The sequence below is a fragment of the Humulus lupulus genome, chromosome 1 (genome assembly GCF_963169125.1).
Source record: "Humulus lupulus chromosome 1, drHumLupu1.1, whole genome shotgun sequence".
In the NCBI taxonomy this organism is placed as follows: Eukaryota; Viridiplantae; Streptophyta; class Magnoliopsida; order Rosales; family Cannabaceae; genus Humulus; species Humulus lupulus.
Genome location: NC_084793.1, coordinates 131,927,236 through 131,999,324, shown reverse-complemented (window position 1 = coordinate 131,999,324; position 72,089 = coordinate 131,927,236). Strand labels below are relative to the sequence as shown.

At 36.3% G+C, this 72,089-nt stretch overlaps 2 protein-coding genes across 2 annotated transcripts; both read left to right on the top strand.

Annotated features, from left to right (window-relative positions):
* Nucleotides 1-30,605: 30,605 nt before the first annotated feature.
* On the top strand, nucleotides 30,606-31,841 carry LOC133822027 (uncharacterized). The gene is made up of 5 exons (XM_062254227.1): nucleotides 30,606-30,692; nucleotides 30,773-30,883; nucleotides 30,963-31,075; nucleotides 31,158-31,378; nucleotides 31,825-31,841. The coding sequence occupies exons 1-5, from the start codon at nucleotides 30,636-30,638 to the stop codon at nucleotides 31,839-31,841; spliced, it is 519 nt and encodes a 172-aa protein (XP_062110211.1). The 5' UTR covers nucleotides 30,606-30,635.
* Nucleotides 31,842-32,048: 207 nt separating this feature from the next.
* On the top strand, nucleotides 32,049-33,281 carry LOC133818357 (uncharacterized). The gene is made up of 4 exons (XM_062251187.1): nucleotides 32,049-32,147; nucleotides 32,494-32,667; nucleotides 32,749-32,853; nucleotides 32,940-33,281. Exons 1-4 carry the CDS (start codon nucleotides 32,107-32,109, stop codon nucleotides 33,145-33,147), a joined length of 528 nt encoding a protein of 175 aa, XP_062107171.1. The 5' UTR covers nucleotides 32,049-32,106; the 3' UTR covers nucleotides 33,148-33,281.
* The last annotated feature ends 38,808 nt before the right edge of the window (nucleotides 33,282-72,089 follow it).

Genomic DNA, 72,089 nt, shown 5'->3' with positions numbered 1-72,089 from the left:
TTGTCCATATAGCATCTCATAAGGTGCCATGCCTATCGTTGCCTGATAACTGTTGTTGTTAGAGAATTATATCAATGGAAGATACTAGCTCCATGATCCTGAGAAGTCTAAAGCACATGCCCTCAGCATATCTTCTAATATTTGTATGGTACGTTCTGACTAACCATCAGTTTGAGGGTACAATGCCGTACTTAGTTTTAACTTAGTGCCTGTTGCACGTTGTAGACCTTCTCAGAACATTGATGTGAAAACCGATCCTCTATCAGAAACTATTTTCTTTGGAACAACATGTAATCTTACTATCTCCGTAACATAAAGCTCTGCGTACTACTCAGCGTTATAAATTGTTCTTACCAGCAAGAAGTTAGCAGATTTAGTGAGTCTATCTACTATCACCCAAACAGAGTCATGTTGCTTGGTGGTCCTTGGTAATCCCATCATGAAGTCCATTGCTATATCTTCCTGTTTCCATTCGGGAATCTCTAATGGTTGCAAAGTTCCAGCGGGTCTTTGATGTTCAGCCTTAACTTGTTGACATGTAAGGCATTTTGCTACAAATTCTACTATGTCTTTCTTCATCCCCGGCCACCAGTACATTGTCTTGACATCGTTGTACATCTTGATCGATCCTGGGTGAAGTGAATACGGAGTAGTGTTCGCTTCTTTCATAATATTTTCTCTTAATTCACCAATTTCAGGCACACATACTCGGTTTCTATATCGTACCATGCCTTCCTTTGTCAAGGAGAAATCATCATTCTCTGAGCTTTGCAGTGCTGATTTCATCTTAAGAAGAAACTCGTCCTCTTGTTGTTTTTCCTTTATTTCCTCCATTAATGTTGACTTGATTGTGAGGTCAGCTAGTTGTCTAGTTATTAGCTCAATTCCGGACCTATTAATATCATCTTGTAAGTGTTGAGCTATCCCCTTAAGTATTGATAAGCTTTTGTAACTCCGATTTCTAAGTACGTCTCCCACGACATTAGCCTTTCCCGGATGATACAAGATCTCGCAATCATAGTCCTTTACTACCTCCAGCCACCTCCGTTGCCTCATATTGAGCTTCTTCTGTGTAAAGAAGTACTTTAGATATTTATGGTTCGTATAGATTTCACACTTTTCTCTGTACAGATAGTGCCTCCAAATCTTTAGAGCGAAAACCACCGCTACTAATTGTAAGTCATGGGTCGGGTACCACTGCTCGTACTCCTTTAGCTATCTCGAGGCATAGGCGACCACTCTTTCGTCTTGCATCAAAACACATCCAAGTCCCTGCTTCAATGTGTTGCAATAGACTACAAACTTGCCCTTATCATTGGGGACGCATAGAACTGGGGCTGATATAAGCTTCTCCTCTAACGTTTGGAAACTTTCTTCACACTTCTCCGTCCATACAAATTTCTGTTGCTTCCGCGTCAAATTTGTTAAGGGTGTAGCTATATTGGAAAACTCTTCAACAAATCGTCTATAGTATCCTGCCTATCCCAGAAAACTTCTCACCTCTGTGGCACTCTTGAGTTTGGGCCAGTCCTTCACTACTTCGATCTTGGCTGGATCTACTTCTACGCCATTTTTAGACACAATGTGTCCTAGAAATGCCACCTTCTCTAACCAGAATTTGCATTTCTTAAACTTAGCGTATAATTGATGAATTTTGAGTCATCCTAGCATCAGTTGCACGTGCTCTTCATGCTCGGCTTTCATCCTTGAGTAGATAATTATGTCATCTATAAACACCACAACGAACTTATCCAGGTAGTCTTTAAATACCCTGTTCATAAGATCCATGAACGCTGCTGGTGCATTTGTTAATCCAAAAGACATTACTAGAAACTCGTAGTGTCCATATCTAGTCTGAAAAGTCATCTTTGGAATATCTTCTTCTCGTAATCTTAGCTGATGATACCCCGACCGCAAATCTGTCTTCGAGAATACCGTAGATTCTAGTAGTTGATCAAAGAGATCATCTATTCGAGGTAAAGGGTATTTGTTCTTGATCCTCACTTTGTTTAGTCCTTGATAGTCGATGCACATCCTCATACTCCCATCCTTCATTTTGACAAACAACACTGGTGCTCCCCAAGCCGAATAGCTCGGTCGGATCCCTTGTCTAAAAGCTCCTATAGTTGTATCTTTAATTCCTTTAACTGAGTCGGCGCCACTCTATAGGGAGCTTTTGAGATTGTTGCCGTCTCTGGTGCCAATTCTATTTCAAACTAAATTTCCCTAATCGGAGGTAATCTTGTAGATCTTCTGGAAACACCTCAGGAAATTTGCATACAATATGTACATCCTTTGGTTCGAGCTGCGTCTCTCGCGACTTGTCCACCACACTAGCTAGAAACACTTAGCAACCACTATTGATTAATCGCTGAGCTTTGAGAGCTGAGACTATCGGTATGCGAGTTTGGGAAACTTCTCGTTTGAAGGTGAGCTGCTCTCCGCCTTCTGTTTTAAAGTTGACTGCCTTACCCTTACATTCTATCGTTGCCCCATATTTTGCTAACTAGTCCATGCCTAAAATTACATCATAATCCTTCAGTTCTAACTCGATCAAATCTACTCGTAATTCTTTTCCTTCGATTCTACCTAGAATGCTACGCACCCCTCTACTAGATAGCATTCTTTCCCCGAGGGTAACTCCATGACAAACTTATCTCTAAAAAGTTCGCATGCTCTATTTAAGCTATCAATCATATTCATAGAGACAAAAGAATGCATAGCTCTTGAATCGAATAAAACATTTCATAGTTTACCAGAGATAGTGACATGACCTGTTACCATTGTATTACTAGTTTCTGCTTCACCTCTAGTAAGAGCAAAAACTCTGGCAGGAACAAGTTTGTCATCTTTCTTTTGGTCTTTCATCTTAGGCCAACCTTTTTTATTGTGTCCTTCTTATCCACAATTGAAACAGCCTTTCGTCTTATATCAGCATTCTCCTGAATGCTTCCTCTTGCAGATAGGGCACTGGGGATATTCTACATAGGGCTTCTTATTCCCGCTACTTTCTGATGCAGTCTTATTCTTCTAGTCGGCCTTTTGATTTTGACCACCGTCATGTTTTTGTTTATGGTCGTTCTGGTCATTGTTATTCTTTTTGGCGTCCCTTCTAGCCGCGCCTTCCTTCCAAATCCTTTCTTCTGCCTGCTCAACTTCCAAGGCTACCTCTAATGTTTTTTCATAAGTGGTTATCCCCCAGATCAACTTCACATCACGGGCTATCATAGGTTTCAGTCCCTTCACAAATGTTTGAATTCTTAACGTCTCAGTGGGTACCATGTTCACCGCAAACTTAGCAAACCTATCAAACTTCCTGACATACTCTGTCACAGTCGAATTCCCTTGAGTAAGCACAATGAATTCATCCACCCTTGTGGCTAGAATCGCAGGACTGTGGTACTTCTTGTTTAACACTTGGATAAACTCATCCCATGTCATAACATTCACATCTCTAGTCTGCTTCACTATATCCCACCAGATGCGGGCGTCTTTCTTTAATAAGCTTGAAGCGCATGAGACTCAATCTTCGTTTCCCAGCCGCATGTGTTCTAATATGGACTCCACCGATCGAAACCATTCTTCGGCTTCTATTGGGTCAGATCCACCGTAAAAGTTTTGTGGTTCCTCCTTTCTAAAGCATTCATACACTACCTCATAGTGAGGTTCTGCCAATTGTAGTAATTGTGCTAGAGGAATGACTTTCTGTGCCACTTGTTGTTGTTGCCCCTGAATTTAGTTGGAACTCTTCTTCCCTTCTCCTTAGATCTGCCCTAAGACGGTCATTTTCTCTTTCCAAATTTTCTCAAGTAGCAGCAGCTGCCGGTTCTTCCACTACATTGGGTGCCTCAGGCACTCCTAAGGCTGCTGGAATTTCTTCATATCTGGGGGTTGTAACGACCCGGATTTTCAAGACTCGATAATGCGGAAATATAAATGTTATCATTTAACAAAATGTCTCAAAAACCCGTATAAAAAAAAACTTTTTAAAAGTCGTATGGCCATACTTAACATTTAGTTACAACATATTTTATAAAGAGTAGAGTGAGCCTTGTTTAGGAAAATTACACAACATTTCCAAAAATAAAACGGCTTCCCAAAAGGTCGGTCCACATGTACATTTTCAAGGAAGACTCCAGCGCTCAATGCTCTGCCTTGCCCTTGCCCTTACCTACAACATGAAACAACTAGGTAAGTGAAAACGCTTAGTAAGATCAACTTTCAAACAAAGCATGTAGAGAATTAGGGTTCCGGACCCATCCGGACCCTACACAATCAATTTCAAGAACGCTAAAGCATCCTGGCAAACTTATGGTCATGCCTGATAACCAAGGATAAATTAATTCATAACTAGATAAAAATCCTGCACTCAGAAAAATCTCAGAACAAGCAGATATATTATATCACAACTATATCTTATCAACAAATATATCCCTGCACTCAGAAAATCCCAGAGCAAGCAGTTATATTATATCACAACTATATCTCATCAACAAATATATCCCTGCACTCAGAAAATCCCAGAGCACGCAGATATATTATATCACAACTATATCTCATCAACAAATATATCCCTGCACTCAGAAAATCCCAGAGCAAGCAGATATATTATATCACAACTATATCTTATCAACAAATATATCCCTGCACTCAAAAAATCCCAGAGTAAGCAGATATATTATATCACAACATAATTCGAGACCAACACTCGACAATTTCCAACAATTCATGCGTAACGCACCCTCCAACATAATTGCTAATCTGTAAAAGAGAACCGAGTCCCCACACTAAGATCTAGCCAATAAATATTCTCATCAAGGGTAACTATCGTGTTACCTAGGGCATCGCTACTTATTCAAGAGTGCAATCCAATTTACACGGTTTTACGGAGACTTCTATGTTAATCAGTGGTGCTGGTGAGCAGTTGCCCCTAGGGTGTTCAGCCTCACTCAATCTTGGCAACCCCTAGTATCTCTAGGCACTCTTACTGAATGGCCAATATTCACGGCGGCTATCCGGGAATAACTTATCAGAGCACTTGCTCGGATTCTAACTGTCCAATGATTAAGTAAGCATGAGGGCCCCTAGGTCCCATTTATCTTGGCGCCCCTAGGTTTAACCATCTTATCCTCATCTCATGGCCACTCGTCGCGGTAATGAGCCGGACATAAATAAAATCAAGCAGTGTGACGGGGATCAACCGTCTAGGATATGACGGATATCTGCCGTTCATATTTTCTAAATCAGCACTCACTAGACTAACGTCTCTAAGCAACTTTCTATGACAGTCTATATATGTTCATGTATCCCTATACTAACATACAAGACAATAATCATTTCATGTTGCAGCCATACAATATAAGTTGACTTACTTGGAGTCCTTAGCGCTCAGCAGGTTTTCACCCTCCAACGTTTAGTCCAGTTACGCTTAGCCAATACTGTAGTTATCCATACAGTATACTCGGATTAATTATGGCACTCATAATTCATTATTATTATTTTGGGCAGTTTGGTCATTTTAATAAAAGTCATTTGTAAGGATTTAAAATCCTTATTTGGTTTTAAACCTATTAAGGAAAGTCATACAAATTATTCGAGACTAAACCCTAAGTCTTGAGGAGACCTATCCTAAGGTCTCGATACCTAGGCTCGGGTATCACAATGGTATTTCCCCACAACCCGCTAAAAATCTTATTCTTTCAAGGTATCGCTATTAACCCGCACTTTCGACTAGTCGGTTAAAATTTGTAAGATTTTAGCCGGTATTATATCCAGAAAATACAAATAAATTCCTTAATTATTTTTAAAGAAAATAAACTCTTTAAATTTTCCTTTTAGTTTTCTTAAGGTTTTAATATCTAAAACCCGATTTAAGAAAATTGCCTAATTTGTCTTAATTAGGAAAACCGTTATAAATTTCTCATCTTGACTAATTAATTTTCCAAAAGCAATTAATCAATTTTTACTTACTAGAAAAATAATTCATTTAATTATTTTCTCAAAATATAGGGTTTTAAACCCTCTTTTAATTTATTAACTATTAATAAATTAAATTTCTTATTTTTAGAAAGAATAAAATCTCTTTAATAAAAATAATTCATTTAAACTCAAAGAGGTAATTTTAGTGAAAATATGATTTCAAGACTTACCAATTTATATCTTGAAATAAGCAAAATTTTACTTTTTACCTTATGTTCCAAAATCTCATTTTTACACTGTGTGAAAAACCTATTTTTCACATTTTTAACTACATACTTCGTTAGTTCATAACTTGAAATTTACTTACCCAATTGTTACCAAAATTTCCCAATTCCATTTTTGTTATGCCATTTAGGTCTTTGTAAAATCTTAGGTCAAAATGAGCATTTTTGATTGGTGAAATCATTTTCCAACAATGAGGTAAAAATGACATTTTTTCCAAACTTTGACAGTTAATAACTTTCAAACCGTTCAATATTTTCTTAGAAAATTTTACAGTGGACTAATAGGTTATGCCAACAATATGTCCACAAAAGTTTAGAAAAAACTGGGTTCAATTGCCCCATACAGTGGCTGTCCAAACTTGGTTCCGAAAATAAGAATACAAAAAAACTGTTTTTTTACCTAAACTTTGAAATAGCATAACTTACTCATTTCTAAACATTTTTTAGTGTTTCAAAAGCTCCATTTTATGTACTCAATCTCAAAAACATCAGAGTATAATTTAATTTCACAAAACCAATATACAGTGGCTGCTTGACCCCTTGGAAGTCACAGCTCAAAACATGTTTTGTTTTAGGGTATCCTACAAAACCCTTGGGGGTTTTGGTTCCCATTTTCAAACATCAATACACATGCATCATAAAAATTATTAAAAAACTACCATAACCTTATTACATCACCAACAAGAAACTTTAAGCATTAAATATGCAAAATAATGCTTAAAACTAAAAACCCTAGAACAAAATCATCAAAAGTAAACTTTTTACCTCTTTGGTGTTCTTGCTTAAGGTTTTGACCTTCCTATTAGCTTTGGCTCCTCCAAAACCTTTCAAAAACCCTAAACAACTTCCCCCAACAACATAGGTAATTAGCTATTTGAAACTCTAAGATTAAAACTTGACAAAATTCTAGATTAATGAAACTTTACCTTAGGGAAAACCCTTCCTAGACCAAGACTTAGCTTCCAAGTTTCTTTGGTGTTCTTGGGGTTGAAAATGGAGAGAACACTTGAGAGAGTATTCAAAAATTAGATGAGAGTGAATGAGGGAGGGAGAGTGGTCAGATTTGGGGGTTAGAATGGCTCACACAACTCTTCAAAATATCACAAAACACTTGAGTGCTTTTCTACTCACTTGCCCACTTGACTTCTTAATTAAATGGGAGTTAAACTTTATAAAATTGGGTTCACACCACTCTAAAATAGCACATGGCCGGCCACCCTTTGCCATATATGTGATCATTAATTTTTTTTTTATTTTTTTATAAAGGTTAATAAAGGTTTTATAAGAAGAAAAGTCCAAATTGGGTTTTGACACCTTTTTTCACTTTTATTAAGTTTTAATCACCAAACTTAACATTAATTAATTAAATTTAATGTCTCTCACATTTAAATTTAATTAATCACATAATAAAATTTAACCTAAGGTCCATTCATGGAATAAAATTCCCCATTTCGGCAAAATTAGGCATTTACCACAAAATGCCTTAAAATTTCCATTTTCTTTTAGGTTTATTATTTTTGACCAAACTTTAACTTTTATGAATGTATTTTATGCCCAAAATATAATTGCCATGATTTTTCGTTTTATTTTCCAAAATTTTTACCCGATCAGGGTTTTTGTGTCGGTCCAGGACCGAAAGTCTTATCTTGACTTTTAAAATCACAAAATTCATATTTTGGCTAGCAATAACTCATGGAATACTTACAAACAAAATATAATATTATTTAAAATAATATTCTTAACCCGGGGGAAAAATCCCGACCCGAGTCGTTTAAAGGTACCCAAAAACGTAGGACGTTACAGGGGTGGCGACTACTCCTCTTCCTCGCCCTCTTCCCCTTCCTCGGGCTCTGCCTTGGCCTCTACCTTGGCCATTTATTCTTTCAGATCTTCTTGTTTCCTGTTCCATGTGTCTATTATGTTTCCCCAAAAGGGAAAAGTTGAGAAAACTAAGACAAACAAAACAAGTAGAGGTTACAACTTAGCCTATTGTACTACTGTCTATTAGGTCCATCTATCTATAAAAACTATTCGATTACAATTAAGTCCAACTCGAGTAAATGGGCCTTAACAATTGAATCTATCATGAAAGAGGGCTGGGTTCAGTATATCGTACCCACTACTAAGGCCCCCTAACTTCCACTTGGACCAAAAAGACAGGAATTTAAATCCTTGTTTTATTAATTGTTATTCATTTTTATTAGATCCAATCTAATAATGCAAAGAAAATGGGCCTGCACAAATGGGCTAACCCATAAGAGAGGAATTTAAACTTTACACTTTCAATTGAATCCAAAACTCTTAACACTTACTAAACAATGAAACAATAACAAAAGCAATCAACATGTTTTTTTTAAAAATTTACAATGAGAAAAAAAATCTAAAACATCATAATATAAATTTAACTATGTGTTCTTATGTACATCTAATCCTCCACATCGGATCCATTGTCCTACACAGGGTCTGGTATTCTTCTTATAACTTTAACCTTTTTAACCACACTTGAGTCCACTGGGCTAATTTATGAAAATAACACAAGAAAAACATTACAAAGATATTCCAAAAACAATGTGTACACTTACTTGGTAACGAGTAGGTCCTTTGCAGCTATCGTGTGTATTTTCGGGGAATGTTCAGGAACAATATAGCCGTGGGCTTTGATACCACTTCTAACGCCCTAATTTCTCATAGATTACTGAGAACACAACGTTGGATCATAATTCATAAATATTGCTCTTTTATTGGCTAAAAATTTGAAAATAATTACAAGGATACATGGTTTTACAAAAATAAAATAATTTTCTTTAAAATAAAAATGAGCAACATTTAAATAAAACTTTTGAAAATAAACTTACTTTAATAAAAACAGGCCCATTTGATCTTCCTCAACTATATGGTCCCCACGAGTACATCACGAAGCTCTTAGGTCCCCACTCACCACCGACCTTTCTATCCTTAATTTCCTAAAATAAAAACATCATAAGGAGTGAGCTTCTAAGCCCAGCAACGAAAATACAAACAAAAGTTTGTCATATAATCAAACATATCCTAAATTTCACAAGCGTCATAACAAAACTTATTTATATTAATCATATCACAAAAACATAAGTCATATAATAACCTGCAATCATAAATCATAATCTAAGTCATAATCATAGTCAGAAGTCATAAATCATAAATCATAGGTCATAACTCATACTCAAAATCATAACTATGGGTCATAAGTCATAATCATAATCGTAACTATGGGTCATAATAACAAGTCAGATATAATAAAAAGATAAGTGTTTATACAGGGGTGGCAATTAAGCCCCGGACATAAGTCTGTCATACACCGAAAATCACTTAGGTGTGTCATAAAGTTTTGGCAACCGAGCCTACCGGACATAGTCCGTCATACATCATTGGACACCTTAGGTCCAGACACACTTACCCCTTTATTGTACCTGAAATGCTAGGTCATACAAACATAAACTATATCATAAACTAAGTAATAATACTAAACTATCTAATTTTCCTTACCAAAAATCAGAATATTGGAGACAAGAGCGAGATTGAAACTGCTAAAACCAAACATAAAGAAACCATAAGTTTCCTAAAGAAAAATAAGATGAAGAGAATATCTAAACCATCGGGATAAGAACTTACTGAAAACTTTATGTTACAAAGAAATTGAACACCTAACCAAAAGTCACTATCACATGTTAGGATTTGAGGAAAAATGAAAGAATAATAGAATTATAGTGAACTAAACGTGAAGATAATGAATAACTTGGATAGCTTAGAACCTCGATCTATACCTCGAACACCGGAAATCACACAAAAAATTACTTCCCAGGTGTTTATAAAATCTTTTTATTTAAAAGCTTTAACCCCAAAACCCTAGTGTTTCTCTCTAGAACGAACTTAGCAGCTTGGAGGCTCTGAACTGTGCTTGAATGATGAATAGAATGGCTGAGTGAAGGGTCCTATTTATAGAGTTCGAGGAGTGAAACTAACTCCTTTAAAATGAATAAATAAATGATTAAAAATGAATAAATTAGAATTATCTGTTCAACAGATGCCAAAAAGTTGGTAAAAAAACGTTCACGAACGAGTCAAGGTTGTTGAGGGTTATTTCTAGTTCAGAATTTTATGAACAACTCAAATATGCCCACTGGAGCCGATATATTTCCTAGGGCAGGTGATATATCTCCCCTACCATGATCCCGAGGGTCCATGGTTTTGTTCGTGGGAAGTCGACGTGTTTTCTGTATCAATTTATAGGTGATATATCTGACCTTATAGCTACAATATATCTGCATATGCTGATATTTCAAATACATTTTTGCACATTTCAGGATAATTTGAAATTGATTGAAGCTACTTTGATTAAGTAAAATGTGACCTAACAGATAATGGAAGGTTCTAGAGCTTCTAGATCTTTCTTTTAATTAAACTATTCATCAAAAATACTTAAATTCTTAATAAACATGCTTGTGACAAGTGTCACGCTCTTATTTAATATATCTAAACCTTAGGTTATAATAAAAAATATTCTTAGGACTATATTCATTAATCAAATGGTATGATAAAATTAATATTTTTAAACCATAGGTTAAACTTATAAAATCTATAACTATTTCTACGAGTTTCTAACTAAATCCCGACTTTGACCAATATCCACGAAAACTAAAATTATATAGCTACTACTACTACTACTGCTACTATCTAGCTATGAAAAATTCTGGGATGCTACAGGAACATAAAGTAGCTGATGTAGCCCTGTTGGCCTTTTGTGCTCTACTTTGACTTGCTGACATGTCAAACACCTAGCAACAAACTCAACAACATCCTTCTTCATTCCAGGCTACCAATACAATGCTTTAATGTATTGGTACATCTTTGTCGACCCTGGATGTATGGAATAGGGTGTTTTATGCGCCATTTTCATAATACTTGCCTTAATATCATCATTGTTAGTCACAAAGATCCTATCCTTATATCGCAGCAATCCGCCGTTTAACATTGTGAAGTCCCCGCTACCACTTTTCTGTACCAAAGCCACTTTCTTCATTAGGGATTCATCCATCTTTTACCCTATTCTAATATGTTTCAATAGGGATGACTGTAGAGTGAGTTTTGCTAGGCCTCCTGTTACTAACTGAATATTGGCGTTAATAATCTCTTTCTGCAGAGGTATCTCTATTGTGCTCAGAGTTGAGACACATCCATTTCCTTGCCTACTCAATGCATCAGCCACCACTTTGGCCTTGCCTGGGTGGTATAGAATCTCGCAATCATAGTCCTTCACTAACTCTAACCACCACCGATGTCTCATATTCAACTCTTTCTGAGTGAAGAAATACTTTAGACTTTTGTGATCGGTGTAAATTTCAGACTTATCCCCATAAAGGTGTTGTCTCCATATTTTTAGTGCGAACACCACTACAACTAACTCAAGATCATGGTTGGGATATATCTGCTCATAGTCCTTCAACTGCCTTGAGGCATAAGCTACCACTTTCCCATTCTGCATCAACACGCAACCTAAATTGTTCTTAGATGCATCCGCACACATAAAAAAGTCTAGCATGTTGCTATGAACTTGAAAAAAAATATAAAGACATGGAAAACAACCATCAACACACTTATAGATTCGGAAATCAAAACAACAATCAACAACAAATAATGAACAAGACAAGAGCAAGGCTAGAGATTTACTACATCCTTGATGATTTACTAAATATTATTTTTTTGCACCTGGGAATTTATTGTTGAGCCAATAAATTTTAAGAGAATTGATTAAGGTTTGAATTCCAATCAACTGGGCTTAAAAATGAAAATTTCTTACTCGGGCATTTTGGTAATTATGTGATAAATTGACAAAATTATTGGATATTATGACAAATTTTAATTTTGGTCACAAATTATTTTATTTAATTATTCTTGGAGATTTAAAAACTATAGGTTAAAGATTAAGGGAAAATTATGTAACGTCCTACATTTCGGGTACCTTGAAATGACTCGGGTCAGGATTTTTTTCCCCGAGTTAAGAATATTGTTTTAAATAATATTATATTTTGTTTGAAATTTATTTCCATGAGTTATTGCTAGCCAAATTATGAATTTTGTGTTTAAAAGTTAAGATAAGATTTTCGGTCTTAGACCGACACGAAAACCCTGATCAGGTAAAAATCTCAAAAAAATAAAATGAAAAACTATGGAAAATACATTTTGGGCATAAAATACATTTATAAAAATTATAGTTTGGTCAAAAAAATAATAAACCTAAGGGAAAATGGAAATTTTAGGGCATTTTGTGTTAAATGCTTAATTTTACCGAATTGGGGAATTTTATTTCATGAATGGAACTTCGGTTAAAATTTATTGTGTGATTAATTAAATTAAATATGAGAGAAATTTAATTTAATTATTATGTGTTAAGTTTTGTTTTTAAAACTTAATAAGAGGGAAAGGGTTATAGGAAGTCAAATTTGATTTTTCTTCTTAGGAAATATTTATTAACCTTTATATAATATATATACATATATGTAAACACATATATAAACTAAATGGTGGCCAGCCATGTGAAGGAATTAATTGGGATGACAAAATTTTAATTAAGTTTAATTCCATTTATTTAAGTATTAGGGTAAATAGGCAAGCTGGTAGTAAAACACTCAAGTGGTTATAGGATATTATTAGAGTTGTATAAGCTCTACCAACTCCCCAACCGACCCCACTCTCTCTCACTTTCACTCTCATCTTTTTGAAAACTCTCTCTCAAATTTTCTCTCCATCTTCAATCTCAAGAACACTAAGAAGGCTTGGAAGCTAAGCTTTGGTCTAGAAAGGGTTTCCCTAAGGTAAAGTTTCAAAAAACTTGACTTTGTAAAGTTTTTAACCATAGGTTTTTAAATAGCTAACTATCTATGTTGTTGAGGGGAGTTTGTTAAGGTATTGAAAGAGTTTTGAAGGACTCAAATCTAGTAGGAACATCAAAACCTTAAGCAAGAACAACAAGAGGTAAAAAATTTACTTTTTATGGTTGTTATTTTATGGTTTTTATTTTTAAGCATTATTTTGTATATTTAATGCTTAAAGTTTCTTATTGGTGATGTAATAAGGCTATGGAAGTTGCTCAATAATTTTTATGATGCTTGTGTGTTGATTTTTGAAAATAGGGACCAAAATCCCTAAGGGTTTTGGTGAGAACCCTAAAACAAAATACAAGTTTTGAGCTGTGACTTCCAAGGGGTCAAGCATCCACTGTATATTGATTTTGTAAAATTAAATTGTACTTTGATCTTTTTGAGATTGATTACATAAAATTGAGCTATTGAAACACTCAAAAATGTTTAAAAATGAGTGAGTTATGCTATTTCAAAGTTTAGGTAAAAAATTGTTTTTTTCGTATTCTTAATTTTGAGACCAAGTTTGGACAGCCACTGTATAGGGAAAATGAACCCTGTTTTTCTAAAATTTGGTGGACATATTCTTGGCATAGCCTAGTATTCCACTGTAAAATTTGGTAACAAAATACTGAGTGGTTTGAAAGTTATTAAGTGCCAAAGTTTGGAAAAATTAAGGACTTGAAAATAAGGTCATTTTTACCTCACTATTGGAAAATAGTTTCAGCAATAAAAAATGCTCATTTTGACCTAATATTTTACAAAGACCTAAATGGCATACCAACAATGGAATTGGGAAATTTTCGTAACAATTGGGTAAGTAAATTTCAAGTTATGACCTAAAAAAGTATGTAGTTAAAAATGTGAAAAATAAGATTTTGGAACTCAAGCTAACAAGTAAAATTTTGCTTATTGCAAGAGAAAAACTTGGTGAGTCTTGAAAACATATTTTGACCTAAAATACCACTTTGATTTTAGTAAGAATTATTTTTATTAAATAATTTTTATTCTTTCTAAAAATAAAAGAATTAATTTATTAATAAGTTAATAAATTAAAAAAGGGTTTAAAACCCTATATTTTGAGAAAATAATTAAGTGAATTATTTTTCTAGTAAGTAAACTTGATTAATTAACTTTGGAAAAATTAACTAGTCAAGATGAGAAATTTTTAACGGTTTTCCTAATTAAGATAAATTAGGCAATTTTCTTAAAACCATTTTTAGAGATTAAAACCTTGAGAAAAATAAAAGGAAAATCAAGAGTTTATTTTCTTGAAAAATAATTAAGGAATTTAATTAGTATTTTTAGGATATAATATCGGCTAAAGTCTTTTATATATTTTACCGACTGTTATAAGTACAGGTTAATAGTGGAACTTTTTAAAAAAAAAGAATTTTAGTGGATTGTGGGAAAATACTATTGTGATACCCGAACCTAGGTATCGAGACCATAGGGTAGGTCTCCCTGAGACTTATGGTTTAGTCTCAAATAATTTTGTATGAATTTCCTTAATGGGTTTACAACCAAATAAGGATCTTTAATCCTTACTAATGATTTTGAAAATGACCAAACTGCCCAAAATATTAATAATCAATTATGAAGTGCCATAATTAATCCGAGTATAATGTATGGATAATTACAGTATTGGCTAAGCATAACTGAATTACACATTGGCGGGTGAAATCTTGCTGAGGGCAAAGGACTCAAAGTAAATCAACTTATATTGTGTGGCTGCAACATGAAACGACTATTTTATTGTATGTTAGTATAGGAACACACGCACATATATACATTGTCGTAGAAAGTTGCTTAGAGACGTTAGTCTAGTGAGTGCTGATTTAGAAAATATGAATGGTAGATATCCGTCATATCCTAGACGGCTAATCCCAGTCACACTGCTTGATTTTATTTATGTTCGATTCATTACCGCGGCGAGTGGCCAAGAGGTGAGGATTGCTGGTTTAAACCTAGGGCTGCCAAAATGAATGGGACCTAGGGGCCCTCATGCTTACTTAATCATTGGACGGTTAGAATCCGAGCAAGTGCTCTGATAAGTTATTCCCGGATAGCAGCCGTGAATATTGGCCATTCAGTGAGAGTGCCTAGAGATACTAGGGGTTGCCAAATTTGAGTGAGGTTGAACACCCTAGGGGCAATTGCTCACCAGCACCACTGATTAACATAGAAGTCTCTGTAAAATCGTGTAACTTCGATTACACTCTTGGATAAGTAGTGATGCCCTAGGTAACTTGATGGTTACCCTGTTGAGGGATTTACTCTTGGATAGGTAGTGATGCCCTAGGTAACACGATAGTTACCCTTGATGGGGATATTTATTGGCTAGATGCTAGCGTTTAGACTCGATTCTCTCTTACAAATTTACAATTATGCTGGAGGGCGTGTTATGACCGAATTGTTGGAAGTTGTTGAGCGTTGGTCTCGAATTATATTATGATATATTATATATGCTTGCTCTGGGATTTTCTGAGTGCAGGGATTTATTAGTTGATAAGAAATAGTTGTGATATAATATATCTGCTTGTTCTGGGATTTTCTGAGTGCAGGAATTTATCTATTTATATGAAATAATTTGTCATTGGTTATCAGGCATGAACATATGATTGCCAGGACGCTTTTGCGTTCTTCAATTTGATTGTGTAGGGTTCGGATGGATCCGGAACCCGAATTCTCTGCATGCTTTTGTTTTAAAATTGAACTTACTAAGTGTTTTCACTTACCTAGTTGTTTCTTGTTGTAAGTAAGAACAAGGGCAAGGCAGAGCAGTGAGCGTTGGAGTCTACCTTGCGAATGTACATGTTCACTGACCTTTTGGGAAGCCGTTTTATTTTTGGAAATGTTGTGTTATTTTCCTAAACTAGGCTCACTCTACTCTTTATAAAATATGTTTGTTTTAAATGTTAAGTATGGCCATACGACTTTTAATTTTTTTTTATACGGGTGTTTGAGACATTTGGTTAAATGAAAACATTTATATTTCCGCATTATCGAGTCTTAAAAATCTGGGTCGTTACAATTTAGAGCACAAAATTTCCAAAGGGCCCTTGGGTTTCTTATATGTGAGGTAAATTAAGTAAGGGTATAAGAGTAATTTCCAATGGAAGAGAGAGTGAGAGATGGGTGGCAAGGCTAGGGGTAGACCCTAGGGCTCTCATGAGCTAGGACACATACCCCAAAGAGCCAAGAATAGGATGAGTTTTACCCTATTCACTTGATGAGTGTTTAATCATTTTTTTTCTCTCAAAAATATTTTCTCTCTACCATTTCCTCTCCCAAACCCAAGACCCTCTTTCTCCCTAACCTCCATTGTTGAAACTAGCTCCCTTCTTTGCAAGCTACACTCATCTTCTTCATTGGAGAAGGAAGAAGTTCAAGAAGAAACCCTAGTCTAGTGTAAGTATCAAATCTTTTGTGCATTTTCCTTCTCTTTCTATTCAAACCCGAAACCCTAGGGATTTCCTTGTGCATGCATGTAATCTAATAGCCATGCATGACATTGATCTTGTGTTCTAGGGTTCAAGAGAAGCTTTTACTAGTTGGATCTCAAAGCTTGAGCACCTTTGTGATCAAACAAAGTAAGGTAAGAGGTTTTTGCAAGTTTGCGTGTTCTTGTCCCTCATCTAGTTTCTTCCTACCCTACTCTTTTCTTAAAAATATGCATGTGGGACTTGGGGCTCGCTTTTGAAAGTGTAGAGCACAAAGGGAAGTATTTAAAAAGCTAAGGAATACATCTCCAAGCTAGGGCTTCAAAAGGTAGAAATCTATGGTTGTTTCTTTGAGTTTTGTGATGATTTTTTTAAATCTGGTTGTATAGGGTATTTCAATAGTTTTTGGAGCATATTTTATGCTCAAGGTTTAGATTGTGTGATATGATGAATTACATGCATGTATGTGGCTAGGGTTTATGCTAGAAACGCTTGTTGTGGTTAAGTGTGAGTAAAAATGTATGCTGCCAAAATTCGTGGTTTGGCTTCCAATAGGTCAAATGGCACCTTATTGCCTCTGTTTGTGGAAATAATTTGTTTAGTTTTGTAGTTCTTTGAGATTAATTCATGTTAGGCTTTGAAAAATGACAAAAAGGTATTTTTTTTAAGCCCAAGTTATGCACTTTTTTGCATTGTGATGCAAATCTGGAAAATTTATTGGCAGCATGCACTGCCCAGATTTCATTATCTTTTGAATGAGTTTTACTAATATAAAATCTATGAAATTTGGTATGATGTTAGTTAATATAGGTATAAACGTTCCTGTAAAATTGTAGAGGAAAATATGTTATGGTTTAAAAGAAACAAATTTTCAAAGTTTTCCCTACAATTGGTTTTCCTATCCCAAAAATTATGAAATTTTGAAGGAAGTTACATCAGATATTTATAAGGACCCCTGTAAAATTTAAAAGAAAAATGTGTCACATTTTAAGATAAACAAATTTTCAAATGTTGCCCTAAAATCTGAAAAGTAGTAATTTCGGACCATAACGAAAATTGATATTTGGGAGGTTAGTTCTCTTAACCTAAAATGATTTTTAACGCGTGATTTTCTCCTAGTTCCTGTCCATATGACACAAAATTAGTGGACGAAAGTTTAAGGGCTTTGGCCAAAAATTCAACATGTGGCAAAGGTTTAAAAATGGACTTTTATCACTTTAAATAAAGAAGTAAAAGTAAAATTGTAGAGATTGGAAAATGGTTCTTTTATAAAAGTAACTAAGGATTTGGATGTTAAACCAATCTAAAATCAGTTTGAGATAAATAAAATATGATTTTTACCATTTTGATAAATTAAGGTTCCAATTTCCATTCTTTTCAAATATACCAAAAAAAATAGGCTTTAGATTATCATTAAACTTGGCAAAATGGAAGTTTAGGTTAAAAAGGATCTTTATAAACAAATGTGACTTTTCAAAAATAATAATAATTAAAGAGTCTAAAATGAGTATTTCGGGTATTATGAAAGGAAATTCTGAATTTCATAAAAAGGATGAAAATTATGGTATTTTTCTAAAGATGTGATTTCGTTAACTCCTTTTTCTAAAACCAGAGTACCAAATGATCAAATAAGACAATTTCGTCTTGAAGAAACATTAAAATGCACGGTAATGAGAGCATGATACTGTGAGACTGAATTTCCTTCGATAACTTAAAGACTGAAAAGAAAACTCAGCCTTATACATTATGAAGTGTATAAGAGGCTATAGTACTGAGTCTCTGACAGTTTATTTCATCAACTATTATAAAATATTAGCTATAAATATATGTCATAGTTTAATTCGAGTACACTGTACTAATTACAGTAACCGCCAAAGGGAAAAACGAATAGCGGTATTAAGGATCTAGCTGGGAACTAAGGACTCCAAGTAAGTTATCCTTTCCCTTTCTTGGATATAACATGAATATACTAGTGCGTGCTTGTAATAGTAGATTACACTAGTTTGTTTGGGTCATTAAGACCAGGGTATGCTTAATCTTACTGTTGCAATGCTTTTGCGTTCTGCGACTAAATGCTAAGCAGGTTTGGGTTGGTGCCAGAACCTTAGCGTACTATATTCCAGGTTGGAGCCAGGACATAGTAAGCTAAAGTCCGGGTTGGAGCCAGGACATGGTAAAATTATAGTCCGAGTTGGAGCCAGGACATGGTAAAATATAGTTTGGGTTGGAGCCAAGACATGGTAAGATAAAGTCTAGGTTGGAGCCAGGACATGGTAAGATAGTCCGGGTTGGAGTTAGGACGTTAAGAGTGATTCTGGGTTAGAGCCAGGATCCTTTGTGTTTGTTTGGATTGATAAAATAGGGTAATTATATATATCTCGAATGTTCTGTGATTTTCTGAGTGCAGGTTATTATGATATGCGTGACATTCATTGTTAGGTACAATGAATGTATTTGATTCTGATATGGCTATTATTTGAGAATTGTATGATAGGGTTGGAACTTAGCCAATAACCTAATAACTGGTAGCGATAACTACCTTAGGTAAACTAGTTACAGGGTTTAGTATACTTGTGTTGTAAGGCTATTCTTACTAAGCGTTTTCGCTTACCCAGTTGTTTCATGTTGTAGGTAAGCACAAAAGAAAAGTTGATCAGTGAGCACCAAAGTTTGCTTGTGGATATGTACATGTGGCCTAACCTGGGGAGGTTTTTAATGGATCACAATTTTGAAAAGAAAAAGTCGAAAGCTCGTTATTACTTTTGGGATAATTACTGTATTATATATATGTGGAGGAGCATTTGTATTTTCATTTGCTAAACTAAAAGTGTGTGCACACGACCTTTTTTTTGTATAGATTTTCGGTATGATGAATTAAAGTGAAAGTTTTAAATTTCTGCTTGATTTTTCGTCTTGTATGTTTTTGGTCGTTACACTATGTGTCTCGGCCACCAAGAGCTAACTCACACACTCTCATTTTAATCCTTCATTTCATTATTTAGTTCAATCACCAAGTGTTACCTCACTCAATTTGTCTCCCTATTTGCTTACCTCTAGTTACCAGCAAGGAAAATAATAATAAAATAAATTGTTAACTAGAAGAGGTTTCCCACTTCTAATGCTCATGCCCACTCTCTCCATTTTTTTCCTTTTTTCTTTTTCTTTTTAATTAATTAAATAAAATAAAAGAAGGACTAAAATAATAAAAAAAAATAATGAATGGGAAAATATATTGCATGCTCACCATGCACATGCACACACACAAATACTCAAGTGCATCTCTACTAACCATGCACCTTAGTGCACCCAACCAAAACTCAAGAAAGCTCTTAAAAATAAAATAATTAAATAACACAATTAACAAAATTAAAGTCACATAATTCCTACCAAATGATTCTAACAATTAAAAATAATTTCGTAACATCTAATAATTAATAATAAAATAAAGCGCACAAATTCATAAAATAAAAAAATGGTGTGCTACACTTCAATTTCCTTTTAATTGTGCACAAATCCTTAAGAAACTTAGCATATTGTTGTACTTGCTTAATGTCCTTAAGGAGTGGAATATTGATTTTAAGTATCTCATTATTTTCCTGCTCAATCTTAGAAGATGGTTATAAGTTGTGACAGATGGTTTTTGTGGCCTTTTCTTCGATGATGGACCAATTGAAGTAGAAGTTTCAACGTCCTCTGGAGAGGATCCTTCTAGGTTTGAATTGTTGTCTCCTTGAGTTGGAATTGGATCTAGTGTTGTTTCTAGGTGAGGTGGTGAGTCAATTTATGTACCACTTTGGAAAGTTATGCCACTAAAAATCTTTATTGGGTTCTTATCAAGTCGTGAAGGAAATTTTCCATAATTATGAACTGCAAAATAGCTCAAAGACGTAACAATTTGTCCCATTGTATTCTCCAAGTTCTGGAAAATTTCTGAGTCTTAAAACTACAGGCAACCAAAATGTTAAGCATGTCCGAAAGAGATGGCTCTTGATCATGTGGAGCTGGATGAGGAGACTGTTGAGGGCGAGGCACAACCAAATGAGATAGTACATCACCATGTCTTCAAAAAAGGTCTATAAATCCCTGAAAAACAAAATCCACAAATAATAGACCAAATTAGTATAAAAAGAGAAAAAAAATATGAATAAAAAATTAAAGTAGAACTTGATGTGTGTCGTTAGCCATACCTAATTCAATTATTAATTTACTTATTACTCATTAAATTATTAGTAAATTGGTAGTATGGGTCGATCCCACAAGGACTATTAATTCCATTTATTATTCGAAAACAAAAGTTAATAAAAATGAGATTTTAAGAATATAGGAATTAAAGAAGAAATAGTAAATAAAATAAATGACGATGAATTCAAGGATTAAAGATATTCAAGAGTTCATTCTCCACAACTAAAAACTTTTTTTTTAATTATTTGTAAATGAAATTATTCCTTATTTACAAATCAAATTATTAACCTTGCAGATAACACAAAAGTAGTCATTATCCCAAATCTCCCTAATATATTTCATTAAAGCGAAGTGCTTTTCATAAATTCTTTTTACTAAACAACCTAATGGAAAAGAACCTTAGATTTAAGGGTATTTACTCATTTGGTACCATGTGTTTTTGCAAAGTATCATTTTGGTATCTTCTATTTTCAATAATTTTCATATAGTACCCTATATTTTAAAATCATACATATTTGGTACCCCGGACTCAGATTTTATAGATAAAATTTAGTCAATATAGCCAACCTGTCATCGGTTATATGTCTATAATTAATAAAATTTAAATTTGAAACTCATATAATTGAAAGCAGTTTGATTAAATTGGTAAAATTTTATAAATTAAATTTGAGTTTAGGGTACTAAATATGTACTATTTTATAATACATAGTACTAAATATGTACAATTTCAAAATACAGGGTACTAAATGAAAATTATTGTAAACACAAGGTACCAAAATGATACTTTGTAAAAATATAGGGTACCAAATGGTTACCTACCCTAGATTAATTCTAGCAAAAATAATTAATTTGAATGGAGATGAGTTAAACGTAACAACAAACCCAATAAGCGTTCGATTAATTTAACCTAGGTTATATTCTTCATCACAATTAAAGATACCTTTGACATTATCCTTAATTTAAAATTATCACAAAAAGTTAGAATTAAAAACAATTAGGGTAATAGAAACACTAAGATGATAGTAGACTATTGAACAACTGCAGCATACCAATTTTTTTTTTATGATTTATTAATTTTGTGCTTTGTTTTATTTTTTATTGTTAAGTGTTAGAAATTATTATTTTTTAATTGTTTGAATTTACTGGTAGGAATTGTATAAATTTAATTGTTAGTTGTTTTATTTATTAATTAATTTAATTAAGTAAGAAAATGAGTTTTGATTGAATGCACCACAGTGCATGGTAGGCAGTGATGCACCTTAGCAATTGGGTGTGTGCATGTGCATGGTTGCATAATGAGCATGCAATGGAATTTCTTGCAATTTATTTCCTTTTATTTGACTTATTTTATTTCTTTAAAAGAATTAAAAAATAAAATAAAAGAAGATGAATGAGGAATGAGTGTGTAAGGCTATAGTGGGAATAAAAGATTTCTTTTCCTTTTTGGTTTTGAAATTGAGTGAGTTGATTGGATGACTATTAACTAAAATAGGAAAAGAGTTGTCATCTTTTATGCACTCTTTATTTTCCTCTAATTAAGAAAAATCAAATAAAAATAAATGAGTGAATATATGAAAAATAGGAAACTTAACCTTTTTTTTATTTGGAATAGTTATTGTCTTAGGTTAGATAAAAGGGAACGAAAGAAAAGAAGAGGCCATTCAAGCTTGGGAGCCGTCGGCCATAGATAGAGGAAGAGAGAGATTGAGCGTGAGATAGAGAGAGAAAGAAAGAAGAGAAAGAAGGAGAAGAGAAGAGGAGGATTTCGAAAAATCCTTAGGTATGTATTCTTGGATTGTTGTTTGAATCCTCTAAGTTATCTTTTTATCTTCTTGATACTAAGAACTTTCTTCTTCTCCTTGTTATGATTTTTGAAATCCCTAGGGGGGTTTGATCAAAGGTAGTGGCCATTGATTTGGGTCCTTGAGTTCTAGCAAGAGAGGTAATGGAAACCTTTTGTCTTACGGTTGTTGTTCTTGTCATTGGATTCTTGTTATTTTGAGAATATTGCTTATGAAAGTTGGTTAATTGTTTTATTATGTAGTTTTGGTTTATGGCATCATTTTATTAATGATCATGGGAGAATCATAATATTTATAAGGCATGACCTCCATAGTACGAGCTCGATGGTATATCCAGCTCATGGTAATTTGGAGATATGGCGTGTCCGCAGATCCCCGAAGACCTGGATACTTTATACAATCGTTCATGGTTAGCCTGTGATATTTAATGTCCCAGATATTAGGAGACTATTTATTTCATGATCAGATCATATCCTAATATAAAAGGGAATATTTCATATTAAGTGTAATAAATATGAAAATCTGTGATTGACTCCCGCGGTTACCCAAACCTGTCCAAGGAATTTATCTATAAATACTGAGAATATTGGACAAGAAAAGGGAGGATAAGCCTGTAATACCGAAACTCTGTCAAAATAGAGAGAAAAGCAGTAATAATATAGACTCGTGGACTAGGTTGATTTTAACCACTAAACCACGTAAAAAGATCAGTGTTCTTGAAAGTTATTTTCTTACTTCGGTTTATAGAGTTTAGGAATGAAGAGAACTTCATTTAACTTGAATAAAAATAATGGCTTTTTAAGTGAAAAACATTTGAATTATCGTTCAGCAGAGGCTGAAGACTCGTTCAAAAAGATGTTGGACTTATCAAGAGGTTGAAGGTTTGAATGGAGAACGTTTTTGAAAACTTTCAAAATATGCTGAGAGAGGCGATATATCGCCCCCTGTAGGCGATATATCGCCTGGGCCAGTATGCCCGAGGCAATCGTGCAACGTTTCGTATTTTTCGTATCTTCGTGCTGCGATATATCGCCCCCTATAGCTGTGATATATCGGCATACGCTGAATATTTAAACACGAAATTACACATTTTTAGCTTAATTTAAATTGAGTAAGCAGCCTTGACTAAGCCTTCTAATGTTTTCAAAGCTGCTGACTGACCCTAGGGTATTCAAATTTTAACCTTAATAGATTTATTCCCCAAAAATACTTAATCATTATTAAATATACACATGAAATGTGCTATTATCTTATTGGGTCTTATCTAAACCTTATAATATAATAAATATTACCCTCAATATCAGTCATATTAATCAAACCTTAGGTTAAAATTAATATTCTTAAACTATAGGTTAAACTTAGAAAATCTACAAGTGTTACTATGAGTGTCCAAATAAATCCCGGTCTGAACCAAAAATCCACAGTCATAAAGATAATACTATTATTACTATAATACTAATATCTAACTAGCTAAGTAAAGTTCTTGGACTCTACAGAAAGGTCAATTCTTACAGACATAAAACCTATGCACTATGGATCTGTTACTTTTGGGAATGGAATTGAAGGTACTGTTCTTGGAATGGGTACTCTTAACTTTGAAGGGTTACCTAAAATTAAAAGAGTGTTACTTGTTGAAGGACTTAAAGCTAACTTTCTTTGCATAAGTAAAATTTGTGATCAAGGTTATACTGTTAACTTTGATAAAGAGAATTGTTTTGTTTTAAACAAGAATGGTGAGAATGTTCTTGAAGGTTTTAGATCTAATGACAATTGCTATACTCTTTTGCCTTCTATTATGTGTCAATCTGTTGTGGGTAATAACACTGATGTGTGGCATGCTAAACTTGGTCACATAAATTTCAAAGCCTTGAAAAAATTGTCACATGAAGGGATTGTTCGTGGTTTACCTAAGCTAGGTAAAGAATCTGATGGTAAGTGCAAGAGTTGTCAACTTGGCAAGCAATTAAAAATTACACATAAAAGTGTTTCTGACATAAACACTTTGAAAGTTTTAGAATTGCTTCACATGGATCTTATGGGTCTAATTCAAATTGAGAGTTTAAATGGGAAAATGTATATTTTTGTTTGTGTGGGTGATTTTTCTAGATATACTTGGGTGGATTTCTTGAAAGAAAAATCTGATACTTTTGATGCATTTAAAACTCTTTGCTTGAAATTAAAAGTTGAAAAAGATTGCAACATTGGAAAAATTGTTCGTATAAGAAGTGATCATGGTAAAGAGTTTGAGAATTCTGTCTATGATGATTTTTTTAAGTCTGTAGGTATTTCTCATGAGTTTTCAGCTCCCAAAACTCCTCAACAGAATGGAGTTGTAGAAAGGAAAAACCGCACTCTTTAAGAAATGGCTAGGGTGATGGTAAATAGCAAAAAATTGACCAAACGGCTATGGGCAGAAGTAATTAACACTGCTTGCTATATCATAAACCGTGTTTTTCTCCGTCCTGGTACATCTAAAACATCTTATAAAATTTGGAAAGGTAAGAAACCAAGTGTGGCTTACTTTCATGTTTTTGGATATGTTTGTTACATTTTGAGAGACAGAGAAAATCTTGGTAAGTTTGATGCTAAAAGTGATGAAGGTGTTTTTATTGGATACTCCACTAACAGTAGAGCTTATCGCGTGTATACACTACTACAAATATAGGCTTTCTCTGCGGTTTTTTTTAAACAATAAATAAAAAGCGCAGTGAAAAGGTTTGAAAGAGTCAAAAAAAGTATATTTAATGTCCGCGCCCTATTTTATTGCGGTTTTAAAACAAAATGCAGTGAAAGGTTTGAATGGGACACTTTTCTCCGCGGTTTTGGGTATAAAACCGCGGAGAAAGGTGGTCTCCACCCACTAAAGCCCAAAAACCTATTTTTCCCACTCATTTCTCATCTTCTTCTTTGTTGAAGTCACGACCAAAGCTCTCTCCCACCACGCCGTCCCTACCCACGGTATGCCCCACATTGTCTATTTCTTTTTTTTTTTTTTTCCATTTCCTTGCATATTAAAGCTTGAAATCATGTATATATACTTAATCTTGAGTTATTTTGAAGTTTTAGGGTAAAAATGAAGAAATATTGTGTGGGTTTAATGGTGGTTTCTATGTATGTTCATATGGTTATTTTTTGTAATATTTTTTAAATTTTATATAGGATTGGAGGACATTTTCATTGTTTAAAACGTGTATTGATCACTAAAACTTGATTTCTTTAATGTATATTTCGGTTTAGGGTATTTTTGTATTATTTTATTTAGAATAATGTTGTTTACATAATTTTTTATATTAAAAATTAGTGCTTGCATAATTTTGTATATTATTTAGGTAATGATTTTTTTAAAGTATATTTTTGTTAATTATATTATTTTAGGATAAATTCAATTACCATATATTTACTAATGTTTAACTTTTTATTGTAGGAAATATTTGTTTGAGTGTGAGCTCCCACTCAAGGTTGAAATATTTGTTCGAAGTTGAAATTGGTGAATATTAATTTTTAAGGTAAGTAGTAATTACTACTTAATTTTTTATTTTTATTTTTATATTTACAAACTATTGTTAGAGGAGTTTGAATATATTAGATATTCATCCATAGTGAAGTAGGTTCTGAGATAAAATTGTTTGCTGCGGAGATAACAGAAGGTTGAGAACATGTGTGCCTTAGTGAAGTAGGATCTGCGAATTTTCTGTGTGCTGCGGTGACTTATGGTTGAGAACATGCATGTTGTTTGTTATATGTTTTGTTTGATGTGAATTTATAGGTAGATAACTTGGGATATGCTATAAATACAGAGGAAACTCTGCCCAATTTTTTTTTTGATGATATTAGTTGAACATGTTTTATAAGTTACTATATATAATAATAATGCTTTTGTTTTTGTTGAAATTTTAAATACATATGAATTTTGGATATGTTATTGAAATAAATGAAACTCTGTCCATTTCATTTTATAATTTAATAATTGAACATAATTTTAGAGTATTACTATACTAATTTTCTTTTCATTATCAACTTAGGAATTAGGTAGATATTATCATTATGGATAAGTCATGGATTCTTGAGAATAGAGAAACACAACAATTTCAAGATGGATTCAACCAATTTTTAGAATTTTACCAAACAAATTGTAGTGATCCGGAAAGAATTCATTGTCCATGTATAGATTGTGGTAATGGAACAAAAGGAAATATTACCATGATAAAAAATCATGTATTTTGTCAGGGATTTGATACAAGTTATCGTACATGGTATTGGCATGGGGAATCATTGAAAAATAATAATCCATATCCATTCGGGAGGCGAGGGGTTGATGATTTGTGTTATAGTGATTTTGACGATCATCCTATGGAATTGCTCGATGAAGCACAAGAAGAGTTTGTTGATGATCCTTCAAAATTTGATAAATTGGTTAGAGATGTAGATAAACCATTATTCAATAGTTGTCTGAAACAAAGATTACCAACGATGGTAAAATTTTACAACATAAAAGCAGAAAATGGAGTTAGTGATAAATGTTTTAGTCAATTTTTAGCTGCTTTTAAAGAGATTTTGCCGTCAGATAATTGCTTCCCTAAGTCTACGTATGAAGTGAAGAAAACTTTAAATTGCATAGGCTTGAAGTATGAGAAGATCCATGCATGTCCGAATGATTGTGTGTTATATCGTAAAGAGTATGCAGACATGGACACTTGCCCAGAATGTGATTCACCCCGCTACAAACCTAACAAGAGTAAGGAGATCAAGAAACTTATTCCTCAAAAAGTGATGTGGTACTTGCCTTTGATTCCGCGGCTGAAGCAATTATATCGAAGTGCAGAACACTCTGAAAACTTAATATGGCATGAGACTAGGCGAGTGAAAGATGGTAAACTTCGACATCCTGCAGATTCGCAGGCTTGGAAAAAAGTTAATAACTTAAATCCAGAATTTAAAACTGAAGCAAGACATCTTCATCTAGGTCTAGCTGCTGATGGTGTAAATCCACATAAATCTCTAAGTAGTAGGCATAGTTCGTGGCCTGTCTTCCTTGTTATGTACAATCTTCCTCCGTGGTTAGTGATGAGAAGAAAGTTTTTGATGCTCACGTTAATGATTTCAGGCCCAAAACAACCGGGACACGATATAGATGTTTATTTGGCACCATTAATTGATGATTTGAAAGATTTGTATGAAAATGGTGTTGAGGCATATGACGGTTTTAAGAAAGAAGTCTTTAACTTAAAAGCTGTTTTGTTGTGGACTGTTAATGATTTCCCAACTTATGGTAATCTATCAGGGTTAAGCACAAAAGGTTACCAGGGATGTCCAATATGTTGCACTAACACAAAGGCTATTCATCTGTCTAATGGGCACAAAATTTGTTATATGGGTCATAGACGATATTTGCCCCTAAATCATCATTATAGGGACAAAATAAAAGCATTTGATGGTGATAAAGAATAAGGTGTTGCTCCTTTGCCACTTTCGGGGCAACAAATTCTTAAAGAAGTAGAGAAAATTGATTTCAAGTATGGAAAAATGCAGAAAAATAAGAAAGTAAGTGGATGTTTCCAAAGGAAATGAATTTTTTTTCGTCTCCCTTACTGGAAAGATTTACTTGTTCGACATTGTTTGGATGTCATGCATATAGAAAAAAATGTGTGCGAAAGTATTATAGGTACATTACTTGATATTCCCGGTAAAACTAAGGATGGTTTAACTAGTCATTTAGATCTTGTTGAAATGGGTATACGAACTGATTTAGCACCTGAACAGAAAGGTAAATGCACATATTTACCTCCTGCTTGTTTCACGTTGTCCAGAGAAGAGAAAAAAGTTGTATGTAAATCATTTGCAGAGATGAAAGTGCCTGATGGCTATTCATCCAACATTCGAAACTTGGTATCCATGGGAGATTTGAGGCTGATGGGTATGAAATCACATGACTGTCATATGTTGATGCAACAATTACTTCCGATTGCTATTCGGTCAGTATTACCGAAAAAAGTTCGAGATTGTTTAACGAATGTTTGCATATTCTTCAATCATTTATGCGGAAAAGAATTAGAAATGAAAAAATTGGATGCATTGCATTATAAGATAGTGGAAACTCTATGCAACCTTGAAATGTTTTTTCCGCCATCCTTCTTTGACATTATGATTCATTTAATGGTTCATCTAGTAAGGGAAGCCAAGTTGTGTGGACCAGTTTGGGCGAGATGGATGTATCCATTTGAAAGAAGTATGAAGGTGTTGAAAAGTTATGTGCGTAATCATTATCGTCCTGAAGCTAGTATGGTTGAATGTTATATATCGGAAGAGGCAGTAGAATTTTGCTCAGAATACATGAGTGGGGTTGAAGCAATCGGAATCAGCATACCACGAAATAACTGAGATGGAGTTGATAAAGGACTACGAGGGAATGGAACAGTGACCACCGTGTCTAGGGCAGAATTAGATCAAGCTCAATTAGTTGTGTTGCAAAATAATCCTGAGATTCAATCATATATAATGTAAGTAGAAAATATATTTCAATCATATATATTAGAGTAGTGATTTTCTTTTTTTTGTTTAAAATTTTTGTTATTTCTTTTATGTTTCAGTGATCACATAGAGTTATTACGGTCGACGATTCCAAACAAGATTAAAAATAAACAAAAATGGGTTATAGATGAGCATAATAAAACGTTTTGCCAGTGGCTGAAGAATACAATTTTGATGAAGTTGGGAGAAAAAAATCATGGACTGTCGACTGAGTTGAAGCGCATATCTCTTGGAGCAAGCATTGATGTAATAAAGCATCAAGCTTACATTGTTGAAGGGAAACGATTTCATACTAAGTCAAGAGATGATGCTCGGCTGGTTCAAAATAGTGGAGTAAGTGTAGTCGCAGAAGCTATGCATTTTGCCAGTGCAAAAGATAATAACCCAATTTCAGGCACAATGACATACTACGGGGTTGTTGAAGAAATATGGGAGCTAGATTATTCATTATTTCGTATTCCTCTTCTTAAATGTTCTTGGGTAGACAACAATACTGGAATTAAAACTGACGAACTTGGATTCACTCTGGTTGATTTAAGCAAGAAGGGAAGCAAGAACGATCCTTTTATCATGGCTTCCTAAGCGAAACAAGTGTTTTACATTCTTGATCCAGTTAATGATAAATGGTCCATTGTTTTATCAGTTCCCGAGCGGAAGTTCTCAGAAAAAGAAGAGTACGATGAAAATTATGATTTATATCATGACTGTTTCATTGTTGGACAACCGATACATTAACAAGTTGAGAATATTCAGGAACATGATAATGAAAGCGATAGCGATGATCATGATAATCTTAGAACAGACATCGAAGAAGGAATATGGGTCGATTGTGAATCGACCAGAAATAAAATAAGAAAAAGAAGAAAACATGTTTAGTAAGTTATATAATTCATTAATACTTGTGATTATTTATTTGTATAATGCATTAACACTTGTGATTATTTATTTGTATAATGCATTAACACTTGTAATTTGTGTGATGCAGATGGTGGATAAAAGAGATGACAAAGAGAAACAACAAGGTCGTGGTAAAACAAGAATGAGTTACATGACCCAACAAAAAGCCAAAGGAATCAAGAAAAATCTTCAATGGAACAATTTGGGACAACCAATAGGTGATGTGTATACAAACATGATATCATATCTTGGATCTAGAGTACGAGCCACGATTTCTATCAACTCAGGTTATTGGAGGAAGGTCCCACAAGATTTGAAAGATGGTCTATGGGAGGATATCATTGTAAGAAATTATCATTATGATATTTATTTATTTATTTATGTGTGATATCTAAATTTAATAATTACTTTTCTTAATTATATTCTCAGGGTGGTCACAACATTCCTCAAACCTTCAAATGTGAGATTTTGAAAAAAGCTGGTCAAATAATGAGAGATTTTAAAAGTGAACTCACTACCGAGTACATCAAACCTTTGGCTGAAATGGGTATGATGGAAGAACTCAAATTTCCCCCAAAGAGGTATAGCGATATAATTGACGAGAGAGAATGGTTACAATTTGTAACTAGTCGTCTAAGTCCAGACTTTCAAATAGTGCATCAAGAACAAAAAAAACGTGCATTACTAATGAAGTCAAGGCATCGAACCTCTCGTAGAGGAATGGCTAATATAAGAGAAGATTTGGTAAGTATATTTGATATTATAGTTTAAATAATGGTTGATATTATCGCAACATATAACTATAATTATCTTGTACAATGCAGAAAAAAGAACGAAATATTCAAAATCCAGAGAGGTATCAAGTTTGGCTTAGATCGCGTGAAAAAAATAAAGTTCTTGTGACAGAGCTAGACCGACAAATTGCCAAAAAGATAGTAAGTTTTCTAAGGTTTAAGAATCAATATATTGTTTTTATTTATATAAACTAATTTAACCAAATAATATCTTGAGTAGGAGGACGTCAAAGAAAAATTGATTCGTGGCGAAATTACAGCTCAGGGTCGAGATGACATCTTGACTCAAGCATTAGGGACACCAGAACACCCAGGTCGTGTTCGAGCTGGCGGGTATAATAATTTATAATAGTTGTTTTCTTTTAAGAATTATTTAGATTGGTTTATTGATGGACTTTATTGATTTTTTTTGTAGGTTCACTGCGACCGTTTCCAAAATGTTTGGAAAAAAACATAAAACAATGACTGCAAGAGAGGAGATTGCTCGACTAAAAGCTGAGATTGAAGAGCTAAAAAGACATAAATTTAGCACAGAAGAGGAATTAGCTCAAAATGAAGAATATAATGAGGAAAACGATGAGTTTGGATACTACGATGAAGGGCAATTTGATGAGGGGCAATATTATGAGAATACAAGTAATGAAGTCTATCGACCTGCCCCCAACGCAGATGATCATTTTCATCAAACCGAAGACTATCCTTTTGATGAAGATGATGGATCATCAATTTATGAGTCTCCGCCACCACCAAGCTATGAAGTTTATTTGTGTTCTGATAATATTGACAATGTGGTGGCTAAGGGTGTACTCATTGTACCAAACATGGGTAGCCAAATTACCGTCCATGGAAATGTACTTGATGATTCAGTTCCGAGGGTTTGGCTTATAGATGTCTTACAAGAAGAAGCTGAGATCCCTATTCCCTTTGGTAACGTACGATATGTTGGGGACGCACGAGACACATTCCTGCCTTGGCCTAAAAATTTAATTGTCGCTTGTCAGGTATAAAATTATTTGCTTAGATATTTAAATTTTATTTTTAAATGGGTACACTATACTGATATGTTTAATGCTATTATGTAGGGTCCATCTTCATCTAATCACAAATCCCTATCACGAAGCCCACATTTATCATCAGTTGGAACTCACGTAGTCATCCCCGCTGAAATAACCTAACCAGAACCTTCAAATTGGTTAATAGATAACCAATGGGACAAAATTGATCTGAGTCTAAAATTTATAGTGAAGGAGTATTATTCCAATGAAGGAATAGATGGGGTTGTACAAGTTCCCATTGACCTGGAGTTTATAGGAGAACGCGAGGCTATCTTCATCACTTCGGAAGACGTTTATCAAGCAGCCTCCATGGATAATATTGGATCCTCAGCTATGCTGTTTGGTATGAGGTATGTATCAATCCGTTATGTCATTACAAACTATTAGAGGAGTTTGAATATATTAGATATTCATCCGTAGTGAAGTAAGTTCTGAGATGAAATTGTGTGCTGCGGAGATAACAGAAGGTTGAGAACATGTGTGTCTTAGTGAAGTAGGTTCTGCGAATTTTGTGTGTTGCGGTGGCTTATGGTTGAGAACATGCATGTTGTTTGTTGTATGCTTTGTCTGAATTTAATTTATAGGTTCTAATAATTTTGGATATGCTATAGAAACAGAGGAAACTCTGCCCAATTTTTTTTTTACGATATTAATTTATTAATTGAAAATGTAATATGAATGATTGATTCTCTACAGATGCATTTGGGAAAGCATGCACCCAAATTCACGACAATTATATAAATTTTTTGACACCGAACATCTTTCTATTGGCAATGATGAAAGTAAAAACTATACGGTGGATCTTATAGCCAAATGGATGATGACTATGGATAGACGAGGCCAAATATATTTCATTCCTTGGATTGTTGAGTAAGAACGAACTACTTAAACATTATCACTACTATGGTTAAATTTTAATTTTATAATAATTATATTTTATTATTATTTTAGTCGACATTGGATGTTGGTGCTCGTGATGATGCGGGGGATGACCATAATTTTGGACCCTTTAAAAAATCATAAATCTCCACCAATAATTACGGAGGTTATGGAAAAGTAAGTTCTTCAATTGTAATGTATGCATTATTAATTTTTAAAAGTTGAGAGCATAATATGTATTTAATTAATTTTAATTTTTGTAGAGCATACGCACAATGTTTGGAAAATGAATACATCGGTACATTTACAAAATTGGTGAGAGGTTCTTGTCCAAAACAACCTGAAAGTCATGAATGTGGTTATTATGTACTAAGATACATTTATGATCTTGTAAATGCACCGAATCCAGCAGAAGTTATCAAGAAGAAAGTATGTTATATTTTAAACTCTTTTTTGCTTAAGAAAAACTAGATATAGTATTTAATTATCTAATCTATATTAACTTTTCAATTTTGCAGTGGTTTGACAAAAAGCAATTCAATGTCAAAGAGGATCTACTACCACTACAAAGTGATTGGTTAGCTAGATTAATGCCATTTGTTTATGAAATCTAAATTTTTGTATGTATGTAAGATTAAAGTGCTAACTTATATTGGTTAGAATGATTAAAGTCTTTGATTCATTACTAGCCAATTATTTTGTATTAGATATGAAATGTATATATAACAATTTAACAAATTAGTTATACTATTGAAAATAATTATTTATAATTAAAATTGAAAATTAATTCTTTTTAGAAATAAAAATGCTGGGTTATCAACCGAAATTGAAATTTATTTTTTTTATTAAGCTCTTTTCTCCGCGGTTTGCTTATTACAACCGCAGAGAAAGCTTTCTTTTCTCCGCGGTTGGCTTACTACAACTGCAGAGAAAAGTGTAGCTTTTCTCCGCGGTTTGCGTAACACTTTTCTCTGCGGTCGAATACACTGCACTTTTCAATACTCTCGAAAACCGCAGTGTATTGAGTAAAAAAACCGCAGAGAAAGGCCTTTTTTGTAGTAGTGATAACATGAGAACCCAAACTGTAATGGAGTCAGCTAACGTTGTTATTGATGATGTCATGGATCTTTCTGAGTTTCCTACTGAAGAAGAAATTGATAGGTTTATTGATGAACCTACTGAAAAACATGAAGAAGCTTTTGTCAGTGATACTACTGTTGCAACATCTGGTCTGTCTGTTCCAACAGATCACGAATTCGATGAAACAGATTCTAGATAGACAGAAAAGGAATTTCCAGAAATTATTTCGGATGAAGTCCAAAAGGAGCCATCAACCAGAGTTAAATTAAATCATCCAGCAGATTTAATACTTGGAAATCCAAAAGACAGTATAGTCACAAGAAGAAGGTTTAGTAATGTTGTTCAATTTGTTTGTTTCCTATCTTTACTTGAGCCTAAAAATGTGAAAGAAGCTTTAACTGATGAAAACTGGATTAAAGCTATGCAGGAGGAATTGGAACAATTTTTTAGAAACAAAGTGTGGATTCTTGTGCCAAGACCATTGCATACCAATATTATTGGTACAAAATGGATTTTCAAGAATAAATCTGATGAATTTGGTACAGTTGTGCGAAATAAAGCAAGATTAGTGGCACAAGGGTACACACAAGTGGAAGGAATAGACTTTGACGAAACATTTGCACCTGTTGCAAGACTTGAATCAATTATATTATTATTGTCTATTGCTTGTTTGATTGGTTTCAGGTTGTTCCAAATGGATGTTAAATCTGCATTTCTTAATGGGATCTTGAATGAAGAGGTATATGTTGAACAACCCAAAGGGTTTGAAGATCCCCATGCACCTGATCATGTTTACAAATTGGAGAAAGCTCTTTATGGTTTGAAGCAAGCCCCTTGGGCTTGGTATGAGAGACTCACTCAATTTCTTGTTTCTCATGGATACAAAAGGGGTGGAGCAGATAAAACTTTATTTATCAAAAATATTAAATCTAACATAATTATTGCTCAGATTTATGTTGATGATATTGTGTTTGGTTCTACTTCTCACAATGAGGTGCAGGTATTTGTGAAACAAATGAAAGAGGATTTTGAAATGAGCATGGTGGGAGAATTGACCTATTTCTTAGGTTTGCAAGTCAAGCAGTTAGATGAAGGCACATTTGTTTCTCAAAGCAAATATGCTAAGAACTTGGTAAAAAAAATTGGACTTGAAAGTTCAAAGATTGCCAAAACACCAATGGGAACAAATGTGAAGCTATCCAAAGATGAAAATGTTGTTAAAGTTGATCCTACACTGTATTGGAGCATGATTGGTAGTCTTCTTGATCTCACTGCTAGTAGACCTGATTTGAGTTATAGTGTTGGTGTGTGTGCCAGATACCAAGGAAATCCTATGGAGTCTCATGTTGCAGCTATCAAAAGAATCATTCGATATGTTCATGGGACTGTTGATTATGGTATTTGGTATTCAAAAGAAACTAACTCAAATCTAGTATGTTTTAGTGTTGCTGATTGGGCCAGTAACACTGATGACAGAAAAAACACTAGTGGAGGATGTTTCTACTTGGGAAATAATCTAGTTTCTTGGCACAGCAAGAAACAAATTCTATTTCTCTCTCAACAGCTAAGGCTGAATACATTGCAGCAGGAAGTTGTTGTGCACAATTTTTGTGGATGAAACAAATGATGATGGATAATGGATTTGATCTTGACATTTTAACTATTTTTTGTGATAATACAAGTGCAATTAATATTTCAAAAAACCCTATGCAACATTCACGTACTAAACATATTGATATTCGTCATCATTTCATAAGAGAATTAGTTGAAAATAAAGTTCTTATCTTGGAATATATTGAAATACATAAACAGATTGTTGATCTTTTCACTAAAGCTCTTGATTTGGTTTGCTTTGATTTCCTCCAAAAATCTTTGGGGGTTTGTTCTCTTTAAATTTACTTGTTATTGTGTTGTTCTCTTGATCAAATGTGTGTTGTTTAAGTTTAAGAAAATTGTCAATTAATTTGAAAATTTTGTTGTGTGTCAAGCTAGATAATCTGACTTGTGTTTATGAGATTTTAGATGTATATTCTTGAGAAAAAAAATAAAATAAATTCCTCCTAGGCATATTCTAGTCAATCAATCAATGTTTAATGTTTGAGCTTCCTTTTGTGTAGCATTGTTTCAAGCTCCTGTGCAAGAATAGAGCTACCTACATCAGTGTGTGAAAGCCATCTTTTGAGTAAGTTGGAACTTTGTAATTTGGAGTTATGAAGAGGATACTCTACCATAGAAAAGGGCTACCACTAGTGTAGTGTGACAACATCTTCATGGGTTACAATTATTTAAAATTTCAAAAAAGATTTATTTGTCATTGGGCAATGTTCCCTTGCATACACTGTCACACACTTATGCTTGAAACTATGCAAGAAAAATTGTACACAATTTATAAAAAAAAAATGATGTGTAAGACTCGTACATGTTGATTGATTAACTTATGAATATGTGTCTGTGACTGAATTGTGCATTATTTCTCTCGAATATTCTTTCTAATTTTTTCATTTTCACAAGTGTTCTTATCCATGGTATACACTAACACTTATTTTTAGTTGCTTGATTCTATTCTTTTCAAGATGCCTCTCATTGATCAAAGCAGATATTTTCGATTGGGTTTTATTTTTGTGCATTTTTATATAGATATATATATTTGATTAACAAGGAAATTCATGGTGGATCGAATCTTTGTGGTAATTTGTGAAATTGTGCATTATTTTGTGTGATTTAATATAGTCTTTGTCTCCAAGGAATTTATTTTGTCCACTTACTCTATTTGGAATACCATGATTTGTCTCTTTATTGTTTTGTACTTTGTTTAGCATTTTTTTTAAAAAACAAATAAATGGGAGAGATCACATCTGATCGTGTAGGAGTATAGTTTGTATTCTTGTCCTTTTTTTTGTTTTCCTCAATTATCTCTTTTCATTTAATAAAGAAAAAATATATAAAAAGGGAAAAGTTCAATAGGAAGATCGTGTGGGGTTTTGGTTACCTTTTTAGTGTTGATATTCTCTATTTATTTTATTTCCTTTTATAAAATAAAATCAACAAAAAGGTGTAAGTTTGTTATCTTGATCATTGTAATAAGGTTTGTTTCCTTTTATTTTTTAAATAAACAAAAAAAAAAAAGGGAAACCTCTTTTTATCGTGGGTGTCTTAAATGGGAAAGTTCTGTCCTTAAAAAGCTTGTCACTTACCCACTTTCTCCTCATCCACATTCCCTCTAAGCCTCTTCTTCTTCTTCTTATTTTTTTCTCATTTTTTTTGTAAGTGTTTGCTGCTTTTCAAAGAAGGAACAATGGTGAAAACTCATGGAGCTTCCTCTAAGAAGACCCCTGTGACTCAATCCAGGAAGTTGCCCTCTCCGTCGCCTCCATCTGCTCTAGCACCAACGGCATCTGTTGGGAAAACTCCCAAATCCAAGGCATACAAGAAGGTGTTCTCTCTCTTTATTGAATACCCCATGGTGTGTCCAGATATCACGGCTGATATTGTCAACAATGCACCACCATCTGAAGTGGTGGTGCCCTTTCGAGCAAAGAACCAAGAACCAATCTCCTTTTCTGATTGAATTGTCTCTGGCGGCTAGGGAAAAATCCAAATCTGTTTCATCCTCTTCCAAAGATGCTGCTGCTGGGTTACTCAAGCTGCCCATGAAGCCGAGCCAGTCCAAGAAAAACTCTGTGGCTCCAAAAAGAAAATTGGGGTTGGACTCGTCTTCTTTCCCCTTGACTGCTGCCAAGAAAAGATTGAAGGCTTATCCCCCTTCTCCGTCTTCCTCTGAATCTGAACCCAAGGAAGCAAAATCCGAGTCTGAAGACACCCATGATACCACCTTATCTGATGAATCTGTTCTTGACAATGTTGAATCAGAGGCAGAGTCTAATGAGCCAGAACAAGAAGACGTTGTCCCTACTGAACAAGAAGCCAAATCTGACACAGAGCCAGTTGCAACTCCATTGTCATCCAAGGCTAAAGGCAAGAGACCTATCTCTGATTCTACACCATCTCCAAGACTCTCAGGTGTTAATTTCAAACCTCATTCTTCTATTTTTTGTTATAATGACAATGCTCGTGATATGGTGCTCTATGCTCAACGGAAATTTCTCATTGAGAGAAATTATGTCTTGAGTGATCATCGTCCTTATGGTGTGCTAACAATGCTTCAAGATCGAAAATGGACAGGTTCTTTGGTTAAATTTATTGGTTTTGTGGATAGAATAGTCAAGGAATTCTATGCCAATCTTACTAATGAAATTATTGACCCTAAATCTCCTCTGTATTATAAAGTGTATGTTAGGGGCCATTGGTTCTCTTTTTCTCCACAAGATATTGCACATGCTTTGCATCTTCCTCTTGATGTTGAGGATGATGATGATCTTGCCTCTCTTAACAAGGATGAGGTTATCACTGAATTAGTAGGGAAAAAATGGTATGGCCACCTAATACAGTCATCTAGGCACCAATCTCACCTACACTTATGCTGTTCTCCATAAGTTTTCCACAACGAATTGGAAACCAACTTCTCACACCGCAACTATCTCATTTGACATGGCTTCCTTTTTGTACAAAGTGGGGACCGAAATTGGTATAGACTTGGCTATGTTTATCTATGATCAAATCATTGGATTTCGAAAAGGTAATAGGAGAAACTTGAATATTCCTTTTCCTCAAGTTATTTATAAAGTGTTGAGTATGCAGAAAAAAGATCTCAAGCGTGATCAAGAAGACTTGGTGGCTCTAACTACTGTTGCTTCCTACAAAGCCTCTGCTCCAACTACTGAAGCCGCTGATGCTCCATCAACCAAGAAAGCCAAGCCTCAATCTCTAAAGTTTTCCTCGGATGACATTCCTCTTGAATCCTCCTCTATTCCCACAGATTCAGGACCTGTTGCTATAGAACTAGCTGCTGTTCGAGCCTTTGTTGATTCTTTGGCTGCTCGAGTGATGACAATTGAAGGAATGTAACATTCTATTTTGGGATGCTGTCCAAACTCTGTCCAAGGATCCAGCTATTTATTTTTCCTTTTTTTATGTCTTTTGTCCTAAGAACATTGATTCTTTCTTTGTCATAGGATTATTGTCTTTATTTTTGCATTATGTTTCTTTGGCTTCTTTTAAAGACACAAAGGGGGAGAGTAGATACCTCCAAAAACTGCTTTGTTTGTTGTTTTCTTTAACTCTGGACCTTCTTATTTTGAGAGGGAGTTAAGTCTTAGTTTCTTTATATGTTTCTTACAAGTTAATGCATGTTTGCAGGGGGAGTTTTTTCTCTTTACTGTCACTAACATTTGTGTTACAGGTTTTTTTTTTAATTAATTTTGTCTATCAAATTGCCAAAGGGGGAGATTGTAAAATCTTTTTAATGGCATATTTGATAAAATTGACAAAATTAATTAAAGATGTATTTACGAAATATATTGTGTGGTATTTTCGAAATGGATTGGTGTGAAATGTTTTCTAAATCAGATTATTCTATATATGTTAATAAAATAAATATATAATTTCCTATAAAAGATTATCTTGTCTTAACTTTTGTATATATGGAAATTATTGGTATTTATTTTTTGATCTGATTTGTTTGGCTAGAAACCGTTTACAGATTGCAGAGATAATATATTGTTTCCTTATTTATTTAAGGAAATTGGGTTTAAAAACTGTCCAAGTTCAATGAATTTGTTTGAACGGATTACCAGTCTGTTTGAACAGATTCTAATTTATTGGCTGATTGGTTTCTGATTTGTTTTCCACGACCTAAAGGGATTCTAAAGGGTATATAGTCATCCTTAGGTCATTGGTTTTTATCATCTCTCTTGGTGTATTATTTTCCAAATATTTTTCAAGTTTTAGAGAGAGTTTTTTATTGTGTGAAGAACTTGAGTCCAACAAGTTCTTAGTGGTTTATTACAGTGTACTTCTGTATTATTTTTCTTTGTGCTAATTGTGCAGGTTGAACAAACTCGGACATTGTTCATCAAGCTTCGGGAGAAGTCTTGCTTGTGAGTCACTCTTCGGGAGGAAAAGTACAAGTGTTATGATTTGAAGCGAGTTCAAGATCTTAGCACTTCAGATATTTGATTAGGAGTTTAGATTACAACAGTTGCGACAAATTCAAGAGGGAGTCTTTATTTGTATAAGTCAATTTGGTTTTTTAATCATTTAGATATTCTTCTAATATATATCATTCTCTGGGCGTGGCCCCGTGGACTAGTAGCAATCTGCAAAGATTGATGAACTCACGTATAATTTCGTGTGTTCTTTACTTTTTGTTCGCTTTTATCTTTCTGGTGATAAACTGCTTAAACATATCTGGTTTCTGTTCAAACAGTTTTTGTGTCCATTTAAATATTTCTATAACAGTACATCAATTAATTATTTAATTTGAATAATTAAGTTGGTAATCATAAAGAGTGAAATTTCAGAATTAATTTTTGAGGGCAATGAAATAATTATGTGATAGTTATGGGCAATTGATTAATTATTTAACTATATCGTTTGTTATTTTGAAAAACTATAGTTTAAAATAAATATTATTCTTTTTGGGATTAATATATAAAGAGAGATTAACAATTGTATTATTTAGAATAAGATATTTATTTATTTATTTAAAACAGATATTTTACGATAAAGTTAATTTTAAATTAATTGATATTTATTTTAGGATAAATATATTGTTTTATATATTAATAAAATAAACAAGTGACAAAATTATGAATAACCCTAATGGTGTGGTCAACACACTCACTGTACAGTGAGTGTGGCGCCACACACAGGGAATTCCTATCCCTCAGATTTAAATTTTTAATTTCAAATAATTTGTTTTAATTTATTATTCTTTATTATATATGATTTAAATTAAATAATTACATAATGTCATAACTGATTAGTTTTATTTTAATAAAATAAAGATTAATTAAATTAATTAATTATCTTTATAAACCTGAAAAGAAGCGATACCTTTAAAAGGTCATTGCTTTTCCTAGACTGTCAGACTATCTCTCTCAAATAGATGCCATAGTTTTCTTAAACCTGAAAACTATTCAATTCCTCTTCTCTCTATAAAACCTCTCTAGATCTCATCTGTTGAGTACATCTAGAGAGTCATAAATCAACCTTTTGAATCCTACATGCCCATACATGTCCTTGTGTGTTTGAGGATTGGTCTCGAAGATCAAGGTGTGAGATTTCAGAATTTGGATCAAAAGATCGTTGATTTTATACAAAAAGATTCGAGGACATTTGATAGACTACAAGGGGTAATTTCTAATCTGATTGTATTTGACTTAATATAGATATATGTGTGTGTGTATGATTTTGGATGGAACTAATAATTATTAAAAAGGGTCCATTCTGGCTTTGTATCTTTGATTTTCTCTTTTAATGCAAACAATATATATATATTAAATTCTGTGTGGGTTTCTTGCATTTGTTATATGTATGTTGATATGTATATTGAATGGAAGGATATGTTTTTTCAATGTATGGTTGACTGATGGATCGTTAATTATATGGTTCTATGTGGTTAGGAATTTGAATTTCTAGATCTTGTGTAAGCCATAAAGGGCATAGGATTTTTTGTAAATTTTGTTTTTGAAATATGTATTTAAAAAAAAATATGCACACAAAGAACAGGAGGGTCCAAGCCACCATCCAAGCCAGTGGCTCGAGCCCTCCCTAGCCAGTTGCACGCATCGCCCAGGTGAGCCCCTGCTCCCTTGTGCATCGCCCAGGCGAGCCCCAGGCTCCTCCACACATCGCCCAACCCGGGCCTGCCTTCTGTGTCGCAGATGCCGCGCCCCTGCGCCGCTAGTGCTTTGCACCCCTGTGCCCTTTATAAACCCTGTGTTTAATGGACCCGGTAAACCCTAGTTTGGATATTTCAATCCCCTGTATTATGTATTATGTCATGGGAACATTTTATGTTACAAGAAGTTGTTATGTTTGAATGCTAGCCATGCTGTGGTAAGTGCGGTTTTTTTAGAAACGAATACTTTTGGTCGTGGACCGGGTCAAAAACCCTAATCAGGTAAAAATCTCAAATGAATTAAATAGGAAATACTATGGCATAGAAATATTAATTTTGTCTGGCACTAAGACTTTATAGTCGAGTCAATAAGTTTAAGAAAAAATGATTGAGGTTTGAATCTCAATCAAATGGGCTTAAGAATAAGAAATTCTTGCCTGATCCTCTAAGGGAATTTTAATCAATTTGAGTAAAAGTACAAAAATTATGTGCTTTGTGAAAAATGTATTTTGGGTCACATTAATTTAATTAATTAGGGTTGGTGATATTTAAAAGCAATAGGGTAAAATTTTAGGGAATTTTTTTTTAGATAAGTAAAATTATCAAAAGGCCATTGAGTGTCTAAGGGGAGGGGTAAAAGGAGCAAGGGCATTAAGGTCTTTTCCAAGGGAGGAGAGAGAGCACGGGGGACGGTCAAGGCTGTGACTAGGGTTCTCAAGAGCCTAGGACACCTACCCTAGGAAGTGTAAGAGCCTCACCCACTCATTGGCTTAACTCCAATCATTCCTCTTACACACCAATCATTTTTTTTATTTCCTTCTTTTTCTCAAGAAAACAAAAAGAGAAACTCTCTTCATTTCCCTCCCCAAAACTGAGAGGTCTCTCTTCCCTCTCCATTTTCTGCCATTTTTCTCTCCAAGGAGCAAGAGCTCTCACTCTCCATTGAAAGAACAAAGAAAACTCAAGAGCACACTAGGCAAGTGTAAGTTTCGAACCTAGTACATTCTTTCCATCTCTTTTTCTTTCAAACCCGAAATCCTAAGGGGTTTCACTATACATGAATGTGATTCTAATGTCCATGCATGGCATGGATCTTGTATTCTAGGGTTCAAGAGTGGTGGTTATAGGAGGATCTCAAAGATTTGAAGCTTGTTAATGTTGTAGTGAGAACAAAGGTAAAGATTTTAAAGTTTTTGCAATTTTCCACACATCTCCACTTCTACCCTAACATTTCCTTTTTAAAAATCTGCATGTGGAACCTTGGGGCTCAGTTTTAGTGTATAGAACATAAGGAGGAAGTTTGAAAGGCTAAGGGAAACTTAGCTAGAAAAATCAAAGGTAGATTCTTGGTTGGTTTTGAGTTGTTTTTGGTTATTGATGATAGATCTGGTTGTATATGTTCTTTTGTTGGATTTTGAAGTTTATTTTATGCTTGAGGGTTAGATTGGTTGATTTGCATGCATGCATGTGGCTAGAGTTTTGCTAGTTGTGTTTATTTTTGCTAGAATGTGTAGAACGTTTTCATGGTCTGACTTCCAATGGTTGCATATGTCTAGATAAGCACTTGAGTTTAGGCTTTGGAAAATTGAAAAAAGGTCTTTCAAACCTAAGTTATGAACTTTTTGGCATTTTGATGCAATCTGGAAAATTTCTGGGCAGCATGCACTGCCCAGATTGTTTTGACTTTTGAACAAGTTTAACTAATAAAAAAGATTTGAAATTTTGTAAGGTGTTTAAATAAACTTGTATACGGATCACCGTAAAAATTTGGCGAAAAATATGTTACCGTACAAGAGATATGAATTTTCAAAGTTTTCCCTAGAATCTAGAAACAAAACTTCTGGGCAGCAAGCACTGCCCAGATGACTTTAAACAATTGGTAAGTTTTATAATTCCAAAAATTATGAAATTTGGAGGAAGATAATTTAGAAATGTATACAAATTCTTGTAAAATTTCAGAAAGAACTAGGCTACAGTGTAAGAAAAATAAATTTTCAAAGTTACCATAAAAACTGGGAAAAACTTCTGGGCAGCAGGCACTGCCCAGATTGCATTAAAAATAAGAATGCTTTTTGCCATCCCAAAAATTATAAAATTTTTAAGGGAATTAGTTAAGATGTGTACAAGAACTCCTGTAAAATTTGAGAGAAAAATGTGTTACGGTTTACGAGAAATAAATTTTCTAAGTTTGCCCTAAAAATTGAAAGGTAGCAATTTTGAACCATAATGAAAAGTTGATTTTTACCATTCTATAAGTTAAGGGTCCAATTGCCCTTCTTTTCCAAAATAACATAAATAGAGATCTTAGGTTATGGGTAAGAATGAGAGTTTGGGTTTTAGAAACTTTAAGCGAACGATATAACATTGTTAGATATTATTTGAAACATATCAATAAGTGGTATTTTGGTAAATGATAGAAGACGATAAATTTTCGTAAGAGGACGTCTAAGCGTGAAGGCTTGCTTCTTGATAGAATATTTCCACAAGAAAGCGCTAAGGAATCTGGGTAAGACAACTTATGATATGTTTGGTTAAAATACATTACTGACTCGTTCAGATAAATAAGTTTTAAGCTAATAATTTGAATTAGTCTTACCAGGTTTACTCAAGACCGTGGCCCTAGAGGTTTCGCATACTCATGAGTAAGGTAAGAACTCCGGCTAGCCACAGCGATGACTACGAACTCCGGCTAGCTACCAGGGAACTATGTAACAAACTGGTTTACCACCAATGACTATCTAACTAAGGTCAGTTGGCCACTGCAATATGTACGAAGTCTAGCTTAACACCCGTGACATAAGAGTCCGGTTAAACTCCGGGACTCATAAGTAAGAAACTAGTTCGCCACTAATGACTATGTGACTAAGGTCGATTGACCACCACAGCATGTAAGAATTCCGGTTTAAAACCTGGACATAAGAGTACGGTTAAATCCCGTGACACGTAAGTATGTTAATTCCGGAATAAAATCTATATGACTAAGAAAGTATTCCGAATTCTTCTAGGAGTCTGGGTAACCGGTGTAACTAGTTGACACTATGGTAAGATATGATCAAATATGTTAAGATATGAATGCCTAAGTAAGTATGTATGTTAAGATATGAATGACTAAGTAAGTATGTATGTTATGATACGAATGACTAAGTAAGTATGTATGTCATGATATGACTAAGTATGTAAGTATGTATGTTACCAGTTAAGATTGTATGTATGCTCTGGGATTTTCAGTGTGCAGGTGTACTTTCAGGATATAAATGTTTGTTATAAGGCATGACCATAAGTTTGTCAAGACGTTCGCACATTCTTAAATTGTATGTTAGGGTTCGGTTTCATCAGAATCCTATTCCTGGTTGATTATTTGCCTAGTTATAGTTATATAAGTTCTTGCTTCGTTTATGTGGTTATGATTGTTAAGTTTTTCTTACTAAGCGTTTTGCTTACCTAGTTGTTTTGTGTTGTAGATAAGCTCAAAAGCAAAGTGGATTAGTGAGCACTGGAGTTTATCTGGGAGGATGTACATGTGGATCCACCTTTTGGAAATTTATGTTTTGGGACTAGAACCCATATGATAATTAAGAAATTATTTTGGGCTTGTTGAATGTTTTAAAATTATGACATTGTAATTTACTTTTAAGTATGCGCATACTTCTGAACTCTTGCATGTTTTGAAAAGTTTTTTTATATGGATTTTTTATTATCTTATTTTAATAAATGGTTATGTTTTTCAGCAAATTACGTTAAGAGATTTTACGAGACGTTACACTCTTGGTGCTTAGTCCCTGCGCTAGCCACCATGCAAAGGCTACCCGAGCCTTGGCTTATGCCCTTGTGTCGCTAGCCCTAACCCTAGGGCACCACACTTTGTGCCCAAAAACTATAGAACCTAATTTTGTGGATAAATCTTTTTTTAATTACTATTTTAAATTATTTGAACTTAAAATTTAATTAAATATCTTATTTTATTTTTATTAAAAAAATAAAATATCTTTTAGTTTGTTAATATTTTATCTTAAGTATAAATAATTATTTGAGATTGATTCTTTAATTATTTAAATTCAACTAAATTAAAAAGATGACATAAACAGTTATTTAATTAAGTGTTAGTTTTAATTAAATAAAGGGAAAATACCATTTTGGCTCTTGTGTTTTTCGTGAATACATGATCGACCCCTATATTTTGTTAGGAAGGATGCCCAAAAAGTAGGTGAAGACATTTTATTGAATTAAATAAAAAGAACTATTTCATTATATTTGAATATTATAATTATTGTTTGAATTAATTATATGATAATATTAAGAAAGTTCCTTATTCATTCATGAGAATATGATTTTGTATATGTACGAGAGAATTAAGATCATATATAATTAATAAAATAGTCAGTAACATATTAAAGTAAAGAATCTTTACTGAATGGTTACTAGTGCGGTTTACTAAGCATACGGGATGCAAGTGATCTAGATTCAGATAACTGATTTAGATAGACATCTTAGTCAATGTGTTGTATATAATAGAGATTATATAAGACAGGACCGATAAGAATTAATTATCTTTATAAATGTTCCATTTGACTTAAAGATTTGATTCTTATCATAATTGATGATCATTTGTAGACCAGTCTAAATATTGAGTATTCATGAACTCGTGTTTGTGTTTATTGGATCTTTTGATTCCCTCGTTCAGGTTTCTTAGTATAATGAGTGTTGACGTGGTTTTTCGCCAATAGTAGATTTAGAAATCTAATGTAGAGATTAGTGCTTCTTTGTAAAACGTAATGAATTTATAAGAACCCTTTCGCACACACACAACTTTTACGTGGTTCAGTGGTTAATATCCACCTAGTCCACGAGACAATGTTATTGCTTTTCTCTCATAATTTCTATAGAGTTTTCATCCCCTTCCCTGTCCATTATTCCAGAAATTTATTGTGGAATTTCTTGGACAAGTTTGGGTAACCGTGTGCATAAATATTGTATACATTTAATACAGATTATTCTCATTTAAATTGGGATATGATTTGATAACAGAATAGAATATACTCCTGCTATCTCGGATCATAAATGACAAATATGCATTATAGTCTGTGCATTAATGAGCGTAAAAAGAACCTCCAAATCTCTTGGGATCCTTCAATATGCATTTTGAACAGGTTGCCACAAGCTAAATATCTTCATTGAGCTGGTGATTAAAGATTATTCGAATCTTAGCTCGGATTAACTTCAGAGCCCAGAAGGGGGATCTGGCCACTAAATGTCTCAAACTAGACTGTCATCCTAAGAGGCGGTCTGATAATAACATGTATGTCGTATTGCCAAGTCCCAACTAGAGCTACTCACATGATTACTAACCAGAGGTTCTACTTTATTACTGTACCCCGAGCTGAGTAATTAAACTCGTGCTAATTTTTAGGGTACAACATTCCCCCCCCCCCCCCCCCCAATCTCCTGCTCAAGCTTGATGTCATCACTTTCTGACATGCATAGTAGGGGCTTTTAGGCTTCTGCCATGTAAAATCGTGCCTGCCTACTACTCGAGTGGTGGACACGTGGTCGTCTGTAATTAGCGTCCGTTCGAGTTTTGAGGACTGTAACAACTGTCCTGTCAACTTTTTGTCGCCATATGGCTCATTTAATCTTGGCCTCTAGATCTCGAGTTGTCCTAATCAGACTTCCAGAAGCTTTCAAGGAGCTTTCTGTGTACGTCTTGACATTTTCCTTGAACGAACATATTAACTGTAAATATTTCCTCATCTGGTTTGAATCTTTAAATTTTTTATTTTCCAGTGAGTTTTTTACTTTAGAGAACATTCTTTGTTCAATATCTCTTAGGCTATGTTTGAGTTTAAATAGGATTTTGTTTAGGCTAAATGGATTAGTCTAGGCTTGTTTAAAAATAAGGTATTCATAAAACTAGGCAACTTTTATGGGTTTTACAAAGAAAATGTCACTGGTAAATCGACTAGAATACTTGTATGGATGTATAAGTCAAAAGGGTTTTAGGTTTGGTTCTAGGTAGCTTAAGGGTCACGATTCCTTAAGCGGTTTTGCATTAAACCGCTTTCAAAAGAAAGTAGTGGGTCTAATAAGTCTGACACACAAATCCCGAAGTATCAGGGAATTTCACAAACTCAAAGCGTGTGGCCTAGGACCAAGCGTGGAACCGCCTGTTGATGTTATGACACATCTTTAGCTAGCGTAAGTTTTAAATCACCAAAAGTAAACAACTTAAACCCTCAGATCACCATACCTTTTATTGTCGTAGCTAGTAATTGTCTTAGGTCGCTTTGTCGTCAGGCGAGCTAGATCATGCCCCCCCCCACCCCCCCAAAAGAAAAACATCGCGAGCTCCTCTGTTCAGAGAAAGAACAAGGGCAAACAAGTGACGTCTGACTCTCCAATTCTTCATTTTGGCCCTATTGAGGAGAGGGAACTTGTTGTTGACCCCAATGCTTTCTTCAAGGCAGAGCACATAGTGTCTCGGATAACGACATAGGGGAATGTTAACAAGATCGTGCTGAGCCATAGGATTGAGATGGGAGTTGAAGGCCCCCTTGCTCGACCTCTGTTGGAAGGAGAGCAGAGCTGCACCCCTCTCCAAGATGACTATGGGGCTTGGACTGATGAGCAGTTAAAGGTAGGTGCATTCCCCCCATTAGACCAGTATTTCATAGATTTCCCAAACTACGTCAAACTGGCTCCATTCTAGCTCCTGCCAAACTCATATCGACTTTTTGCGGGGTTAAAATATATGTTTCTAAGGCACGAGTGGGAGGTCCCCACTCCGGCAGATATTATGTATTTTTTCGGCCTCAAGGTCAGTCCTGATCAGAACGGGCGAAGTGATGGCTTTTGCTACCTTACTCGCTTTCCCAACTCAGCATCCATCATCGAGCTCCCTAGCCACCCAAGTGACAATGGGTTCAAGAACTGCGAGCACCGATACCTCAACCGCCCTCGTACGTCTTCTATCATTATGAATTCAACACGTGAACCTTCGTATCAATTTGACATTTTTTTTGTTTAAGTATTCTAACAGAGTTCATTCCTTGTGCAACTATATTCACGAGGACAGGGCGGTCTGAGACCCTTGGCGGTCAATATGAGACTTTATCTAGTATTCCTCCGAAGGGGAAAAACTTCCATTAATTTGTGAACGATGCCACCATGTTGTCCTGCAACATGATCAACAAGGTCCAAATGCTGGTTCTCAGGACCCGTGGTCCTCTTCCTGTTATCCCCAAGGTCCCCCTTTCTCAAGATAACCATTAAAGACATTGAGGAGGAAGAAGACGTGGCATCACTTTTGCACAAGGTCCTAATACAAAGCAAGCGTCATCCGGGGCAGTAGCTGGCCTCCCGGCCAAGGTAACCCATTTGGAGAGTTAGATCGGGTTGCTAGAATATTTAAGCTAGTTTGCTTAAACCCCAACGAGCTCATTAGTCACCACCCTACTGACCCAGATCCAAACACAACACTCCTTCAGTGTGTGGATCATTTGGTGGTATGCTATGATAATAGCTACCCCAAATGTACCATTGTGGTTGACAACACTTTCCATTTTAGGTCCTCCATTTTTGAGAAGTATGGGACAAACCATAGGAACTGGCCTTCTTTGCGTCGGGGTATAAACGCCCCTATTTTAGGTAGTACATGGATGAGTCCAGCCCCAATGAAGAACCCGAACGCCCTAGGACTCAGGAGGTAATAATTTTAGACTCTCCCCCTCCTCCATTAATCAAAGAATTGGAGGTTATGCCTAGCCCAGTCCATAACCCTGAGTTGATCGTAGTAGATTCCTCCCCTAGCTCGAATAGTATGGTCCTTTCTATTTTTTTGTCTTTACATTACTTTGACTAATTATTTCTTATATATGAATCTTCTGCTCATCCTTTTTCACGTGAAGAGATGGAGCTACCAGATGCCTCGGGTTAGGGAGGATGTCTTAGCGGGAGTAGCTAAGGACTATTCTATATCTGAGGTTGGTTTGCTTCGGTATCAGGGATGGATCTGTGTTCCAGATGATGAGGGGATCAGACGTGAGATACTGGATGAGTCTCATACGACGCTGTACTCACTTCATCCGGGTACCACAAAGATGTATCAGGATCTATGGACTTTGTATTGGTGGCCCGGGATGAAGAAGGATGTGGTAGAGTACGTTGCCAGATGCTTAACCTGTCAGCAGGTGAAAGCTGAGCATCAGCGACTGGCAGGGTTGCTTCAGCCTTTGGGTATTCCTGAATGGAAATGGGAGGACATTACTATGGATTTTGTGGGAGGCTTACCCAGGACAGTAGGACTTCATGACTCGGTGTGGGTGATAGTGGATAGATACCCCAAGTTAGCCCATTTCCTTCCAGTGAGGTTGACATATACCGTGGATCAGTATGCTGAGTTTTATGTGAGGGAGATCGTACGTCTCCATGGGGTTCCTAAGTCTATAGTGTCAGACCGGGATCCTATCTTCACTTCCAAGTTTTGGGGTGGTTTACAGAAAGCTTTGGGGACTCAGTTGAAGTTTAGTACAGCCTTTCATCCTCAGAATGATGGACAGTCTGAGAGGACGATCCAGGTATTAGAGGATATGCTCAGAGCATGTGTGATTGATTTTGAGGGTTCATGGAGTAAGTATCTTCCGTTGATTGAATTTTCGTACAATAATAGTTACCAATCGACGATTGGAGTGGCTCCCTATGAGATGTTATATGGGAGGAAGTGTAGATCACCCATTCATTGGGATGACATGGGTGAGAGAAGATACTTGGGGCCAGGTATGGTTTAGAGGACAAGTGAAGCTATAGAGAAGATCCGGTCTAGAATGCTTGTTTCTCAGAGCAGACAGAAAAGCTACGCTGATCCTAAGCGTAGGGACGTGGAGTTACAGGTTGGGGACCGCGTCTTTCTCCGAGTTTCACCATTGCGAGGGGTGAGGAGGTTTGGAAAGAAGGGCAAGCTAAGCCCTAGATTCATTGGACCTTTTGAGATCCTGGAAAGGATTGGTCAGGTGGCTTACAGATTAGCTTTGCCGCCATCGTTATCTAGGGTTCATGACGTATTCCATGTTTCTATGCTTCGGAAGTACGTCTCAGATGTGACCCATGTATTGAGGTATGAAGATTTGGAGTTACAGATAGATTTGGCTTATGAAGAGCAACCAGTTCAGATCTTGGATCAAAAAGATAAAGTATTGCGAAATAAGACGATTCCTCTTGTTAAAGTGTTGTGGAGGAATAGTAAGGTCGAGAAGGCGACCTGGGAGCTTGAGACAACGATGTGGGATCAGTATCCCGAATTGTTCAGGTAAATTTCGAGGACGAAATTCTCATTAGGAGGGGATAGTTGTAACGACCCAAATTCGCTAATAAGGCTTAAGGGCCTTGATTAGTGGGACTAGAGAGCATAATGGGAATTATGTGTGACTTTAATGAGTAAATGCATGATTATTATTTAAAGCATGTTATATGACTATTTGAATATTTGAGATGCATGACTATGTGTATTAGTATGCATGTAGGCCCTGATTAGGTTAGAAAGGCATAATTGTAATTTTGGCCATTATGGGCATAACTGTACTGATATATGTGATAATTGTCGAGACCACATTATTATGTGGACATATCTGTGATCTGTGACTCGAGACGATCCTAGTGAGCAAAGTAGTGAAAAAGTCATGGCGTGGATTTATACCCGGCTCGAGGTGAGCCTGGGGTATAAATGGGAATTCAGTGAGTATATTGGAGTCTATTTTGACATCGAGGAATATTATTGGTGATTAATTAGGTATCGAGAATTAAGCGATAAATATTAGAGACACTCGAGGAGTTAGTGGGAATTGGGGTGAAATGACAAAAATGCCCCTAAGTGGATTAAAGGGTTTAGAATTAATAGGGAGGGCATTAAGGTCATTTGGCCTTTTAAAGATGGGTATTACTGAGGCTTTATGTTAGTGGAAGTTGTAGAAAAATATAGAAGTCTTAAAGAGAGGAAAGAAGGAAAAGAAAGAAAAGAGAAAAGGAAGGAAAAACAGAGTTGTATTCTCTAGGGTCGGTTTGTGGTTCTCTCACCACTTTTCTTGGGTTTTCTTGGAGCAAAGCTCAGAGGAGAGCTAGGTTAGGCTGAGCATCAAGGATCCTAAGCTAGGCTTGAAGAATTGATAGAGGTTTAGCAAGAGCACACCATCACTTGACGTAAGACTTTGTGGCTTCTTCAGTTTCTGGTTTTAGTTTTTGACCTATGGTGTATAAGCTGGATTTGATGGGAACTTTAGGTAATTCAGGCCAAAGGTTGAGGAGGAGCAAGCTAAGGAGGTGCAGAGGTTGTCTTGAAACCGAATTCCCATTAAAGGTATAAACTCTGAGCTTTTAACTTTGATGTTTGACTGATTTCTGCTGAGTTTCTAAGCCTAGGGTCAACTATGGTGAATTTTGAGATTAGGGATGCATGTGTTTGGGTTTTGAGTATTTGGGGTGCTTGGGATGAGTGGAGTGTGTTAATAAGGTTGTTTTTGAGTTTGGTGAAGGTTTGGAGAAGTTTTGGTTGAGTTTGGTTCGAGGAAATCGCAGGAGGGAAAATCTAGAAGTTGCCTATCTGTGACTAGCGCTACAGCGCTAGCCTTTGGGCGCTGTAGCGCTAGGCCAAGCTTCCTGGGGGATTTTGCTTCTTCTTGTAGCGCTGTAGCGCCCTTCTAAGAGCGCTGTAGCGCTACCCTATTTTCCGAAAGGGATTTTAGGGTTGTTTGCAAGGGTTTTTGACCAAGGGTTTGATTCCACCACCTTGTTTGGTGGAACTAAGACTTCCCGGGGGCTCGGGATTGGTCCCGAGGCTAGGTTTTGGACTTGAGTTTTGGTGATGACTTTAACCTATGGTTGTGTTTAGGTGAGCGCTAGGGCTCGAGAGGGATCGTGCTCAAGGAGTCAAGTGATCAAGGCTCGCGAATTGAAAGGTAAGAAAACTGCACCCGGTTATATGTTTGTGATGGGACTAAGTGCTCCCGATATTTGTATTATGTCAATGATGGTATTATGCCATGGGACATCTGATAGCGGCCTAAGGGTGCCGTACACAATATTTCCGCACAGGGCGTGGCTTGGCCACTGGTACCCGAGGACAGCTTAATATTCACTGAGCTCGGTTTAAGTAGGCCGGAGTCAGTGGGATAACGGAAGGAGCGGCCTGAGGGCGCTAGCCCTAGTTATCATTTGTGAACTGATATATGATATGAGTTGATATGTTTAGTATGTGGAATACTTGATTATGCTGAATGCTTTTATGGTTGAGAATATGTGATGTGATATGAGATACTGAATTGTCTGTTGATTGTTTATGCTCTGTTGTTGTGTTTTCTTGTTGGGCCTTGGCTCACGGGTGCTACGTGGTGCAGGTAAAGGCAAAGGCAAGTTGGACCAATCCTGAAATGGAGAGCTGCGGGGTTGAATGTACATGGCCAGCTGTTCGATCGCCATGGTCGAGGAGTGGATCAGGACAGGGATTGCCTAACTGTCTGTTTTGCCTTAATATGGCTTGATATTGTATCTAAACCTTATGTCTTTTGTTAACGGTCTTTAATTCTGACATTTTTGGGATCCCGTGTAAACAGGAAACATCTCTTTATGAAAAATGTGACTTTTGAGACCAAAACATTTTAACCCTAGTTCCTTTATAGTTTCAATAGCACGTTTTTAATTAAACGACTTGATTAGCAAGTCTAGCACTTTATAAACACACAGTGTAACGGTCTTGGCTATCCAGAGTGTGACAATATATTTTTGAAAACATATCTAACTTGTGATCTATTTGTGTTCCCCTTAGTCTATTATTTTCTCATGTTTGTGAATCCTTAGATTCTTGTACATTCAAAATCTTAGGGGTTGTCTTTAGATCAGAATATATTTTTGATGGCTCGAATAAATAACTTTAGTCGATATCTTAGTTGCATCCAAGATTTTTCCCGCTTAATTGCGTCATACGTGTTAGAAATGAGGCCTCAGACTTGGTCATATCCAAGGGTTTTAATAGGCTTAACAGCTTTGTACCTTTTAGGAATCAGACCTTGGACCTAATTGTATTTATGGGTTTTATTTTTAGAGATTTCTCTATCTTAGTTTGTGTTTAGAATTTTTGAAAATCCGAGCTTTAAAAAGTCGTTGAATAATCAATTTTTCCAAACTCTAAGTTTCAATTTTCATCCGAACAAGCTGAACTCTTTTAAAAGCTCTCTTCGGTTATGTGCCCCCCAAGCAACCAGAACTTATAAATGTTCTGGGGTTCTTTTACAAAGTGGACTCGTGATAACAAAATGATAAAATTGATTACTTAATAAACCAACTGTTATTCAACATAAATGGCTTTTATAAACAAGCCTTACATAAATGGTAATTCTAAAAACATTAAAGACAACAAAATTGTTGACAATACTTTTTGAGGTGTAGGGTATTCTAGGACTGCAGAACTATTTCTCCACTTAGCCTGGCCAGCTTGAAAGTCCCTTCGCGCAGGATCTCCACGATCAGATATGGTCCTTCCCAGTTCGGTCCTAACACACCGTCCATAGGATCTTTACTTGCTAAAAAGACCCTTCGGAGAACCAAATCGCCTAATCCGAGTCTGTGTCCTTTCACCTTTGAATTGAAATAACGAGTGATTTTTAGTTGATAACGGATGAACTGTAATTGTGATGCCTCACGTTTTTCTTCAATTAAATCAAGGGATGCACTAAATAGCTCGTGGTTATGATCCTGATCAAAGGTGTCTTTTCTGTGGGTCGTCACCAGCGCCTCAATTGGGAGCATAGCCTTGCTTCCAGTAGTCAGAGAAAAAGGGGTATGTTGTGTGGAGGTTCAATGTGAGGTCCGGTAGGCCAAGAGTATCTGCGAGAGCTGCTCGGGACATAATCCGTTGGCTACATCTAATCATTTCTTCAAGCTCGCCTCTAGGGTCTTGTTTACGGGCTTGACTTTTCCATTGGCCTGTGGGTATGCTATTGATAAGAAACTCTTTGTTATCCCATACTTTTCACAAAAGTCCGTGAAATGATCGTTATCGAACTAAGTTCCGTTGACAGACACAATCTTTTTTGGGAGCCCAAATCGACATATGATATTTTTTACAACAAAATCCAGGACTGTCTTCGAGTTGAAGTAATCGATGGCGACTACTGCATAACGAACTCCTCCTTTTCCTGTCGGCAAAGAACAAATCAAGGCAATTCCCCATACTGCAAACTGCTAAGGGGATGAGATCATGGTTAGCTCGATGGGAACAGCTCATGCAGCCATGGAAAATTGTTGGAATTTGTCACACTTTTGCACATATGAGATCTAGTCCTTTGTCAGTGTAGGCCAAAAAGAGCCCCGTCTCAGTACCTTTAGAGGTAGGTTTGCCCTTAGTATGATCTCCGCAGAAGACTTTGTGTATTTCCTGCAAAATAATATGCACTTCCTAGGGCAGAACACATCATAGGAGAGGTAGTGAATGCCCTCTTCGATATAGAATCCCTTTAACCATAACATATTGCAGAGCTTGATACAACAACTTTCTCGCATCCTTTCGATCATCAGGTATCTTCCCGGTTGTGAGGTACTCCACTATGGGGGTCATCCAGGTCAATTTTATGTCAATCATTCCAAACTTAACCATTTCTGTTGTTATACTGGGGCTTTCCAAGAATTCCACTGGAACTACATTCAGTGTATCTGCCTCTTTAGTGGTAGCGAGTCGAGCTAGAGCATCAGCGTTGGAATTCTGCTCGCGGGGTACTTGTTCAACGGAGCTAAACTCAAACTCAAACAACTTGCCTTTAACCTTAGCTAAGTAGGCCGCCATTTTGATACCTCGAGCTTGGTATTCTCCCAATATCTTATTGAATACAAGTTGAGAATCACTATAACATTGGTTGGCCTTTGCCTTTAGCTCTTTCGCCACCCGTAGCCCTACCAATAAGGAATCATATTCAGCTTCGTTGTTGGATGCTTCGAATCCAAACCTAAGAGTTGTATGGAAATGATGCCCTTCGGGTGAGATAAAAATTATCCCAGCTCCTGATTTGTTTTCATTAGAGGATCCATCAACGAAGATTTTCCACAACGCCTGTACTAGCTCCCTTTTCAGCATGTTTTGAAAAGTTGTGCTTTCTTCTACAAAATCAGTGAGGGATTGACTCTTGATCGTTGTCTGTGGCATATATAATTTCTTGAACTAGCTGAGTTTGATGGCCCATTTCAGTAAACGCCCCGACGTTTCAGGTTTTTGCAAAATTTGCCTTAAACGTTGGTCGATTAAGACATGGATACAATGGGACTAGAAATACGGTCTGAGCTTCCTTGAAGCCAAAATAAGATAGAACACGAGCTTTTCTATCAGTGGACACAAGGATTCAGCTCTGAGAACTCTTTTACTTACATAATTAATGTGTTTCTGCGCCCGATTTTCTTCGCGAACTAACATAGCACTGACCGCATTTTCCTTCACGCCCAGATATAGAAACCAACACTCCTCGAACGTCGGTTTTGAAACGAAGTGGTTTAAGGATGCCACCTTTCTAGTTAAGCTTTGCACATCCTTACACGTCCTAGGCGAAGGCATTTTCAACAACGACATGATTTTCTCTTGATTTTCCTCTATCCCCTTTATGTTGACTATAAATCCCAGAAAATTTCCTGAGGAAACTCCGAAAGTACACTTCTGTGGATTCAACTTCATGTCATATTTCCTTAATATCCCAAAACATTCTTCTAGATTAGATACATGGTTACTGGCAATCTTTGAATTAATGAGCATATCGTCGACATACACCTCAATGTTTCTCTCGATTGGGTTAGTGAACATTTTGTTGACTAATCGTCAGTATGTAGCACTGGCATTCTTCAACCTGAATGGCATAACATTGTAACAGTATATATTACGCTCAGTCCTAAAGCTGGTATGCTCTTGCTCTGTAGGGTTCATCACGATCTGGTTATATCCAGAATACGCATCCATGAAAGACACGAGCTCGTGTCTGGCTGTGGCATCTACCAACTAATCAATTCTTGGTAATGGGAAACAGTCCTTAGGATAAGCCTTGCTGAGATCTGAGAAATCAATGCAAGTTCTCCACTTGCCATTTGGCTTCGAGACTAGAACGGGGTTAGCAACCAAGATCGGGTATTTTGCTTCCCTGATAAATCCACATTTAAGTAGGCGAGCTACTTCTTCTTCTAATGCTTCAGATCATACTGTCCCGAAAAGCCTTCATTTTTGGGACTTTCCAGGCACATTCTTGTCCAAGTTCAAAGTATGCATTATTATACTCATACTGATTCCCACCATATCCTCATGTGACCAGGCGAAGACGTCCAGGTTCTTCCTCAGGAATTAGACCAACTCCTTCCTTTCAACTTCAAGATTTTTTCCTACTTTTACAACTCTTGAAGGTGTTTTAGGATCGATATTGATTTCCTCGAGCTCCTCCACTGCTTTGAGCTCAGATCTATCTTTGCCTACTCACAAGTCAATGTCTTCTTGTTGGGTGACCTAATTGTCTCCTTCTTGAGGTTCTTCCATCCCATGGTTAACTTCCATTACTTAGGACTCCTCACCTCCTTCATTTATGCCTATTACATTGTAGCATTCTCGAGCGGAAAGCTGGTCTCCTTTATTGTGCATATCCCCAAGGTTGAGGGAAACTTCATTGCCAGGTGTCAGATCGAGGTGATGGCTTCAAAAACCATCAGTGTGGGTCGTCCGAAAATCGCATTATATGAAGTCGAACAATCGCTGACCACGAACTCAAGTATTTTTATAAAAGTTTGTGCTTCATCTCCTAGTGTAACCACCAATCCAATTGTCCCTATGGTTATTGTCCTTTCACCCGAAAATCCATACAATATCATTGAGGTCGCCTTGAGATCGGTCACGGACAATCCCATCTTTTCTAGGGTGGACCTGAAAAGCACATTTACTTAGCCTCCATTGCCTACCAATATCCTTCGCACCCTTCGATTAGCAAGCTACACAGTTACCACCAGCGGGTCATTATGTGGGAATTGAACGTGGCTAGCATCCTCTTCCATGAAAATGATTGGTTGTTTTTCCAACCGTTGTTGTTTTGATAACCATTGCTCTAGGATAAATTCCACACCGTTATGAGTTTTCAGCTCACCAAATGAGGTCCTCTGGCAATAGTAGTTATATCTCCTCCTACTATTAGGGGAACGTTGACTTGATTCGTTTGATCCATCAAAGCCCTTGGCTGACCTGTTAGAGCTTTCGAAGCTGGATGAGAATTTTTCCCGGTAGATTGATTGGGAGCAATCAAATTTTGAGCATACTGGGCTAACGGTTCAACTCAAAAGAGAGTCTCAATCTCATCCATTAGTTGTTGGCAATCATCGGTGTTATGACAGATGTCATTGTGTAATCGACAAACTTTGAGGGATCTCTCTTCGCCCTCTGATGCCTTAAAGGTTGTAGTTTCTTCCATAGAAGGCGAATATAGAAGATATGTTCTCTTGTGTCCGTTAGGTCAGTGTAGGTGGCATAAACGGGCTTGAATTTTTCCCTAGATTTGTTCTTCTTCGTGCCATTATGGTCGACCCCACCATTCCCCTTCCTCTTATTTTTTCCCACTTGGTTATTCTGGGTAACAGGTTGAGCCATAGTTGCAACATCTGTCACCACTCCAGTGGGTTGGATAGGGGCCTGGCTGGTTCCTGCAACAATAGACCGTGCCTCTTACAAGTTTATCCACTCCTGAGCTTGGGCCAAGAACTCATCTACACTTTTAACTACTTTTCTCTGGAGCTCTTGCCATAGATCACCACCAACCAGGATTCCTGTTCTCATCGCCATGAGCTTGGAGCTATCATCAATGTCTCTAACTCGTGTTGCAACGTTGGTGAATCTGCTCAGATATGCCTTCAAGGACTCACCAAGTTGATGTTTTACATTGGTCAATGAGTCAATATCTACGCAAGCTGCCTGTGAAGCTTGGAACACTCTCTTGAACTCGAAAGACAATTCTTCCATGATCTTGACGAATGTTTTTTGTACGTTCTAAACCACTGTTTGGTAGGTTAGACCAGAGTCGTGGGGAACAAGATACATCTTAGATCGAATCCAAAATTGTGGGCCATCATCATTGTATTGAACATCCCGAGGTGGTCGGATGGATCTGTGTTTCCATAAAATGTTGGCATGTTCGACATCCTAAAGCTAATAGGATGCATAGCTGCTACAATGTTCGGAGCGAAAGGTTTGAGCTCCTCATTAAAGTCACAATCATCAATCCCCTTTCCAGATAAGAGCTTCTTCATTTGCTCTTCCATCAAGGCCAATCGTTCAAGGGTTAGGTCTTTGATCTCTAGGTTAGCTGGGGGCTGTTCACCAGCCCCCATCCTATTGTATGCGTTTGACGGGTTGTTGTTCCTCCATGTTCGAGCATGGTTAGGTGGGACATTCCCATTGTCGCGTATGATAGACAGACCTCCCTCATGTCAAATATAACTCATATCCTCACTATGAACGGGATACATCCTTTGTGAATTCAGATGATCACACAAGTCGAGTTGTGGATCGTACTGAGGACTTTGCATTAAGCTAAGGTGATTCCTCAGATCGCTCTCAGACCTGCCTCTATGCTGGCTCCCCGTCTAGTAACTTCCATTTGCAAAAATACAGTCTGCGGCTGAGATCGAAGACCTGGATTATCAGCATTTTCTCGTGAGGCATAAGTATCTACTGACGGGGGAGGATTTCTCCTAATATTTCCATGAGTTTGAGCATCTCATTGTGGATGTGGTGGTGTAGGATGTCTAACCAATGATGGGGGATGCCTTATTATTGAGGCTATCCTCGTTCCATCTGGACAAACTAAATTTTCCCTCCCTGGCTCTACCCCATTGTCACAAGTTCTCTGTGCCTGGGGTTATGCTCACGGTACAGGTGGATTCACTAGGGCATTTTGTCTCCATGAACTTGTCCCAACTCGCCCTGGTAGGTTGTTGTGAGCATTCATGGGAATCTGTGCAGAAGGCACTAAGCTAGGGGTTGTAATTCTGACCAACTGACTAACATGCGTATGATGGTTCCTATGATGACCAGTGAGTTGAGCACTTCGGTGGTTTCCCTTTGAAGGTACAGAGCTCAGAGTGGTGTAACTGATAGAACGACTGGGTTTGGAATGGTTATTTCTATGGGACTTATAAGACCCAGTTTGCCTCTTTGACGTTAACGTTGGTTGGAAGAGGGGGTAACCGAGCCAGGACCTCCTCGATCTGTCTATTTGTTGGGCATTCTCCATCTCGAAGACAGTTAAATATCCTAGATTAGCATTTGCTAAAAGTGATGCCGAACTCCCAGTGTCATCTTGGCGCACCGGTTGTTTCGCAGGACGTTGCTGAATATCTAGGCTCCTTCCAGTGAGAACAGCAATATGATGGGCCTTCTGTTCACCGGGGCTCTCAATTTCATTATCATGCATCGATTGAGTAAGCATCATGATGAGTGTCGAAAGAAACTTGTAAATCACTTATTTCCTCTCAATGAAAGCACCAAAATGTTGGTGCGGTTTTTCACCAACAGTAGATTTAGAAATCTAATTAAGAGATTAGTGCTTATTCGTAAACCACAATAAATTATAAGAACCCTTTCGTACACACACAACCTTTATGTGGTTCAGTGGTTAAAATCCACCTAGTCCCCAAGACAATGTTATTTCTTTTCTCTCATAATTTCTGCAGAGTTTCAGTAATACAAAAGGTTGCCCCCTTCCCTGTCCATTATTCATGATATTTATAGTGTAATTTCCCGGACAGGTTTGAGTAACCATGTCCATAAATATGGTATACATTTAATACAGATTATTCCCATTTACATTGAGATATGATTTGATAACATAATAGAATACACTCCTGCTATCTTGAATTATAAATGACAAATATGCAATACAACATGGGAATTAATGAGCGTATAAAGAACCTCCTAATCTCTCAGGATCCTTCGGTATGCTTTCTGACTAGGTTGCCACGAGCTGAATATCTTCATGAAGCTAGTGATCAAAGATTATTCGATTAACTTCCGAGGGCCCAAAAGGGGGAATCGGCCACTATATGTCTCGAACTGGATTGTTATCCTAAGTGGCAGTCTGATAATAGCCTATATGTTGTATTGCCAAGTCCCAACTCGAGCTATTCACATGATTACTAACAAGAGGTTCTACTTGATTACTGTACCCCAAGCTGAGTAACTAAACTTGTGCTAATTTTTAGGGTACAACAACGAGGCTAATGACTTTTGTTTTGAAGATTCAATATCATAAATGTTTGGGAAGATGAATTAAAATAATGGAATCCATACTTTCCTAACGGATCGAATATTGGTTCCCTTAAGGGTTAATTCTTGGACAGGATATTTATTGAGCTCAAATTTATAATGTGATTATAGATTAATTATTTGTTAGTGAATTAATGGTACTTAAGGATCAAGAGGTAATTAGAAAGGTAAAATGACAATCTTGGCTAGCTCTAATTAATGAATCAATAAATGGAGGACAGAACTACATTTATTGATTATATCAATGGACTACTAGAGAAAACTCTGTAAACACTTAGAGTGCAATTCCATATTTATAGTGGTGTAATCATGGAATTAATAAATAAGATTATTGGATTAAAGAGTTTAATTAATAATCTAGTTTATTATAGCTTCATATTATAGTTCCATGGTCCCCAGATCACCTCTGTCCTAAACTGTCAAGGGTAAGGATGTCAAAAGAAAGAGTTGTAGAGAGAATGACTTAATTGCAAATGAATTAATTTTATAGTGAAATGAAATAATTATGTGGTAGTTATGGGTCATTGATTAATTATGAATTAATTAATTATTTAACTATATAGTTTTTTATTTTGCAAAACTATAGGTTAAAATAAATATTAATCTTGTTTGGATTAATATATAAAGAGATATTAATAATTATCTTATTTAGAATAAGATATTTATTTATTTAAAACTGATATTTTAAGATAATGTTAAATTTTGCATTAACTGATATTTATTTTGGGATAAATATATTATCTTAAATATTAATTAAATAAATAAATGAAAAAATTAAGGATAACAGTAATGTTGTGGTCTACACCCTCACTGTATAGTGAGTGTGGCGCCACACGCAGGGATTTCCTATCCCTAAAATTTGAATTTAGAATTTCAAATAATTTTTTTATTTAATTATTCTTTTTAAATATGATATAAATTGAATAATTAAATAAGGTATAATTGATTAGTTTTATTTTAATAAAATAAATATTAATTAAATTAGTTAATTATCTTTATAAACCTAAAAAGACGCGCTACTTTTAAAAGGGTCATTGTTTTTCATAGACAATCAGAGTATCTCTCTGAAACAGATGCAGTAGTTTTCTTAAACCTGAAAACTATTCAATTTGTCTTCTCTCTATCAAACCTCTCTAGATCTCATGTGTTGAGTACATCTAGAAAGTCATAAATCAACATGTTGAATTCGACGTGCCCACACACGTCCTTTTGTGTTTGAGGATTGTTTTAGAAGATCAAGGTGTGAGCTTTTAGAACTTGGATATGAAGATCGTTGATTTTATACAAAAAGTTTCGAGGACACTTGATACGCTATGAGAGGTAATCTCTAATCTGATTGTATGTGATTAAATATATATGTGTGTGTGATCTTGGCTGGTATTAAAAATTATTAAAATGGCCCATTCCTCGCTACGTATCTTTGATTTGATATTTTAATACCATTAACTTTTTGGTTGCCTTGAAGCCTGTTTTAGTAATTAATAAGTTACCATATAACATAAAAAGTTACCATATACCTTATTAGCAAGGTTTACTATATAGTATACTATATAGGAACTTTTAATATAAATTTGAAATTTATTTTATGGTCACTCATGTAATTTACATGTGAATTAGAATGACATTTTCATTAACAAATCAAAAATAACTTATGAATTACTTTTGAATCATTATAAAGACTAAGATTTTGGTGACTTATTTAAAGTTAATTTATTGCTTAGCCAAATTAAAAAGTTACTGTTAAAACACATAACGAAACCAACCTATTGGAATCATCTAACTTAAATGTTACTTTTAAATCATATCAAAAATATATATTTTGGTGACTTGTTTATGTTAATTTCTTACTTAACCAAATTAAAAAATATATATTACTTTTGAAACATATCACAAAAACGATCCATCGGAATCATCTTCTCCAACAATGTAAGAAAACCTATGCTTTCTATATATCCAAATGATACTCTCGATGAGTAGGTGTAACGCCCTACTAATTCAAGACTGTTACAATGTGTGTTTAAAATAATGCTTACCTCATTAAGTGAGTCATTTGGACTCAAAAGTGTAATTAAAATTAAATAATGGTTTATGTACTAAATTTTTTTTGCCAAAAGGATTAAATTTTTCATTAAAACTTTAAACATTTACAAGGGATCCCCAAAAATGATTAACCCAAAACATAATTACAAAATAGTCGACCTAGGCGACAAAATGGACTTTTTAACCCAAGTACCTTAGATGTCCCAACCCTGACAGCTGAGCAGGCCAAATATGGATGCATCACATTAGATGCACCAGAGAGCACCAGATGTCCCAACTCATGGCCGATTCACTTTCTCTTTGCCCTTACATGCACTAGAGAGCACCTCTGAATGCCCAGCAAGAAATCTCAACAAGGCATTATAAATAACCAATTAAACATGAATAGTAAACAACATGCTACACATATAATAAATGAACTCATTTTAATATATAAACAATTTACACGACATGTGCTGAGCGAGGTGCATCATTGGGATGCCAAGCTTACAGCCTATGCTGGGCCAATGTGTACAACACCCCTATAGTGGCCCTGCCATCATGGCCTTCATTTCGCACGATTATTACTGAATACAGCCCTTGTCGACCAATCAAAAAAATTTATAAAGCAATAAGATGAAACAAGTACAATTATAAAATAAGGGTACATAACCCTAAATAGATTTAATGCACGGTTATAACTGCATTCAGATATCAGGATCGATGCCCTACTGTAGGTGCATGTGCCAGTTCTATCACCTTGATTTTTGTGCTAAAGATGAAAGGACTTCGAGTTTGATCCTTTCCCTGAACCCTTTAGAAACCCTCTGAATTTAAAAAATCTTAGTAGTTGGGTAGTTCCTAATTCCCTTCCATGAAGCTCAATCCTTCCAAGATCCTCGAAAAATTCAAACTTAATTTCTAGCTTGTGTGAACTTGAGTGAAGCTAGGAGATTGTTTAGAAATAGAAGAAGAAATGTGTTTAGAACGTGGAAGAGAAGTGCTTCAACACTTATTCTTTTTTTTTTCTTGTCTACTTCCATGACATAAAGACTATTTTGCCCTCACATTTACTTAACCTCAAAACAAACCTCAAGGGCATTATAATAATTACAAATGTACCATCAACGTGTCAAAATTATGAAAATGCCCATTTTTAACAAAAGCGGGTCTTTAAACACATTTAATACACATAATCATGCATAATCAATCATATAATAATATAATTCGCATAAATACCCCTCGTGCCCTCCTGGCATTCTAATTAAGGTACTAAAACTCATTAGAAGTTTCAGGTCATAGATGTTCGTAATTCAAAGCTCGTGGGACCAATTATCCATTTAATCTTGCTTGTTTATAAACACTAGGTTGAATAATGGATTCAATTTGGTAGGGTCCTTCCCAATTAGGCTCGAGCACGCCTGCAAAGGGGTCTCGTGTGGCCAAAAACACGAATCTGAGCACCAAATCTCCCAATCCAAATTTTCTGTCTCGAACCCTCTTATTGAACTATCTTGTAGCCCTTTGCTGCTATGCAACATTTTTAAGTTTGACTTCATCTTTTCTTTCTTCAATCAGGTCTAGAGTTTCTTTGAGCTGGGATTGGTTTGCGTTCTTGTCGTATGCTTCACGTCTGATTGCTAGGATTTCAACCTTAATAGGCAGCATAGCTTCGCAAGTGTAAGCAAGGGAGAAAGGGGTGTGGCCTGTTGAGGTTTGAGCTATTATCTTGTAAGCCTATAGGACTTGTGGTAATTCTTTTGGTCATTTTTCTTTAGCCTCTTCGAACCTCTTCTTAATAGAGCTCTTCAGGGTCTTGTTCACAGCTTCGACCTGCCCATTTGGTTGTGGATGGGCTACTGAGGAAAAACTTTTGATTATCCTATTCTTTTCACAGAATTGTGTGAACAATTCACCGTCGAACTGTGTCCCATTGTCTGACACTAATTTCCTCAGTACCCCATATCTTCAGGTTATGTTTTTTACCGTGAAATCCATAACTTTCTTCGAGGTGATAGTGGCTAGTGGTTCGACCTTGGTCCACTTCGTGAAGTAATCAACAACAATTACGACATATTTTAGTCCCCCTTTTCCCGTTGGTAGGGATCCTATGAGGTTGATTCCCCATACCGTGAATGGCCACGGGGAGCTCATCATGGTGAGCTTGGTCGATGGTGCTCGCGGGATCGAAGCAAACCACTAACACTTGTCACAGCGCTTGACGTATTCGAAAGATTCTGGTTTAACTGTATACTATAAGTTTCCTTGCCTAATTATCTTTTTTGATAGACTATTCCCCCTTGTGTTGTCTCCGCAAAATTCTTCATGGATTTCTTCTAAAATCTTTCTAGCCTCGGGTGGAGTTACACACCTTAACTATGGCATAGAATATCCCCTTCTGTACAATTTTCCCTCCAAGATAGTGTACTTTGGTGTCTTGTACATAACTTTTCTTGCCTCATTCAGGTTTACTGGGACGCTCTCGGTTTTGAGGTAGTGTACGGTTGGAGTCATCTAGTTAGGTTGCGAGTCTATCATGTTGACGTCATCTTCTTCAGACTCAACTATGCTTGGGACCGGTAAAAACTCGACTGACATCACATTGAGTGTATCAGGTTCCTTGGTTGTGGCGAGTCGAGCAAAAGTATCTACATTCCAGTTTTGCTCCCGTGACACTTGTTCAATGGCATAGAACTCAAATTGCTTGACTGCTGCTTTGACTTCTCAAAGTAAGTAGCCATGTTAATTCCATGAGCCTAGGATTCTCCTAAGACCTGGTGGACTACCAACTAGGAATCACTATAGAAGTGGATGGCTTTTTCTTTAAGCTCGGAAGCTATCTGAAGTCCTACTAGTAGTGCTTTGTCTTCAGCCTCGTTACATGATGCCTTGACGCTAAACGTAAGGCTAAGTGAAAACAATTTCCTATCAAAGTGATTAAGATGATTTCTGCCCGCGATCCGTTCTCATTCGAGGACCCATCGACGTAAAGTATCCACAGCTTGCTAGATAGGGTTATGACTTCCTCGTTGGTGAATCCCGTACATTCAACTATGAAATCCGCTGATTGTCATTCTCGGGTGATATGTGATCTCGAATTGTCCAAGTTTAACTACCCATTTAAACAGTCTTCCGGATGCCTCATGTTTTGATAACACCTGTCTCAATGGTTGATTAGCCAATACGTGTACAGGATGCGCATGGAAGTAAGGCCGGAGTTTTTGAGATTCATGTATCAAGCACAAGGCTAGTTTTTCCATTAATGAATATCTCGACTCTACCCCCAGTAACCTTTTACTGACATATTAAACAAATTTTTGTACCTTCTTATCCTCCCGAACAAGTACTGCGTTAATTGGTTTGGATGTGGCGAGGTATAAGTACAATACTTCCCCTATGATTGGTTTGGATAAGATTGATGGTTCGAGGAGGTGCTTTTTAAGGTCTTGAAAAGTGAGCTCGCACTCATCTTACCATTCAAATTTCTTGCCCCTTCTCAAAAGATTAAAGAACGAAAGGCATCTGTCCATAGATTTCGATATGAACCTACTTAAGGCTACCATTCGTCCAGTTAAACTCTGGACATCTTTATGATTCTAGGGCGAGGGCATATCGATTAACACTTTTATCTTATCTGGGTTTGCTTCTATGCCCCGAGCATTTATTATGAATCCAAGAAACTTTCCCGAAGATACTCCGAATGAGCATTTTTTCTGGTTAAGTCTCATGTTGTATTTTTAGATTATAACAAAGCATTCTGTGAGATCGTGAACATGGTTACAATTATGCTTGGACATGACTAGCATGTCATCCACACGCACTTCCATGTTGTTCCCTATTTTCTTGCCAAACATCCTATTTATCAACCTTTGATATGTGGCCCCGACGTTCTTATGCCCGGAAGGCATCAAACTTGTATGATCTTGATGGAGTGCATGCATGGCCATCTGGTTATATCCAAAATATGCATCCATGAACGACATGGTGTCATGGCCTGCGGTAGCGTCTATGAGCTGATCAATTCGAGGTAGGGGAAATCAATCCTTTGATCACACCTTGTTGAGGTCTGAATAATCAATGCAAGTTCGCCACTCACCATTGAGTTTCGAAAGTAACATCGGATTGGCTATCCAATCAGAATAGAAATATCTCAGACAAACGGATTTTCTTTCAATCTCTCAACCTCCTCTTTCAAGGCCTTCTTTCTTTCATCATCTAGGAGCCTTCGTTTCTGTTATTTTGGTGGGAAGCCATTGTCTATGTTGAGCGCATGGCTTATAATGCTTGGGCCAATCTCAATGATATCTGAGTGTGACCATGCAAACACATCTGTGTTTTCCATCAGAAGATGGATTAATTTTATCTAGCATCCTTTGGAAGGTTCTTCCATATTTTTACCACGCTAGTGATATCCTTATCATCAAGCTTAACGTCCTCAAGGTCTTCGATTGGTCCGAGATCGGCCTATCCTCCTCTATCCTAGGGTCGATCTCTTCTTTGACCTCATACACTATGTTTCTTATCTCTTGGATGACCACAAGTGCCTGTGCACTTGTTTGGACCTTCCCCCTCATTGAGATGTTGTAGGATTATCTGGTACCCAACTGGTCTCTTTTCAACGTCCCAATGCCACTAAGTGTTGGGAATTTAATAGCTAGGTGCGTCATCGATGAAAATGCCCCCAACCCAATCAAGGCTAGTCTCCCGAGCAGTACATTGCAAGCCGAAGGTATGACTGACACTATAAACTCCATTATCTTGGTTACTGAGACTGGATAGTCTCCCAATGTTTCTAGGCGCTGGATAGTTCTCGTACTGGATATTCCTTCCCCTCAAAATTTGTACAACATTGTTGCACAAGCTTTTAGGTTTCGCACAGAGAGCCCCATTTTTTCCAAGGTGTCCTTATAAAGGATGTTAACTGAGCTCCCGTTATGTGTCAGCACTCGACGGACCCTCTTATTAGCGAGCTCAAAGGTAATGACCCAAGGGTCATTATGGGGGAACTAGATGTGCGAGGCGTCTTCTTCAGTGAATGTAATGGGTTGGGACTCAACCATCTATTGTTTCGAAGCTTGGGGTTCAGATTTATAGGGAGATCCATCCCCCATTTTGAGCTCGTTGACATATCTCTTATGGGAATTTCTACTTGACCCTACTAAATGTGGTTCCCTGACGATGGTTATTACATCTTCTCCATCGATCGGGGGAGGTCAATTATCATCCCTTGCATGTGGGGTCGTAGTCTGTTGGGCAGGTTGTGCAGGAGTTGCCCTCGGCCCAGACGAAGCTTGGGCTAGATTTCTGTTTCTAACATACTGCCCAAAATATCCTCTTGAGATCAAACCTTCGATTTTGTCCTTCAACTATCTGCATTCATCAATAGTATGGCCAATGTCCCTATGAAATTTTTAGAATTTGTTGGTATCCCTATTAGACTTCTGGTTTCGCATGGGATCGGGTCGTCTAAAAGGTACTTGGTTCTCGTTTGTGACAAAAGTGTTCTCTAGAGTATCTTGGAGCTCAGTATAGACTGTGTAAATGGAGAAGTATTTTTCTCCTTTTTTCTTCTTGCCCCCGTCATCCTCTGAGTTATTCCCTTCATTATTTTTTCTTTTGGAAGGGTTATCTCCTAAAGGGCGTGGCGTGGAGGGCTTTGCCGAGGTTGAGGTTGAGTTAATGTTTGTCCTTGTAGTTATTATGGGCTTAGAAGTCGGCGTGAGAGCCAACCTCGCCTCTTCTACATTAACAATCCTCTGACCTTGTGTGTTGAACTCGGTTATCGTCCTCACGAGTTTTCTTTGCATGTCATCCCAAAGAGGACTCCCTGAAAAAACTCCAACTCGTGCTGCCATGAGATGACCACTGTCATCGACATTTTGACCTCTATGTTGAATCTCGCCAAGTAACTTTTTAATGAATCTCTTGGTTGTTGCCTAACATTAGTCAATGCTGAGGCTTCAGGCTTGACACTCTTCACGGCCTGGAATTGCTTCTTTATTTCCTGAGACACTTGTTCCCATGACGAGATTGAGTGTCTCCGGAACTTGTCAAACTAGTTTTTCGCTGGTCCAGTTAGTGTGGTCAGAAATAGCATACATCTTAGCTTGTATCCAATGTTGCTGGCTTGCATTACCGTGTTAAACGTACTCATGTGGCTATATGGGTCAGAATTCTTGTCATAGGGTTCCACATGGGGTATCTTAAATCCATGAGAAATGGGGTATTTGAGATGTGGGGAGCAATAGGCTCGAGCTCCTGGGCGGAGTTGTAACCCTTGTCCTTATTTTTTTCTTCTTGAAGAAGTTTGAATGCTTTTTCAAGCTGGTAGATCCTTTCTTAGATCAAATCCAATGGAGGGGAAGCTTACATTAATGGCAGTTGGTCATTGTTCGTAAGAACTCTAACTCATTTTCCTAGTACAGGGTTATACTGATTTCCATGCCCTTACTACAAAGGCTCTGTTCAGTTATTTAAATGTGTTCATAAGTCCGAGTTCGGCAGGTTAGTCTTCCCCCGTTTCTGATTTATATATCTCGATGATTAGGATAGTCATTCTTGTAATTGCCTTTATTTGTGGGCTCGGTTATACACATTCACTGACCGACTAAGGTGCAGACTTCCACCAAGGAAACTAACATTCCTCTCTGGTAGTTGTTGTTGCGTGGCTCAATTGTTAGGAGGTGGGTTTTCTGCTTGCACCCTCGCTTTAGTTGTTTGTGACATTGACATATGACTTCCCAATGGTTGAGATGCACTATGTCCTCAACTATCCTCTCGTGGGGCCTCACGTTCACCCCTTTTCTCAGGTTGAGCCCCATGGATTTTTCCTTGGATCCCATTTCAAGCACTCTAAGAGGGCCTCTGGGGTGCCCGATCCCTGCCTTGTTCCCATTGGGAGCTGGTTGGGGTGCCTCTCGAGCTGGAGAGGGATGTCTTATTGGAGAGGGTGGATGCCTTATTGGCCAGGGTGGTGGCCTCCCGTTATTTGGTCTGGAAGGTCCATAATTGGCTCAGATAGGCTTCGCGTTATTCATGACAGGTTTAGGGTTATCATTCCGAGCTATCAGAGGAGCTCGATTATTCCCAGTTCTTGTAGGGGAATTTTCTGTAGGATTGTTCCTAGCAGTGTTTTGAGCATTTTCTTCAGGTCGACTTTTGTCGGTGTTTGTGCTGGGCCTCGGTTGAGGCTCTTCGGCCCATTGCTAGGCCATCTTAGCAACCGTACTCCCTTAGGGTCGTCCTATGGCCCTTTGAGACAGTGCCTATACTTCAGCAGCTTGCCTAGCCAAATCCTCATTTTTCCACATAGCCTTCGCTAGTTAGACAATATACAATTCTCCAATTCAACGATCGGTATCTTCCTTTTCAGATTATAGTAAAAGTCTTCATTAGGCCTGGGGGTCTGACCAGGCTTCCCCCTAGAGGCCAGTGATGCATTCCCCTCATCAGGGCTCTAATCTACCATGGGCTGCAACCCAAGCCTCCGCGAGTCGTTCACAGCCTGAGGAGTACGCTCCTCGGGGATATGGGCTAATGGTCGCCCACCAATTCTAGGGATGTTCAAGGAGGCCATTGATGCTGTGCATGAAGTTTTTATTAAACAATACAGAGATTTTCTTAATGCTCTCAACAAAAGCACAAAACTGTTGATGGCATTTTTCATCAACTTAATTATTAAGAGCACTAAACAATAATATAGAAAGAATAGAAGAAATCAGATATTTTTACATTGTTCAACAATTAAAATCTGCCTAGGTCCACGAGTCACTGTTATTATGAATACTCTCTCAAAGCTTTGAATGAAATCAATTTGGCAGAGTTTCCTCAGTAAAATTTTGTGCGTGAATACAAATGAATTAGTCCAAGCTATTTATAAACCTGGTTATAGGAATATCTTCCCCCCAATTCAGGGAAGTTACAGTCAAACATGCAAATTCAAAATATTTGCATTAATAATATTAATTAAATGCACTAATTAAGCAATATCCTATGAATATGTGGATTTAATACACGGTGATAACGAATCCCTACAAAATAGAGATTTCCTAACAATTATTTCGTGTTGTAAGCACGTCATTGAGCTCGATCGTTGTCCTGATGTGCTTTCGAGACTAGTCTTGCTTCGAGCCCACCCTTCCAGCTGTTGCCTCCTCCACATTCATTAATTTGGTCGAACTTATTCTTTGTAGAAGTTTGGTATCTTCGAGCCTACAACTCATGCTCGAATTCTAAGAAAAGATTCGGAATCGCATGACAAATTATACAAGTGTACTGCCAACACTTGCTATTTTTTAGCTTACTCTTTTCGAGCCTACATTTCGAGGCTTTTTGTTTATTCTCAAAATTTGGGTGCAACAACAACTATCCTTTCCTAATAGAAATTATGTCCTCAAAATTTACCTGAACAGCTCGGAATACTAGTGTCGCATATCCGATTATAGCTCCCATGTCGCTTCCTCTAACTTGTTGTCCCTTCATAACACTTTCACAAAGGGAATAGTCTTACTCCGCAAGACTTTATCCTTTCTATCCATAATCTGTACCGATCTCTCCTCTTAAAATAAGTCATGTGGCAACCCTAGGTTATCATAACTCAGCACATGTTTTCTATCCAATAACTCAGCATCGATACATGGAACAGTTATGAACTCGTGATAAAGCTATAGGCATAGCTAGTCTATAAGGTACCTGCCGGACCATTTCCACGATCTCAAAAGGTCAAACAAACCTAGGGCCCAACTATCTTTTGTTCCTGAACCGTTTCACTCCCTTCAGTGGTGAAACTCAGAGAAAAACATAGCCTCAAACATGGAACCGTACATTCAAACGCTTGGGATCTGCATAGCTTTTATGTCTACTGATAACTTCATTTTAGAATGTGTTTTTGTGTTAATCTTGAGTCTTTATGTGTGTTTTGTGCAAGATTACGATTTTGTTTGTCTTTGTTGTAGGATGGTGCGATGAATCACGACAATAATGTAAAAAGAAGTGAAAATGGTTGAAAAGCGAGGATCTTGGTGGTTGTTGGACTCAAAAATGATGCTAAGGATGATTAAAAGACCGATTTTGATGAAGAGATGAGTTGAAAGATCTAATCTGAGAAAAAAAATTGAATTAGGGTCGCGACTTGGGCATGTAAGTCGCGACTCAAGGCGAAGTCAAAGATGCATAGATGCTGGATGAAATTAGTGTCGCGACTCAAGAGGAAAATATGGGCTCAGCTAAGGGAAAACATGAACGCGGGACGCGACTTGATGATGTTTA

Coding starts and splice junctions, on each gene's coding strand:
- LOC133822027 (XM_062254227.1), top strand. CDS start 30,636: ATGAAGTCAAGGCATCGAACCTCTCGTAGAGGAATGGCTAATATAAGA. Junction 30,693..30,772: donor CTAATATAAGAGAAGATTTG/GTAAGTATATTT, acceptor TGTACAATGCAG/AAAAAAGAACGAAATATTCA. Junction 31,076..31,157: donor GGTCGTGTTCGAGCTGGCGG/GTATAATAATTT, acceptor TTTTTTTTGTAG/GTTCACTGCGACCGTTTCCA.
- LOC133818357 (XM_062251187.1), top strand. CDS start 32,107: ATGGATAATATTGGATCCTCAGCTATGCTGTTTGGTATGAG. Junction 32,148..32,493: donor GCTATGCTGTTTGGTATGAG/GTATGTATCAAT, acceptor GATTCTCTACAG/ATGCATTTGGGAAAGCATGC. Junction 32,668..32,748: donor TTCATTCCTTGGATTGTTGA/GTAAGAACGAAC, acceptor TTATTATTTTAG/TCGACATTGGATGTTGGTGC.